General features: G+C 44.7%; 1 protein-coding gene across 7 annotated transcripts; it reads left to right on the top strand.

Annotated features, from left to right (window-relative positions):
- Positions 1 to 28,175: 28,175 nt before the first annotated feature.
- ENTPD4 (ectonucleoside triphosphate diphosphohydrolase 4) lies at positions 28,176 to 59,266 on the top strand. Of its 7 annotated transcripts, none has more exons than XR_004441159.1 (14): positions 28,176 to 28,337; positions 36,230 to 36,334; positions 37,292 to 37,489; positions 38,312 to 38,517; positions 41,568 to 41,718; positions 42,225 to 42,328; positions 44,139 to 44,198; positions 44,480 to 44,634; positions 46,615 to 46,781; positions 49,272 to 49,596; positions 51,062 to 51,147; positions 52,368 to 52,529; positions 58,560 to 58,744; positions 59,003 to 59,266. XR_004441159.1 is itself a non-coding variant. In XM_033228780.1 (14 exons), exons 3-14 carry the CDS (start codon positions 36,327 to 36,329, stop codon positions 53,904 to 53,906), a joined length of 1,851 nt encoding a protein of 616 aa, XP_033084671.1. In that variant the 5' UTR covers positions 28,216 to 28,337; positions 36,044 to 36,125; positions 36,230 to 36,326; the 3' UTR covers positions 53,907 to 57,500. The 7 variants fall into 7 exon arrangements, 5 of the variants coding, with proteins under 5 accessions (XP_033084696.1, XP_033084681.1, XP_033084662.1 ...); XR_004441158.1 differs by having other exon boundaries at positions 58,500 to 58,744; XM_033228780.1 differs by lacking the exons at positions 58,560 to 58,744; positions 59,003 to 59,266 and adding exons at positions 36,044 to 36,125; positions 53,678 to 57,500 and having other exon boundaries at positions 28,216 to 28,337.
- The last annotated feature ends 12,131 nt before the right edge of the window (positions 59,267 to 71,397 follow it).

Raw genomic sequence — 71,397 nt, 5'->3', positions numbered from 1 at the left:
CCAAGATCACACCACTGCACTCCAGCCTGGTGACAGAGTGAGGCTCCACTTCAAAATAAAAACACACAGAAAACAGCCAGATGTGGTGTCACACACCTGTAATCCCAGCTACTCAGGAGGCTGAGGCAGGAGAATTGCTTGAACACGGGAGACAGAGGTTGCAATGACCCGATATCACCATCACACCACTGCATTCCAACCTGGGGGAAAAAAAAACAGTCATGTCCATTTTAAATAGTGGGCTGGTTCCTTCAAGAGGAGAAGACAGCATTACAGGCTAGAGTCCAAGTGGAGCATCCAGCCTACATCAAGACAGGGTTAAGAGCAAAGACTTTAGAGCTAGTCAGTTAGATCTGACAACGGCCAATGTGATCTAGAGGAAATCAATTTATCTCTAAATCTCAGCTTTCTCTTCTGTAAAATGAGGAGAACTGTGTATATCTCATAAGGTGTGTACATACTGAATGTTGTTAAGATTCAAGGGAATGCTCTGTGTAACATGATTGGCCTGTCATAACTGTGTCCGGAATTGGTGAGTTCTTGGTGTTGCTGACTTCAACAATGAAGCCACGGACTGTAGCGGTGAGTGTTAACAGCTCCTAAAGGCCGCGCGTCTGGAATTGTTCACTCCTCCAGGTGGGTTTGTGGTCTCGCTGGCTTCAGGAGTGAAACTGGAGACCTCAGCGGTGAGTGTCATAGCTCACGAGGGCTGCATGGACCCAAAAAGTGAGCAGCAACAAGATTTATTGTAAACAGCAAAAGAACAAATCTCACCACCAGGTGGAAGACAACCGGCGCGTTGCCGAGGCTGGCTCAGGCAGCCTGTATTTATTCCCTTATCTGGCCCCACCCACATCCTGCTGATTGGTCCGTTTTACAGAGAGCTGATTGGTCTGCTTTTGACAACGTGCTGATTGGTGTGTTTACAATCCCTGAGCTAGACACAGAGTGCTGATTGGTGCATTTACAATCCTCTAGCTAGACATAAAAGTTCTCCAAGTCCCCACCAGATTAGCTAGATACATAGTGCTGTTTGGTACATCCACAAACCCCAAGCTAGACACAGATTGGTGCATTTACAATCCTCTAGCTAGACGTAAAAGTTCTCTAAGTCCCCACCAGATTAGCTAGATATAGAGTGCTGATTGGTGCATCCACAAACCCTGAACTAGACACAGAGTGCTGATTGGTGCATATACAATCCTCCAGCTAGACACAAAAGTTCTCCAAGTCCCCACCCAACTCAGGAGCCCAGCTGGCTTCCCCTAGTGGAGGCTGCGGGCCCAGCTGCATGTCAGTCCTGGCACCGTGTGCAGGCACTCCCCAGCCCTTGGGCCGTGGGTGGAACCCGGCACCGTGGAGCAGGGGGCGGGGCCTGTCGGGGATGCTTGGGCTGTGGGAGCCCACCCGGGGGTGGGGGGCTTGGGCATAGTAGGCTGCAGGTCTTGAGCCCTGCCCTGTGGGGAGGCGGCTGAGGCCTGGCGATAATTGGAGTGTGGCACAGGCTGGCCAGCAGTGCTGGGGGACCCAGCACACCCTCCGCAGCTGCTGGCCCTGGTGCTAATCCCCCCACTGCCTGGGGCCGGCAGCGCCAGCCAGTAGCTACCAGTGTGGGGCTGCCGAGCCCATGCCCACCCGGAACTCGAGCTGGCCCATGAGCCTGTGCAGCCCTGGTTCCTGCCTGCACCTCTCCCTCCACACCTTCCCAAAAGCAGAGGGAGCCGGTTCCGGCCTCGGCCAGCCCAGAGAGGGGCTCCCACAGTGCAACAGCAGGCTGAAGAGCTCCTCAAACGCTGCCAGAGTGGACCCCGAGGCAGAGTAGGTGCTGAGAGCAAGGGCTGCTAGCACGTTGTCACCTCTCATAAGAACTCGGGAAGCTATTATCACCCATCACCATCATCATTATCAAAAAAACTGCTGATAAAAGCACTCACCAGAAAGGAGTAGGAGAAGGTGGTAATGAACCTGACAGGGGACTTTTGTGGCCGGGGCAGCCTGGGGAAGAAAGTGCTGAGAGAAGGACATTCCCTATCTTCCTGAAGATCTCCAGCAACCCTAGGAGAGACCCACATCCTGAGCTGGGCTTTCAGGGGCCCAGGCTGCATCTGGCTGGAGGGAGTTTGTTTTATGTGACAACTCGGGGCAGGGAGCCCCTACTTTGGGGGTAGGGCCTTAAGGCCCTTGAATATGGACAGCAGTTTATCAGCCCTGTCTCCACCCACCCCCAGGAAGCTCTCAACTCATCAATCTCCCTTCCGTAGAGCAGGTATTTTTTTATTTTAAAATAATTGTAGCGTCTCTGTTGCCGCTGACAGTGCTGCACCCGCACCTTCTGCTGCCGCCGCCACCACTGCCACCCGGGGTCTCTAGGCTGAGGAGTGTGTCGGCCGCTGCCCAGCAGCACCACAAAGCGGGGAGCAGGAGCCATGGAGCCGGCGGGAGGGCTGGCGGACCGGCAGATTAGCCTAACGTGGCAGACCAGAGATAGCACTCACTGTCTACCTCTGGGGAATCATTGTACCACGTTTTTGGGCTGGACAAGAACGCAACCTCAGATGACATTAAAAAGTCCTATCAGAAACTTACCTCGAAATACCACCTCGACAAGAACCCTGACAACCCAGAGGCCACAGACAAGTTTAACAAGGCCCATGCCATCCTGACGGACGCCAAAAAAAGGAACACCTACAACAACTACGGCTCGCTGGGGCTCTACCTGGCCAAACAGTTTGGGGAAGAGAACGTGAACACCTACCTCATGCTGTCCAGGAGGTGGGCCAAGGCCCTGTTTGTCTTCTGCAGCCTCCTCAGGTGCTGCTGCTGCTGCTTCTGTGGTGCTGCTTCAACCGCTGCTGTGCTGTGGGAAGTGTAAGCTCAAGGCGCCTGAGGGCGAGGAGACAGAGTTCTACGTGTCCCCCGAGGCTGCAGTCTGACGAGAGGGAGGCCACAGGCACACCGATCGTCCTACAGCGGATGATGCGGCTAGGGGCCGTGTCCTCCTGGCGCCACCGGCATCACCGTCATTCCTTGGTGTCTGTGCTGGGCACAGCTGGCTTGGGGTCTGTGGTTTCCTGGGCCTTGTGGCAGGGTTTCTCCCATGGGGGAAGTCGGTATGGAAAGCATAGGAGACCCCTTCCGACCTTCCGAGGTTGACATCGCGTCCTCCGCACAGCGTTTTGATCCTGGGTCTCCTTGTCACATGGGCTCTGAGACTCCTGTCCTTGGAGGTGTGTCTTTCGCCCGCGTTGGAGTCATTTGTCTGTCTTCCTGCACTTTTCCAGGCTGTGAGCTGGATTGATGGGGCCAGTTTCCTCCTCCCCTAACCTGGGGTCATTCTCCACATTCCTTCCAGCCCACCGGTCCTTTCCGTAGCCATTTTTGGACCTTTACAACCACAGATGGTAGCACCAGCCCGATGAGCACAGTCAGAGAGTAGATTGTCTGTGTGTGAGCACCCAGCTGCTGCAGACAGGGGCTCTTCCAAGACCCCTCCTCCCGTGTTTGCCAGAGCTCCCATCTGCCCCACTTGCCTTTGCCCCATCATCGATTATTCAAGCAGAGCCGGATTCGTTAGGTCCTTGGAGGAAGGACTGACTGGACCAGAGGGACCCTCTAACTCAGGAGGGTTGGGTCCCTGGGAGGCCAGCAACCAGACCGCAGAATCCATCTGTGGACTATTGGAAGTCAGTCTCTTGTCTGTCCTAGACCTTTTGGGTGGCACCCTGGGTAGGGGAACAAGTGAAATGAGCCTGATGTGCTTGTGCTGGCTGAGGGCTCAGAGCTGACCCCACTCTGTGGCTCTGAGCCCTCGATGTACTGGGCCTGCCTTTGGCCCCATGCTGCAGACTCCAGTGGGCCTGGTTTCTGCAGAACGTCCGTGGTGGCCACAGCAGAGCTGCAGAGTTCTCAGTGGAGATGAAGCTGAGGAAGAGGCTGTGTGTGGTGGCTGTGGCTTGGACCAACCAGATGAGCCTCCTGAGGTCCCTTTTCCCTGCCTGCCTGCTGACTCGTGGCCCCAGCTCAGTCATTACCCTCAGTGGCCCACCCAAGGCTGTGCAGAGGGGTAGGTTCAGGTTCACCAGGAAGTTGCCAAAAAAGACATGGATGTGAGGACAAATCTGGACGTGCTTAGGAGTGGGTTGCTGGTTGAGGGCCCCCAGCTGACCCCTACTGCAGATCCCCATGTGGGTGATGAGCTGGCTGCCAGCACCAGGTCCTGGGGCAGTTCTGTTTGTCCCACTTTTCTTTGGTTTTTCTCCCTAAAACGATCATGAAGACCTTTGATGAGAGGAGAGCTATTCACTGTGATATTAAATCAGAAAGAGTTTGTCAAAATCAGACCTCTCCTAAAAGAATAAGAAATTCATTGTTTGGCCTGTCCTGAAATGCTAGGCAGCGAGACGGTGGGGCGCCTTCATGCCGCTCAACACAGCAGCAAGTTCAGCCTGAGATGCCGGCTGTACTCAGTCTTTGTGATTTTTGTAGATGTAGCTTAGGAAGTGAGTTATTTTTCCCCAGACTGGCAAAGAGCCAGGTTCTAACCTTGGACCTAAACTAGAAAGCCGCCCGTCGGGGGTCCTGGCTCAGCCCCACCAGGCCGTCTGTTGGGCCTGCACACAGCTCTGTGGCTAGAACACTCCAAGGCCTTTTGGTACTCATCAGAGTGGGCTTGGCAGGTGACTTTTCAGTTACAGAGTCCAATGAACCAGTTTTTAGAACCATGCAGCTCCCTGCAAAGGGTGGGGTAGAGTGGGAAAGAGGAGCACGTCTGGAGGTTTGTGGAATCCGGTCCCTGCAGAATTATAAAACCTAAATAAATCATGGCCATGACAATTCTCACATTGTGATTATAAGACCCCCAGGAAGCCCAGACACTCGGGGCCTGGAGTTCCTCCCACTGCCTGACCCGGAAGCAAAACCGTTTCTGGTGTTCTTCCCTATTGGTTTCAAGGCCTTGTCTTAATTCAAGGAAAGAGAACCTCCCAGGTTTTCTCTTTTTCTTGAGTGGACTGTTTCCCTATTAATTAAAAGAGGTGGTGAGTTCCCTGGGGGAGCTTACATGCCTCCCTGTCCACGTGCGAACAGCTCAGGATGCCCCCAGCACCCCTGACTGCTGGTGGCAGTGACAGGACCCCAACTCCTCACTCTTGGGCTGTGGACGATGCTGTGAGCAACTGTGGCCGTGGGCACAGAACGTCCCATTGGACGCTGCTGCTGGGTGCTGCCAGGGGCCTGCTGGGGTCATTGTGCTTTGAGGCCTGTCTCGTTCACAAGGGGGTCCAGGCAGCACTGACTGCTTCCGACCTGCAGGAGGCGTAGGAGCAGCCCCGGGGGCCCTTTCATGGCAGCTGCTGGTGTGTAGATTTGTCTCCACTCAGTGACGTGGGATTTGTCTTCCTTTTGGCTTTATTTTTAAAATGCTTTAGATACCACTGCTCAGTGTTTTGAACTTTCCCAGTTCTCTGATGTTCAGTTAATGCGGCCAGCACCCAGTGGGGACCTATTAGAAAAAGAAACTGGCATGCGCACGTGCCCAGCAGGAAGCTTCAGCTCCGTGTCGGCTGCTGCCGTCCAGGAAAAGCCCTGAAGCCTCACACAGTCGAGGCTGCTCTCAGGTGCTACATGTTGCCCGTGGTGGCACCCGTTGCCCTGCCGAGACCAGAGCGTCTGTTCCAGGTGAGCCTTGTGCCGCAGGGGCACCAGCATGCAGGCTGCCACTGGAGGGTCCGGGTGCTGCGGGCAGAGTTCGACGTGGGGCTTGTCCACCCTCCCTTAGCTCTGGCTCAGTGCATCCTGCTGTGGGGACATCTCGTGAGGGGACACGAAGTGACTAATCTCACCCTTTGCCAGTATTTGGAGCTGCGAACCCATGTGGCACAGGACTGGCCTGTGTCTGTTATTTAGGTTGTGAATCATATTGTGGAATTGGCAAAAGCTACATTTTTACTGTCCTTACCAGCAACGATTCGCGTCATCACATGCTGTCAGTATGGGCTGTGGTGGGTCTGTGTGTGTACATATGTGTACATATGACACAGCAAGCATGTCATGCTGGTGTCCAGCAGTGAAGCAACAAGTACAATAAAAGGTGGCTCTAAAACAGCCTCTGGTTTCTTGACGAGTCGGGCAGGGACCTTCAGGAGGCTTTCCTGGCAGGTGCACAAAAGGAACAGCTGAGCCTACTGTGTGCAGAGTGTGTGTGCCCAGGGCACTGCATGGCCCCCAACGGCGTTGGCCTCTGGTCTGCAGGGTCAGGTGCCCATCCTGGGGGCTCTGTGTCATACTCACCTGACCCAGGTATGTGTCCCGGTGTGAAATCTAGGAGGTGACTGGAAACCCTTTCCTCCCCTAAAATATTAAAGATGATTTTCTAAGCAACAGATACAATCCATGGCAAAGCTGCATCTGAAGGGCAGCCCATAAAGGGGCCCTGTCCTGGCCCTAGAGGAGCTGGGCCCAGGGTCCTGCAGGTGGCACCTTTTGGTATATTTTGTTTCCCTGGAAAATGGGGAAAATGTTTCAAGCCAGGTGAGGGGAGGAAGTTAACACTGAAATATGTATTGTTTTTAAAAATTAAACGCAGGCCGGGCGCGGTGGCTCAAGCCTGTAATCCCAGCACTTTGGGAGGCTGAGACGGGAGGATCACAAGGTCAGGAGATCGAGACCATCCTGGCTAACACAGTGAAACCCCGTCTCTACTAAAAATTACAAAAAACTAGCCGGGTGAGGTGGCGGGCACCTGTAGTCCCAGCTACTCGGGAGGCTGAGGCAGGAGAACGGCGTAAACCCGGGAGGCGGAGCTTGCAGTGAGCTGAGATCTGGCCACTGCACTCCAGGCTGGGCGACAGAGCGAGACTCCATCTCAAAAAATAATAATAATAATAATAATTAAATGCAAATGCATGGAGGCTGGTTGTCCATTCTCTGGTTTTGTCACTGGCATCCTGGAATCCAACCGTGTTGGGGTGCAGGTGCTGTCAGACTCTGACTGACCCTGGCTCGAGCACACACATCTAAGGGCCAGGCTGGTTTTGCATGGTGATCTCTGTCTTATATGTCTGAATGTTGACCTCAAATAAAGATTACTGTTGTAAAATAAATGTTTTCACTGCAGAAAAACAACAATAATGATAATAATTACACGTTTTTCATGTTTACATAAATAACAAGTAACTATTTATTAGGTTGGTGCAAACATAGAAAAGCCAAGTCATATTTTATAATTTCCTGAAGTCTCACCACCCAAAATAATCACCTTTCTTTATTCCAGATTATTTCAATGGATTATTTTTGTTTGTTTTAAATGTCATAGACGTCATCAGAATATAATTTTATTGTTTCTCACTGAACATTCCTTCATAAACTTTCCTTGTTATTACAGACTTCATATACACAATTTTAAAAGTCCACCTTTGATTTTAATTAGATGGTGTATCCTTCTCTGAGCATTCCTGCATTATTAGGCTGTTTCCAATTTTACAGTATTACACAGAACGTTACATTAACATCTGTGTATTATAGCATACTCTATAATTTTAATTACTGTCTGATAGTAAATCTCCAAAATGAAATTTTTATAGTTAAAGGGCATAAACATGTATAAGGCATATAATTTAGAATATATAGATCAGGTATCTCAAAATGTTTTTCAGTTTTTTTTTCTTACAGTATATGTCACACATATTCATTGTAAAAATGTTAAAACACAGAGACAAGTATATGTAATGGAAAAAATGATTAACAACCCTGCCACCCCCAAATAATCACCTTAATATTTTCATATATTCCCTTCCTCCCACATTGTTCTGGGACCACTTTGTATATAAAAAATTGTATTTTTCTTTTATTTTAACTTATTTCTCCACATCAAGAATCCTTCTAAAACATGATTTTTAGCTACCACCAATGGCCCATTATGTGTGCATATCCAAATTTATCCTTTATTGGTGGTTATTCGTGGTTTTCCCAAATTTTTCAGTATTATAAATGACACTAAAGCAGATGCTAAAATGTCACCACATTTATGATGAGGACCTTAGTGGAAGTCACAGAATTATAGATCTTGAGCACTCGTACACCTCGAGAAATTCACTTACCCAGGACCCTGCAACTAATCTCAAGTATATCTATATACTTATTTTATAGAGGTAGTATCCTGCACTTAAGAGAATGGGAATGGAGGCCGAGCATGGTGGCTCACACCTGTAACGCGAGCACTTTGGGAGGCCTAGGCGGGCGAATCACCAGAGGTCAGGAGTTCGAGACTAGCCTGGCCAACATGGCAAAACCCTGTCTCTACTAAAAATACAAAAATTAGCAGGGCGTGGTACACACACCTGTAATCCCAGCTACTCAGGAAGCTGAGGCGGAAAAACCGCTTGAACCTGGGAGGCGAAGGTTGCAGTGAGCTGAGATTGCGCCACCACACTCCAGCCTGGGTGACAGAGAGACTCTGTCTCAAAAAAAAAAAAAAAAGAAGAAGAAGAATGGGAGTGGCTTGTGCAAGTTCACAGATCTGGGACGTATCAAAGAAAACAACTGGAAAGCTAATGTGTTGGGTCCAAGGCTCTTTCCCAGGTGATTCAATGAGATCTTGTTATTCTGAAACATTTCTGGATCTTGAGTATTGTGAAAGCTAGGAAAGCACGCCATGATGATATGGTAAGGAGAGCCTAGAGAAGATTGATCTTTTATTCAGTATCAGCCTGAGCAAAGGGAAGGTCTCTCGTGGTGTGTCAAAGGTCTCTAGCTTTAACTCTATTCTGTCCAGCACTGGGATGACAATGGATAAAGCTGGCAAGCCTTAGACTTGGACTCTGGCTAAGTTCAACAACAAATCTATTGGAAGAATGAAGAGTAGTTCACATGGTCAAGGAAAAAGCTGAAGGAGCGGAGTTCTCGGTAGCAGGAACTCATGGACGGCAGTCATGGATTGCAGCTGTTGGGATGAAAGAGTTCCATTGCTCTGCATCCTGATTCCAAGGAGAGAGCAACTGATTGGCCAGACTGAGTCAAAGGACAATAGCCCCCAGACTGTGTTCAGTGGGGTCTGGAGACTTCCTCCAGCAACATCGTGCTGTTATTACTTGCAGAAGAAGGAAAGGGTCTACACAGACAAAATTGGATGACTACAATGCAGTTATTAATTAAAGTGTAATCAGTCACTAGGGTTGTGTGTTTTCTCCAGCAATATTCAGTCTCTCTGGGGCAAGCTCAAAGAAAAACAAATCAGTGAGACTGAACAAGGTGAGTATTGTGTAATAAGGAACTTACTCTAGCAATTGGAACTTACACAATTGTAGGAGGAGCCAGGGAAGTAAGAATCCAAATATGGAACTGAAGGATCAGAAAAAAGCCGCTAACCAGGCCTGCACCAGAGAACGGCTGGGCAGCTGCAGGCTATGTGGAAGCTAGCCACATTCGCTTGCTGAAAGCGGACTGCAAAGGGGGATGGTGTCAAAGTTCATAGAAGAGTGCTGCTGCTCTGTGAGTTCACATCAAAGTACCTGGAGATGGGCCTGAGGTCACTGTTGGTCAGTACAGCCAGCAGTTGGGAAGAGAGTCCCAGCAAGGGAAAAAGGGAGTGCACCCTGGAATCTCTGGCACCCCTGTGTCTACCCCTAACCAATGACAAACACCAGCCTGGGTGTCTACCTCTAATCAATGACAACCTTCAGAATAGTGGCTGCTGTTTCACCTTGACTCCCAAATCTTGCACATTTTCACTGTTGGCCAAATCTAACACTCTGAACCTTTCAGAGAAAGGAATCTGAGAAACAGCTCCCAGTGTAAAGAAGTCATCAATAGAAAAATGGCACGGTGAGTATAATGGAAGAAAAGACAGACAAAGGGATTTAGGGTATTTTCAGAGGAGTGAAATTATGACAAGGGATCACAAAATCTAGAATACAGGGACCCAGGCCGGGCACGATGGCTCACGCCTGTAATCCCAGCACTTTGAGAGGCCGAGGTGGGCGGAACATGAGGTCAGGAGATCGAGACCATCCTAGCTAACAAAGTGAAACCCCCATCTCCACTAAAAAAAATACAAAAAATTAGCTGGGCGCAGTGGCAGGTGCCTGTAGTCCAGCTACTCGGGAGGCTGAGGCAAGAGAATGGCGTGAACCTGGGAGGCAGAGCTTGCAGTGAGCCAAGATCGCACTCCAGCCTGGGTGACAGAGCAAGACTCCGTCTCAAAAAAAAAAAAAAAAGAATACAGGGACCCCATAACATTGGCAGTCTCAAGGTCAAAGACACTGTGGGTGGTAGAGTCAGTGAACTGTAAGCGTAAAAGATGATAGTCAAAGTGGCATTGTTTGAACTTCAGATTTTGGATATTGTGACATGGTGACCTGTGATAATGAGGTATAAGGTGGCTAAAGTGATGGAGACCAGGGCATTGGAAGAATCATCCATGTGGATGTTGAAATAGCTGGGTACAGTGGCTAGGATTGGGCAGAGAGAAAGTCAATGAGTCTTGAGCTGAGGTCTTCAGTAAGCACGCGGCAGCTGCCAGTAGACTGTTAGGCACAGTAGCGAGGATGGGTGGTGGCAGCTCAGCCCTCAGGTACGTGAAGGTGAGGGGGAAAACTCCACCCTTCTGAGAGGGTTACAGGGGAACCAGTGTCCTGAAGGAAGGAGCCAGATTTAAGGTAACAAAAGCAGGTAGCAGGAAAGAGAGATCACAAGGCCAGGTACGTGACTCACGCCTGTCATCCCAGCACTTTGGGAGGCTGAGGTGGGAGGATCGCTTAGGGCCAGGAGTTCGAGACCAACTTAGGCAACATAGCGAAACCCTTGTCTCTACAAAATATTTAAAAATTAGCCAGGCATGGTGGGTGCACACTTGTTGTCTCAGCTCCTCAGGAGGCTAAAACAAAAGGATTGCTTGAACCCAGGAGGTCGACACTGCAGTGAGCTGTGATCACACGGTCCCCTGGGCAACAGGGTGAGACCTTGTCTCTTTAAAGAAAAAAAAGAATACCAGAGAATGTGCTGATCACTCCGTAAGTGCTCCAAGGGAGGGTAACAAAATGTACAACCCTCCACCCCAGAGGAGGCGTGGGAGATCGAGTAAGGTTAGGGATTATATTAGGACTCTCCATTTCCAAATGTCAGAAATCTAACTCAAGCTAGATTCAGCAAAAGAGAAGATTATGTGTTTATCCATATAACTGAAAGTGTAGTGGGGCTGCTTGCTGGCTTCAGTGCTGATCACAGGGACCCAAGCCACGTCCTCGAGGGGCTCTCCTTCGGTCTCCCTGCTCCGCCGTCCTCTGTGTTGGCCACGCTCCCAGGCAGCCTCTCCCCATGCAGCAGCAGATGGTGGCCCAACAACTCTGGGAAGTGTGGACCTCCCTTACGGCACTGGGGAAATTTCAGCCTGAGCCATCCATGGTGGTTAGTGAGGCTGCATCTCTAGTGGCCACTGAGAGGGCAGAACCCACCAGAATCACATGTTGGCAAGTGGGGAAGTGGTCCTTCAAAGGAAAACTGCTTTGCTGACATCAGGAGGAGGGCAGGGCCAGGCATGGTGGCTCACGCCTGTAATCCCAACACTTTGGAAGTCCAAGGCAGAGGATCACTTGAGCCCGTGAGTTGAGGTCCAGCCAGGGCAACATAGGGAGACCCTGTATCTACAAAAAAATTTTTTTTTAGTTAGCCGGGCAGGGTGGCACATGCCTGTGGCAGAAGGCTCTCTTGAGCCCGGGAGATCGAGGCTGCAGTGACTGTGCCACTGCACTCCAACCTGGGTGACAGAGTGAGACCCTTTTTCAAAAAGAAAGGAGTGAAGTGTACTGGATAGGCATAACCTCAGATACCCTCCTCAGACAGACACAGAGGTCGGGAACGAGAGTGAAGTTGACACTGAGTCACTCCAGAGGCTGGATTTGGACTTCTAGTGGTCACTGAGGAAGACAGGGATATGAGGCAAGATGACGTAGGCACTGGCTTCTTAGGGGAGCCCTCAAGTCACTCCTGAGTACCTGGAGTACCCGGGTGGGGCCATGGTCACAGCGCCATCTAGTGCCATGTCATGATGTAGCCGGGAAGCCGAGGGGCAAGATGCCCCCTTGATGCTCCTTTCGCTCCAAACAGGGTGGTCTACGAGGGGCAAGGAGCTGCTTGACAAATATTTGAAGGCAGGGGGACGTTTGGAGAGAAAAAGTTAGGGAAGATGTAATGGCAGCTCTTGGCTATTTGAAGAACTGACCTCTGGGAGAGGGATGAAACTCACAGAACTAGTACCCTTAAGGGGAGCTACAGGAAATTTGGGGAGAATGATGACAACTAGAACTGTCTAATGAAGAAGTGGGCTTTCTTCCGAGGGAATGGATTCCCATCCCTGAAAGTGTTTAAGCTGTGATTTGGATGTCTTTAGTCAATGATATGACATAAAATCTCCTATATTGGGTGCAAGATCAAGCTGCAACACGTTTAAGGTAGCTTCCAGATTATAATTACATGAGTTATTCACAACTGAATGAGGAAGAAATCATCCACCAAATTGTGCAGTAGCTAAATGTTGTCTTCAGTGTCCTTTCACTTCCCTTTTGGGGCTCCTTATTCCTGTCTCCAGGCACCTCTATTTCATACTTGGAAGCTTGAAGCTCTCATGAGGTCTACCTGCTCCCAGGGTTGCCTTCTAGACATAACAATATCCCCGTTGTAAAATTTGTCCTCTTCTTCCCATAAAAACTTCTAGGATCTGACAAACAGCCTGTAATCAACAAATAATCCAGATGTCAACTCACCTCTTGAATGTCAGAATTCAAGAAACTGAGCTCTGTTTGAGGAGTTATACACTTAATTATAAACAGCCAATATCATACTTTTTATTTAATTAATTTATTTTTTTGAGACAGAGACTCCCTCTGTTGCCCAGACTGGAGTGCAATGGTACAATCTCGGCTCACTACAACCTCCACCTCCAGGTTCAAGTGATTCTCCAGCCTCAGCCTCCTGAGTAGCTGGGATTACAGGCATGTACCACCACACTCAGCTAATTTTTGTATTTTTAGTACAGACAGGGTTCCACCATGTTGGTCAGGCTGATCTTGAATTCCTGACCTCAAGTGATCTGCCCACCTCAGCCTCCCAAAGTGCTGGGATTACAATCATGAGCCACCACACATGGCCGATCATACATTTTTAATTACTTTTCGTTTAGTAGCTTCTGTGTTCACTGTTAAATGTGTTTTCATTAATCTTGTCTTCTCTGGTCATTTTGTTAGACCCCGTAGGCAACAGTTTCATAATATAATCTTCTGAATGCTCCACAAAATTTAGTGTTTCAGTAATAGAATAGTTGATGAAGATCAATGTTTGCAAATTCCATTTGTGAGTTTGTTCCTCTGCATGGAGGATGTCAGGCGCTGTGATAGACAAGAACGTGTAAAGGTGAATAAATAGAGCTCCAATCCACCTGGAATAGAAGTAATATATAAAGCGCCTACTAAGTGCCAGAAACTGTGCCACACACATGACACAGCATTATTGCGTTTTACTCAGGCAGTTTCATGAGGCAGGAATTTCTAGTTTCATTTTATAAACTAGAAATTTAGGCCCGGAGAGGACTTTGCCTAGAAAATAAGAGCCAAAACTCAAGCCCAAGTTAGTATGCCTCTCCTTTTCCTATAAACAAAAAATAAATAAATAAATAAATTACAAAACAAATTAATTTTTACTGGAAAAGGTGCACGTTTCCTTTTGGGAGTCCCTAGAAGCAAAAGGACCACATTTTCCCTAGGATTGGATCCAGGGAATGGAGGAGCAAAAACTTCCTAATTTAGTCTTGATGGATACTCCAAGGGAATCAGGCAAAACCAGGGGCGGGAGTGGCTGTGTCTGATGGGGTAGAACTCTTGTCACCTCCCTGTCCGTGGCCACTGAGGCACCTCTGGACCGCTTCCTGCCGCCTTGCTGCGCCGCGGTGGAGAGCGCGAGCTCGGACGCCATCTAGTGGTAAGTCCGAGGCTTCACTGGAGGGTTCAAAGAGGATCTGGTGCCAACGTGCGTTGAGGATTCGCGAAGAGCTGAGATTCAGAGTCAAATGCAGTGGGTCCTGAATCCCAGGTCAGAACACATCATAGCATCCCAAAAGAAAGCCACTTGCTGCCCGCGTTGCGCTCAGTTCCATGTCCTGGAGCTCAGTGGCTTCTCTCCACCCACACCCTCAACTTCCAGGCTTCCGGGAGAGATGCTCTCCTTATCCTTCTTTGTATTACACTTCCATTCATGTTAGTCACAAGTGAAAAACAAAAGCCTCAGCTAATCAAGTCTTGCAACTCCAAGACACACACACACACACACACTAAACTGTGGCAGAGTCATTCATCACGCAGCCTCTCTAGGGGAACTTTTGCTAAACACAAGATCCAGGCGAGAAAAATCCAACAGCCTGAGGAGGCAGATGGATGAGGCCCACCAAGGAGGAAGATGTCCTTGCAAAAGGAAGCTCTGCACACAGAAGCTAGAAACCAGAGACATCCTCAGCAGGTCCACCTTGAGGGCCTCGCTCCTGCTCTCACCCCCTCTCTCTACCTGATGCCATGCCAGGTCATGCCTCTGCCCTAGCCCCACTTTCCCACAATGGCAGGCAGTTGTGCCAAGCTTGAAGAAGGGAAGCAGGCCTGGCCCTAGGGTCACAGGCGATGGACAGCCAGGCTGCGTGGTATCCCAGAGAGCTTTCTCTGAATGCCTCCAGGGGATGAAGAGTTCTCCGAGCTCATTTTTATGCTTCATTCACCCAATTTAGTCACTTGTTATGTAAGTGGATAAATAGTTATATGCTCTATGGATGCATATTATATATATATTTAATTTTTTTATTTCCATAGGTTTTGGGGGAACAGGTGGTATTTGGTAAAATGAGTAAGTTCTTTAGTGGTGATTTTTGAAATTTCGGTGCACCCATCTCCCAAGTAGTCTACACTCAGCCCAATTTGTAGTCTTTTATCCCTCACCCCTTTCCTACCCTTTCCCCCTGAGTCCCCGAAGTCTATTATGTCATTCTTAACATGCATATATTTTTAATTAAATAAATATATTCCCATTTTAGGTCTTGTAGTAGCCAAAATAATCCCTCTCTCCACCTCTCTCACTCCCACGCATGTCCCTGATCTAATCCTTGGAAACTATAATACATTACCTTACATAACAAAGGGGATTTTACAGATTGATTAAGGACCTTGAAATGGGAGAGTAGCTTGGATTAACCAGGTGAGCCCAATGTAATCACATGAGTCCTTTAACATCAGAGAGACTTTCCAGGCTTTGGGAAGAGAGAGTTGATCACTGCTGACTGTGAAGATGGAGGAAGAGGCCCAAGCAGCAACCAAGGAACGATCTCTGGAATTTGCAAGTGGCAAGGGTGGTCTCTGGAAGTTGGAAGTGGCAAGGAAGCAGATTCCCACTAGAGCCTCCAGAAAAGTATGCAGCCTTGTGGCTGGTGAGACCCTTGTAGGCCCATGTCAACCTAACTGTAGGGTAATAAACTCGCATTGTTTTTAGCCACTAAGTTTGTGACAGTTAGAGAAGCAATAAAAGCTATTAATAGAGTTCTCACATAGGCTTTATGATCACACAGTTTCATTTAATATCAAAGCAAGACCTGCCTGGAGCTATGCTGCCTCTCAGAGAGTTTGTATTACGGTAGGGCACATTTTTGGATTTTGTTTCAGGACCTAAGAGGAAAGGCATCATTTCTGTTAATAATCCATGTTAATACTCATGGTCTTGTAGTAGCCAAATCTTGTAGAAACCAGAAGATCTACTCTGTTCCACCTAACAGAGATGGCCCCTAGTGCTCCTGGCCTCCAATGAACGTCTTCAGACCCTTCAAAGAGATCTCAGTTAGGGGCTTTTGGAAATGGCCTCTGGGCCTTTCATGGTTCACTAGGACATATTTAGAGAGAGATGCATGAATATGTTCTGTAGAAAGGGCAAACCCTTGAGAAACACACCTTGAACCATAAAATTGTCCACACCTCCGAAAGGCAGTAATTCCATTCTTGGGAATTGATTCTAAGGCATTTAATTCCAAAGGTGCTAAAAAATGTGCATGAACATTTTTATGATAATATTATGTACAACAGTAAAAACAACAAAGGAAACAGTCAAAATTCAAACTAAATGAAACCTTTAATAAATTATGATTCTCTGCTGGTATGGAAACATTAAAAATTACAATTGTTTATACTCCAGAAGCATAGGGAAATGTTCCTATTATACTCAATGAAAACAGTGTATTAAAAAATATCATTCAGGCCACGTGCGGTGGCTCACGCCTATAATCCCAGCACTTTGGGAGGCCAAGGCGGGTAGATCACTTGAGGCCAGGAGTTCAAAACCAGTCCGGCCAACACGGTGAAACCCCGTCTCTATTAAAAATACAAAAACTAGCCGGGCAAGGTGGCAAGTGCCTGTAAGCCCAGCTACTCCAGGAGGCCAAGGCATGACAATTGCTTGAACCCTGGGCAGCAGAGGTTGCAGTGAGCCAAGATCATGCCACAGTACTCCAGCCTGGGCGACAGAGCGAGACTCTCTCCCGAAAAAAAAACAAGTCTTTATTCAATAATCATTTGTTGGCCACATGCTATGTATCAAGTATTGCACCAAGCACCAAGTAATGAAAGGGTACCAAAATAAATATAGTCACTGCCCTTGTAAATTGAAGTATGCCCCGATGGCAAAAATGTAAAGTGATCTATTCAAGTGGCAGGTGACATACCAAAAAAAAAAAAAACAAAATAAAAGCAAGTTGTTTTGTTAGAGTATAGTTAATATTCTGATTAACCTTCTTACATTACCTTTTCAGTTATGATAATTATATTAAAGTACAGGGCAGGAAGAAAACAGACCTCTTGATCCAAGTCCCAATGCAGTGGACTCCTCACTGAGGAAGCCAGCCCTGAAAGCATTGTTTAGAAACACAACAAACAACAGCCTCTTCCCCAGCGGGGGAGCAGGAAGCCAGCTGTACACACAGGTCACCCCCGAGGGGTGGTCAGCTTTGGGAGGCCACCTTGGAGCCTGAACTGACACCCTCTGTGTGTGCGTATCTGGGAAACTTTCACAGGACTGACTAAGCATGGCCCTGAAAGACAGCAACTCCTGTCTCTACCTGTCCCCCAGCTGCTGAGAGGAGAACTGTGAAAGCAGATGTGTTGCTTTGCTCATCACTGGTTTTTTTTTTTTTTTTTTTTTTTTTGAGACGGAGTCTTGCTCTGTCGCCCGGGCTGGAGTGCAGTGGCCGGATCTCAGCTCACTGCAAGCTCCGCCTCCCGGGTTCACGCCATTCTCCTGCCTCAGCCTCTGGAGTAGCTGGGACTACAGGCGCCCGCCACCTCGCCCGGCTAGTTTTTTGTATTTTTAGTAGAGACGGGGTTTCACCGTGTTAGCCAGGATGGTCTCGATCTCCTGACCTCGTGATCCACCCGTCTCGGCCTCCCAAAGTGCTGGGATTACAGGCTTGAGCCACCGCGCCCGGCCCTCATCACTGTTTTTATGCTGCCGTTGGTGTGGGGCAAGTCACATACACCGGCCTCTATCTCCCTTCGTGGACAAGGAGACTCTGAGCTTGTTCATTTCTTTTTTGTTTGTTTGTTTTGTTTTTGAGACAAGAGTCTCACTCTGTCGCCCAGGCTGCAGTGCAGTGGCGTGATCTTGGCTCACTGCAACCTCCGCCTCCCGGGTTCAAGCGATTCTCCCATCTCAGCCTCTCGAGTAGCTGGGATTACGGGCAGCCACCATCACGCCTGGCTAACTTTTGTGTTTTTTAGTAGAGACAGAGTTTCACCACGTTGACCAGGCTGGTCTTAAACTCCTGACCTCAGGTGATCCACCAGCCTCAGCCTCTCAAAGTGCTGGGATTATAGGCTGAGCTTGTTCATTTCTAAAGTGCCTTCAGAAACTGCAGCTATGGGAGCTGTCCGGGTCTCTAGGACAAGTAAGAGGAAACCCAGGTAGGCAGAGCCCCTGACCACTGGATTGGAATCTGAAGACACCTTTAGGATGGTGCAGACATGAAGAACATTTGGATCACCAAACAACTACAGAGCAAATGACATGAGTGAAAGAGAGACTCATTAGTAATGTACATTAATTTTCCAACAAGTAGCATAGTTTGATTAGGAAGGGCATTTATAGGCCGGGCGCGGTGGCTCAAGCCTGTAATCCCAGCACTTTGGGAGGCCGAGACGGGCGGATCACGAGGTCAGGAGATCGAGACCATCCTGGCTAACACGGTGAAACCCCGTCTCTACTAAAAAAAAAATACAAAAAACTAGCCGGACGAGGTGGCGGGTGCCTGTAGTCCCAGCTACTCGGGAGGCTGAGGCAGGAGAATGGCGTGAACCCGGGAGGCGGAGCTTGCAGTGAGCTGAGATCCGGCCACTGCACTCCAGCCCGGGCAACAGAGCGAGACTCTGTCTCAAAAAAAAAAAAAAGTAGTAACTTGCCCAAGGTCTCATAAGTGACTAATGGTTCAGTTCTTGGAAGTCCAGATTGAGGACTTCATGTATTGTCATTACAATTGGAACTTTGTGTCTGGTTATTTCTACTTGTTCTTCCAAATCCAGCACATGAAACTGCCTACCCTGCCCTCCCACTGCCCCACCTCCAACTAGTCTCCAGCTTACTGTGATCTGTGCCTCCGTGATCTGTGATTGCTGCCCACGTGATGTCCCTGCTGCCAGCCCCTTGGTCTTGGACCTCCCAGTCTCTAGGACCATGAGATAACACATTCTTTTCTTTTCTTTCCTTCTTTTTTTTTTTTTTTTTTTTTTTTGAGACAGAGTCTTGCTCTGTCACCCAGGCTGGAGTGCAGTGGTGCGATGGCGATCTGGCTCACTGTAACCTCCACCTCCTGGGTTCCAGCGATTCTCCCGCCTCAGCCTCCTGAGTAGCTGGGACTATAGGCGTATGCTGCCACGCCCAGCTAATTTTTATATTTTTAGTAGAGACAGGGTTTCACCATGTTGGCCAGGCTTGTCTTGAACCTCTGACCTCAAGTGATCCACCCGCCTCAACCTCCCAAAGTGCTGACATTGCAGGTATGAGCCACGTCGTCTGGCCATAAATTTGTTTCTTTTAAAATCTAAATTTCATTGTAAATTACCCAGTTTGTGGTATTCTGTTAGAGCAACACAAAATGGACTAAGACATCCCCCATTTCTGGGTATACATCCAAAGGATTAAAAGCAGAGTCCCAAAGACATATTTGTATACCCATGTTCATAGCAGCAGTATTTACAATACCCAAAGGTGGAGGCTACCCACATGTCCATCAACAGATGAATGGATAAATAAAATGCAGTATATCCACACAGTGGAATATTATTTGGTCTTAAAGAGGAAAGACATTCCAACACATGCTGCAACACAGATGAACCTTGAAAACCTTATGCTAATTGAAATAAGCCAGTCACAAAAAGACCAATGCTGTATGGTTCCACATATATGAAGTGTCTACAGTAGTCAAATTTATAGGCAGAAAGCAGACTGGGGGTTGCCAGGGGATGGAAAAGAAAGGAATGGGGAGTTATTTAACAGGTATAGAGTTTCAGTTTTGCAAGATGAAAAAGTTCTGGAGATTGGTGGCACAGTAGTATGAATACGCTTAACATTACTGAAGCGTACACTTAAAAATGATCAAGATGGGCTGGGTGCAGTGGCTCACGCCTGTAATCCCAGCACTTTGGGAGGATGAAGCAGGAGGATCTCTTGAGCCCAGGAGTTTGAGGTTACAGTGAGCTACTATTGTACCACTGCACTCCAGGCTGGGTGACAGAGACACTGTCTCTATAAATAAATAAATAAATAAATAAATAAATAAATAAATTTAAGATGGTAAATTTTATGTTATGTGCATTTTACCACAATTTTTTTTAACAAAAAAGGAATCCTTCCTCCTCTTCACATTTATCGTTCTCCTTGTGTCTTCAATCCCATCTCATGCCACCTCTTCAAGGAGGCTTATTCATTCCTTCTGCATTCTCCACTCTGGGATTGCCACAGACAGTTGGAGTGGCAAGGCTAAGAGGACGCACACATGTTTTAAGATGTTTAAGATGATAAATTCAGATAAACTAGTAAATCAAATGTTACAGCCCCTTTAAGTTTTACTTTTTGCATTTATTTTTACATATATATGTAAAAATATATATATATATATAATCTATATATCTTTGTAACAACAACATGGAAAAGTCTGTCATGCTGCGGTTTCTGTACGATTGAAAGTCAGGCAAGTATCAAGGCTCAAGCTCTGCCCTGAAGCCCCACACTCCCCACCCATCCTCCCAGCTGCTCAGGCCAGCCCACAGCCTTGGGCAACAGCAGAGGCTTCCACAGTCAAGGCCACAGGGCTACACCTTCCTGGGGTAGCTACAGAGCTGCTTCTAGGACGTGGGATCTGTGCAGTCAGTCACAGATGGCTGGCACTTAGAAAAGCCCTGCTCACTGGGCGGAACATGAGGTCAGGAGTTCGAGACCAGCCTGACCAACATGGTGAAACCCCATCGCTACTAAAAATACAAAAATTAGCCAGGCATAGTAGCACGCGCCTGAAGTCCCAGCTACTCGGGAAGCTGAGTCAGAAGAATCACTTGAATCCGGGAGGCAGAGGTTGCAGTAAGCCAAGATCACGCCACTGCACTCCAAGGGAAGAGAAGGGGAGGGGAGGGGAGGGGAGGGGCACAATCGGAAAACAAGCAAATAGTCCACTAAATATGTTAGAACACAGGGAAAATATATACGGGGAAGTGTCTGGACATCAGGCTTAAAAGTTGACAGCGACTTAACCATGGCCTTGGGGTATCATGCTAAGGAGACTAGTCTGAAGCCATCTTGCCCATGACAGCTGATCACCCCATTGATTTGCGGCTGATTTGCTCAGGAATTTCAACCTTAACCTAAAGATGATGGTGCATTCGGGAAGGATGCTGAGAGGAAGAATGGTATGTTATCTGGTGTGAGGAAGGAACAGAGGTTTAGAGGTTTAAGGGGTCCAATAAACTACCCACTGCTTCCTGCTTAAGTTTGAATAATTTTAGAAATGAAACAAAAACTGTATGAGAACCTGTGAAAGGAAAATGTCTTGGGGCCCCAAAATCACTAAGCCAAAGGGAAAATTCAAGCTGGAAACTGCTCAGAACAAACCTGCCTCCCAATCTACTCAAAGTCATCCCTCTGCTCACTGACATAGATGCATATTCTGATTGCCTCCTTTAGAAAGGTTTATCAGAAACTCAAAAGAAAGTAACCATTTGCCTCTCACCTACCAGTGATCTGGAAGCTCCCTCCTTGCTTTGAGTTGTCCCCGCCTTTCTGGACAGAACCCAAGTACTTCTTACATATATCGATTGATGTCTCATGACTCCCTAAAATGTATAAAACGAAGCAGTACCCCAACCACCTTGGGCACATGTCATCAGGACTTTCTGAGTGTGTGTCACAGGCACACATCCTCAACCTTGGCAAAATAAATTTTCTAAATTAACTGAGACCTGTCTCAGATTTTCTGGGTTTACAAACCAAAGTATTATCTTTATCACAGATGAAGCTGATATTGAAAAATGGGGCTTATATCTGATCAGAACAACATTGACTCATGTGCCAGTCATCATGCTAGGAGACAAAATTACCTTGATTAACCAGGCCAGGGTCATAATTTCTGACCCAAACGGACCAAGTATGACGTAAGTATATTCCTTCAGAAATTTGAGGTACTGTTCCCAAAACTAGAGAGATGGGTCCCGAGCAGTAAAAGCAACCATGTCTGCTGCCTACATGTGTGTGCGCGTGTCTGTGTGTGTGTGTTCAGTTACTCGTCTCCCATGTGACTCCTTTATGGTACAGTTTGATCACTCTGCTTTGATGAGAAAAATTTGGAGGAAACCCTAGATTTTGATGTTGCTTTGAACAAGTCACTTTCTCTTTCTCTCCACAACAAAAAACCATGAAATAAAAATCCCTTTGCCTTAGGAATGCTGGGCTCATAAATGAGACCATGCCTGTAAAGTGACATGATCTGAAGACAAACGCTGTGTAAATATATAGGATTATTAGCCAAGCCACTCAAGACTAACCTGTGCATGAATGTATTGGAAAGCAAACAGGGCCAGGGAAGAGGATTCCTCATTTCCAAGGGCCACAGGATTCCTTTGTTTCCTGACATCTAGCGTGGTTACCTCCCCACAACACCCACACACAGCCAGGAGGGACAGGTGAGCCAATTTAGTTTCATTGGAATGATGGATTAAAACATTTGGAGAGCAGAATTTCAAGCAATTGCCATGTTGGAGGGTTTTCTAGAAAGATAATTAAAGAGAAATCATAATTGCATTTTAGATATTGATTGTTGTTCATCTGCCCTAATCCACTCATCAACATTCCCGTATACACTGTTACAAAGAAATCTCAAGTTCAACAAAAGAAGGAAAGAGATCTTCTATCTTATGTTTGATTTTTTTTTTAAGTTTTCTGTGGAGACAGGACCTTGCTCTGTCACCCAGGATGGAGTGCAGTGGTGCAATCACAGCTCACTGCAGCTTCAAACTCCTGGGCTCGAGCAATCCTCCCACTTTCACCTCCCAAAGCCCTGGGATTATAGGCATGAGCCCCTATGCCTGGCCCTTATGTTTTATTTCTTAAGAAGAAAGAGGCCGGGTGCAGTGGCTCACGCCTATAATCCTAGCACTTTGCGAGGCCGAGGCAGGTGGATCACGAGGTCAGGAGATCAAGACCATCCTGGTTAACACGGTGAAACCCTGTCTCTACTAAAAACACACACAAAAAAATAGCTGGGAGTGGTGTCAGGCGCCTGTAGTCTCAGCTACTTGGGAGGTTGAGGCAGGAGAATGGCATGAACCTGGGAGGCGGAGCTTGCAGTGAGCTGAGATGGCGCCACTGCACTTCAGCCTGGGCGACAGAGTGAGACTCCGTCTCAAAAAAAAAAGAAAGAAAGAAAAAAGGAAAAAAAAAAAAAGAAGAAGAAGAAAGAGAAGGAAGGGAAAGAGGAGGGAGAAGAAAAGACTGTCTTAGTTCATTTGTGCCACTATAACAAAGTACCACAGACTGGATAATTTATAAAGGACAGAAATTTATTTTCTCACAGTTCTGGAGGCTGGGAAGTCCAAAGCACATTTTGTATCTGGTAAAAACCTGTTCCTCAAAGATTGAGCCATCTAGATGTCTTCATCTGACACAAGGTACGGAAAGACAGAAAGGATTGAGTACTAGGTACTTACAGGGCAGAAGAGCAGAAGAGAGTAAACACATTTCCTCAAGCCCTTTTATAAGGCCTCTAATCCCACCCCTGAGGGTTCCACCCTCATGACTTAATTAATGCTGAGAGGCAGAACCCCCTAACACTAATCACATTGGCCATTACGTTTCAACACATGAAAACTGAGGGGCACATTCAGACCACAGCAGAGAGGGAAAGTAGAAGAGAGAAACCGAAAACCTTACTTCTAGTCTTCTCTTTTGCCTCTCAGAAATCATAGATTTTAGACCTGGAAAGAACCTTAAAGGTCAGCCTAGCCGTCTCCAAGAACCCCTTTCCTTTTAAAAATTATACGTGGTTGGTGAGGACCAGTGAGGCAAACTAAAGTTTCTAAGCTTACACAGCCTATTGGTAGCATAACGGGATAAGGATTCAGGTTTCCTGCCTCCCAGTTGGGTACTTTTTACATTAAGTCATCCTGTCTCTCATTCAGTTTTACGACCTTGAGCAAGTTACTCAACCAGTCAACAAATATTTTTAAAGACCTAACAACAAGTAATGGAATATCCAACAAAAAGAAATTTAAACAAATAAAGAGCTTATTTTTCTCTCCTAATAAGAAGTCAGGGGGTAGACATAGTCACTGGTACTAGTTCAGCAGCTTAATGATGCCTTCATGGACCCAAACAATTCTATCTTTCAGTTCCATTGCATTTATTGTTGGCTCTTACCAGCATGACTGTTGTCCCATGGTTGCAAAATGGTCACGTATCTCCATATATTTTTTCAATATTTCATTTAACACTTTTTAAGTCCCATGCATGTAATGAGTTACTTTGATTTTACAAGCATGATAGCTGTATTCTTTTGTAGATGCTCCATCAAACTAAGGAAAATCATTCCCTTTATAGTTGATAAAGGCTTCTTTAAAAAATCATGAATGGATGTTGAATTTTGCCAAATTTTTTTTACATTGACTGAGATCATATAAATCATATGAATTTTCTTCTTTATTCTGTTTATGTAGTGAATGACATTGATTGACTTTCAAATGTTGAGCCAACTTTCCATTCCTCAAAAAAAATCTCACCTGGTAATGCTATCTTCCTCTTTTCAGATGTTGCTGGATTTGATTTGCCAATTTTGTTTTTGTTTTTGTTTTTGTTTCTTTGAGATGGAGTCTCGCTCTGTCACCCAGGCTGGGTGCAGTGGCGCAATCTTAGCTCACTGCCACCTCCACCTCCCATTTTCAAGCAATTCTCCTGCCTCAGCCTCCTGAGTAGCTGGGATTAAAGGTGCCCACCACCTTGCCTAGCTAATTTTTGTATTTTTAGTAGAAACGGGGTTTCACCATGTTGGCCAGGCTGGTCTCAAACTCCTGACCTCAGGTGACCCACCTGCCTCAGCCTCCCAAAGTTCTGGGATTACAGGCATGAGTCATTACACCCCACCTTGATTTACCGACATTTTGTAAAATTTTTGCACCTATGTAAGAAATATAGGTGTGTGATTTTCTTTCCTTTTTATTTCTTGGTATCAGGATTATTCTGAACTTATAAATTAAAAAGTGTTCTCTCTTCCTTTGTTCTTTCAAATGAGTTTATATAAAATCAATATTACCTTTCTTAAATGATTGATAAACATTTACTAGTGAAACCATCTTGCTCTGGAATTTTCTTTTTAGGACCTTAAAGATATGGGGTGAGTCAAATGTTCTATTTCTTCTTGTGCCAGTTTTGGGAAGTTGTATTTTTCAAAGACTTTTTCCATTGAATGTAAATTATTGAAATCATCAGCATAAAGTTATTCATAATGTTTTCTTATTATATTTTCAATTTCTGTGTATCTGTAGGGATGTTCCTCTTTTATTCTTGATATTTGTTATTAGTGTTTTTCTCTCCTGTTCAGTCTCACTAGGAGTTTAACAATTTTGTTAATATTTTCAAAGAACCAACTTGTAAGTTGGTTAATGTCTCACATTATTTTTTATTATTTTTTCCTCCTATTCACTTCGACTTTAATCTGCTTTCTTATTCTAATTTCATAAGGTGGAAACTTAAGACAGTTGATTTCAAACCTTTTTTCTTTACTAAAATAAACTTTTCAAGCTATGAATCTCTTTAAGGACTGCTCTGACTGCGTTCCACATATTTTAATGTAGTTTCACTATCATTCAGTATGCAGTGTTTTCTAATGTTCTTACAACCATGCCTGGCATCATAAAGTTCTTAGTAAGTGTTCCCTCCTGTTAGCTCCAGTTTTGTTTTTGTTTTTTGTTTTTTTTGTTTTTTTGTTCTGTTTTGTTTTGTTTTTTTGAGATGGAGTCTTGCTCTGTGGCCCAGGCTAGAGTGCAGTGGTGCGGTCTCAGCTCACTGCGAGCTCTGCCTCCTGGGTTCTCGCCATTCTCCTGCCTCAGCCTCCCGAGTAGCTGAGACTACAGGCACCCGCCACCATGCCCGGCTAATTTTTTGTGTTTTTAGTAGAGACGGGGTTTCACCGTGTTAGCCAGATGTTAGTCACGATCTCCTGACCTCGTGATCAGCCCACCTCAGTCTCCCAAAGTGTTGGAATTACAGGCGTGAGCCATTGCGCCTGGCCTAGCTCCAGTTTTTGTTTCTCTTATTAACAAGTGAGAAAGAGCCCCTTCAGAGCCTCTTTGCTGTTTCCACTGACTGAAATACCATTCTTTCATATAGGCCCAGAATTCTAATAAATTCCCATTCATTGTGACCTCAGACATCATTGCCTCAAAGAAGCTTTCCCTGATGACCCAGACCAGGATGGTCCTCTTATCTACTAAGTTGTATAGTGACCACCCCCAGAAAATTCATGTCCACCCAGAACACGTGAATGTGACCTTATTTGGAAACAGGGTCTTTGCAAATATAATCAAGTTAATATGAGATCATAAGATCACATTGGATTAGGGTGAGCCTTGAATCTAATATGGCTGGTGTCTTTATGAGAAGAGAGAAACTTGGAGACAGTGACAACAGAGGCAGAGACCAAAGTGATGCATCTTCAAGCTGAAGAAGGCCAAGGATGGCCAGTAGCCACCAGAAACTAGGAAGAGGTAAAGAAGGATCCTCCCCTAGATCTTTAGAGAGAGCACAGCCCTGCTGACACCTTGATTTCAGGCTTCTACCATCTAGAACTGGAAGACAATAAATTCTCTTGCTTTAAGCCACCCAGTTTAGGGCAATTTGTCACTGCAGCTCTAGGATGTAATACCCCAAGTTATATGTTTCCATACTTTCCTGTATTTTTCTTTCCTAGCTCTTTTCAGACAATTATTACATATAAATTATCAGGAAATATGGATGGCGTGATAATACATACTAGTCTGGCTTTTTTTCCTCTCTCTCTGAGACAGAGTCTCACTCTGTCACCCAGGCTGGAGTGCATTGGCGTAATCTCAGCTCACTGCAACCTCCGCCTCCCGGGTTCAAGCAAGTCTGCTGTCTCCGCCTCCTGAGTAGCTGTGATTACAGGCACAAAAAAGTCACCATGCCCGGCTAGTGTTTCTATTTTTAATAGAAATTTCACCATGTTGGTCAGGCTGGTCTTGAACTCCTAATCTCAGGCAGTCCACCTGCCTTGGCCTCCCAAAGTGCTGGGATCATAGGCGTGAGCCACCATGCCCAGCCTAGTCTGGCATTTTAGTAGAGTCCTCCTTAAGAAAGACTAACATAACCCCAACCAGTGTCTCCAATGGTAAGGATTTTGAAATGCAGATAATTTCGAAGGAGCCTGTCCTTAAAATCACAGTATGTCAGTGGCCACAGTTAGCTTCTCAATGCTGTCCTTGGGTCACAGGGTTTTCTAGTGTATAAATTATCCAAACGAGTAATTTCTTATAGCAACAGGTTGTCAAAAAAAGACACTGATGCGCGAGTCATGTGAGAGTCAGAAACATTGGCTCTGCTCTCCTCTCTACCTCCAGGGGGTCTTGGCCAAGTCACTCAACCTCTCTGGGTTCCAGGCTCTTAACTGTAAAAGAAGGTGATTGGGGCTAGACAGTAGAGTCCCTTTGGCTCTAATCTTCTGAGGCTTCATGGTTTGTTCCATTAACAGTAGCTGAATCCAGGTGGAGGAGGTGACCCAGGTGGGTGCTGGACCAAGAAGGATTCTGTGTTAAGATGTAGAACTGCGAGTTCTGTCTAAGCTTGTTTTACTTGATAAGTGGAATTGAGTAGACGTTTCTAGGACTCTTGTTTTTAAAAATCTTTTAAAGTGGCTGGATTGGCTGGTCACTTCCTATCTCTGGGCCACAGTGCATTCACCTGTATACAAGGCGGAAGAAAGGATGGAATCTGGGATTCCCAAGGTCTCTTCCAGCTCTCAAGTGCAAAGTGTCTTCAAAGCAGTTCATTGCTAAGCCAGAGAGCTAAGAGAGCTTAGCCTTGAGCTAAGTGTAGGTCATGGGGTCAATCTCAGGAACACTCTTCACTTTATTTCTTCTCATAACCATTGCGTGTGTTAGGGAGGGATGGGGCAGTCTGTCTCCCCCAACACAGGCTCTAACATATGCCATTGGCAGGCAAGAATGAAATCCTGGCTCTACCTCTCACGAATTAGGTGATCTCAAGAGAGACTGAATAAGTGTGAGCCTCCGTTTCCCCATCTGTGAAACAGGGAGAGTTACCGGCAAAGGTGTATATGTCAAGAGTTGAGCAACAACGCCTAGTCCTTACTAGGTTTTCAACCGCTATTTTCCATAACCGTTAGGAGCGCTAAGGACAGATAAACTGCGGTGTCCTAAGTACGCTGCGGCTCGCTGACAACCAGACGAGCACCACGCCACAGTACTGGGTGCCTCCGTGCCACCACTTCCATATTTCTCGCGCACTGCGCGGTGCCACCGCGACTCGGATCCACGAAACAACCTAGCTCTCGGACGCCAATCATCCCGAATCAGGCTCCGCCCCCCCGGCGCTCAACGCGCCCGTCGGCGTGCGCGCTCTGGGCGCAAGCGGTAACGCGTCGCCGGCTGGTGCCGGGCGGGGGTGCGGCTCCAGGAAAGGAGCGCGGCTTCCAGGAAGCTGGCTGGCGGTGATGTTGCCAGTCGGTGGTCCCCCGCTCCCGGGGTCCCCGGCCGGCCAAGCAGGTGAGGCCGCCTTCCGGGCGCGAGTGAGGGAAGGGCGGGCGGCCGAAGGGGCCGGCATCGGCGGGTACGTTGGAGTGCGGCGGCCGGCTGCTCAGCGAGCGGGCCGCGGACGAGTCTCTCTGCCTCAGGCCTCAGCAACCGCCCGCTCAGCTCCGCGGACCGATTCCCGCCGCCCCTGCTGCGCGGCCACATCCGGGCGCCCCGGGACCAGCGCCTGTGAGCCTTGGCGGCCGGCGCGCTCCTCCAGCCCCTCGCAGGGGACATCTGGCGGTCGCGCGCCTCGGGTGACCGCTCGGGATCACCCCCTCGAATGGGCGGAGCTTGGCCGGGCAGCAAGGATGCTGCAACGGGGACCCAGCCGGCTCTGCCTGCCGCTTTAAATAACATTCGCACGTCTTGTCGTTTTCGCTTTGCTTTGCTTTGCTTTGCTTTTGCTAGATTTCATGTTAGATTTTTTCTTGGAAAAATGGAGCTCATTGGGCAGTAAAGAGATGATGCACAGCATTGTTTCTGAACTTGAGTAATGCGCGGACGCCTTTTAAAGGGACAATTCTCTCATGGTCTAGAATATGTCCCAGAACCCTTAGGGTGCTCCAGACCCCAGTTAGATGAACCCTGGTGCAGAGCGTTTTCAGAGAACGTTTATCACGAAAGAAACCAAAGAGATTCTTTATGATTCAGGAACTTTCAGGCTAGAAGGTAAACTAGAGGTAATGGAAGAATTCCAAATTAGAGACTCAAAGCCCAGGTTAATTTGACATTGCGCTCTCTGTTGTCCTCTGCTTTTTGTGATGAAAATACCAAATTATCCAGCTTTAGAGAGGCCTAGAAGAGTTATATTATTTGTGTTACCATATATTTGATGTTTTTGTATTAGATTTGTTAATTCTGTTTGACATATTAGAATTATAAAATGGAATACTAATTTGTATAGTTTAATCGTTTATTTCGGTATTTACCTTAACATTGATTTATCTCTTGTAGTTGTTGCATATTGAATCTATGGCTTAGATTCTTCTCCTCTAATAGGAAATGTGTGACCGAGGCCCTTGAGGATGTAGTCTAGGAAGGAAACAAAAATGAACATTTATGTAAGGATTTATATTCTCTACGTATTTACTCAGCATGTTTACTTAAAATAGACTACCCATAAATAAAGAGACGATTCCAATTGTGAGAAAACCTCAGGATGTGTAACAGGTTAAATCTTGACAAAGAAAAATGTTGACTTGTGCTTTGAAAGAAGTGTAATGTTGAGAGGAGGACAGGGTGCCTTGGAGGAAGTGCTGTTAGTAAGTGCCTGAGGCAGGCATGGGGACAGCTTGTGTGGGAGAAAAAAGAGAGAACTGCCGCACTAGAGGGGAGAGATGGTATCTGGGACTGATGAGAGGATAGGTTGGTGAGATAAGATGGACCAGCTGATGGATAAAAGGTTTCAGGTGCCACACAGGAAACTTAGTGTTGATCCTTGGGCTTCCAGAAGGTTCTTAGCTGGTCATATTTTGAAGGCCGTGTTTTACAAAGAGTTGCTTGCAAAATGTGATGTGCACAGTGAAGGCGGAGGTGGGTGAGTCGCCAAGAGATCTGTCTTGAGGTAGTGATGCCTGCCGTGGTCATCTTAGATATGAGGGATATCTGAGGAAGAATCGACGGGCTTGGAGAATGATAGAATATGTCAACACAGGAAGTGGAAATCAAAGCTGAGAACCAGGTAATCCAGGTCAATGGGGATTGGTGATACCTTAGACCTGGAGAATTTGGAGGGTGATATTAGTTTGCATCAAAAGATTTCAACCCCAGACTTGGACTAATTGAGTTTGCGGTAACAGGGCTTCAATGGGCTTGGAATGTGGAACTGGAACTTGAGGAAAGTCAGAGTTAATGCAGGAAAAGTGACCAGAAAAAGACTAAAATGGGAACGAGAATTTTGCAAATGAATAGAGAGGGAGGAAGAGGTTAAGACTTTATATTGAAAAATAAAATTAAAATGGTTAAGATAAATATTGAAGAACATACAGATCATAAATAGCAATTACGTACATTTCTTCTTAAAGAATAAATCAAGTTGTCTTCATGTATCTTTTTTCACAGCTGAGTAACGGTGCTACCCTGCCACCTGGCAGCCTTCACATCAGCCTCTCGCTCTCAGAAAGCAAAACGCTGCTGGAATGGTTGAGAGCAAATTTAATTTTTCCAGGTTCTCTTGAATGCTTTGATAGTCAAATCATTCTTTTTGAAGTACCCTTCCCTGTGGTACCTTTGCTTATTCAGAAGCCGAGCTCTCTCAGAGGCTGACTTCTCTGTGATTTTGTTTGCCTGTGATTTGAGTTCACTAACATCTGTTTCCTTGGATCTTGCGTTTTTTCACCAGTGGAACCATTTCCCTTTGTGATTGATTTGCGTTGTTTTTGTCGTTGTCTGTAGAACTGTCAGTGAGAGACTGACAAAGACATTGACACCTGACCATGGGCTTTATTCCAATAAAGAATGATCAGCCAAGCAGGGCCCCCCTAGCTGAAATCATGAGAGTTAATGCATCTCTCAAAAACATGTCAGTTTTGGCCGGGCGCGGTGACTCAAGCCTGTAATCCCAGCACTTTGGGAGGCCGAGACAGGGGGATCATGAGGTCAGGAGATCGAGACCATCCTGGGTAACATGGTGAAACCCCGTCTCTACTAAAAAATACAAAAAAAAACTAGCCGGTTGAGGTGGCGGGCACCTGTAGTCCCAGCTACTCGGGAGGCTGAAGCAGGAGAATGGCATAAACCCGGGAGGCGGAGCTTGCAGTGAGCTGAGATCCGGCCACTGCACTCCAGCCCACAGAGCGAGACTCCGTCTCAAAAAAAAAAATCAGTTTTATGTGGTAGTACTGAATTTGCCTCCCAGAGCCCTGGTGTGAAGATTCTTAGCTAGAAGGACAATTGGAGTTTACATTTGAAGATCAGCTTACCATATTGTTAACTTTTAGGCAATAATCCGTCGTACTTCTGTCCTGAGTAAAAATGATAGTGCTTCAGCAGTTACAAGCTGTCCTATTTTCTCTGCTTTTAAACACAAGTTTTGTAATTTAAAGTATCTGTTTATCCTTTTGATCAAAATCATCACATATCTCAAAAGAAAAAAAATAAAGAAGTCCTGAGACAAACCTCAGATGACGCAGAGTTTCCTAAGTGTGCTGTGATCATTCTCGCGGTCACCTTCCTCTTCGAAGTGTGTTCTTCTCACCCCATCCAGAATCGACCTCCCACCTCCAGAAATCTTTTCCTGCTAAAGCTAGCCTTCGCTGTGCTCTTCTCTGAGCTCTTATAACAAGAATCCGAGTAATTTAACATTGCCTTGAATTCGTAGCTTGGTTGTTTTCTGGGTATTAGTATTTTCTCTGTAGCAATCTGCAAACTCCTTGAAATTTGGAACTGGGTTTGTTACTCCTCATATCACCTTTGTAGTCCTGATTTTCTTCCCCAAGGACCAGTTTGCCTTTAACTATGACTTTAAGCTGCTAACTAAAACTTTCTTTTCTTTGGTTCTCAGTTCAGCTATCACACAGCTCTCACTGATTTTTATTTTTAGTGTTGGGATTGGAATTCCTGTGTCCTGATAGGCTTTTAAGATAGACTTTTTCAGTATGTTCAGAAAAGTATTTGATCCTGGAAACAAGGTTTCATCAGTCAAAGGTAGCTTGTTAAAAATCGTTATTTCTTCTGATGATAAAATTAATATATGTCCTTTGAAAAATATAGGCAAGCCTAGGGAAGAAAATAAAGATGATACCTGATCTCATTGCCCAGAAATAACTAAGCACTGTTAACATTTTGGTTTCTTTCCTAACATTTTATCCCCCCCCAAGCATGGTGACATTTTTTCACTTAATATATCATGAACATCTTTTCATGTCAATAAATAGATCTGTATCATCACCTTTAATAGTCACATTGTATTCCACTGCATAAATGTACCCCACAGTGGACATTAGTAACAGTGTTTTGCTGTTACACACAATACTATGATGAACATCCTATAGATATTTTAGTGAGTTTACCCCATGACTTCCTAAAGATGAATTTCTGGAAGTGTGATGGGTAGAGCAGAGGGTCGGCACACGTAAATGTTTGTGTGTGTCACCCCAATACCCCCAGAATGTTAGTGATGTGCCTGTCCAGAGTCTCACAGCACTATTCATCGACCTTTTCCCCATCCCCTGTTAGCCAAGTATCACCAGGCCTTCATGACTGCCAATCTGATAGCTGTTTTTATTTCTATTTATCTGAATACTGATAGTTCTATTTTATCAGCCATTTCAATGAGATCATTTCAATAATCTCAAATTGTCTTTGCTTATTTTTCTATTCAGTCTGTCTCTTATTTCTTTATGAGAACTTTGGATATGTAAAGGTTATTTACTCTTTGTCACGCACTTTGCAAGTACTTTTCCCAAGTTGTGTGTATTCGTAGCGGGGAAGGATTTTTTTTTTTTTTAAAGCATATAGAAGTTTTAAACTTGTGTAGCTATTTTATAAAAACATTAAAATCCATTTAAACATCTAGATCACTGATTTTTTTTTTTCTTTTTACTTTTTGTGTAAACTTTTAAATCACAGACATTGTTTGTCCTAAATTTGGGGTACAGAGTACAATATGGAAACCATATTAAAATTTGAACTAATTAAAGTGATTTTTTTCCCTTTGTCAGGTAGGCAGTATTCATACTTTTTACTGTCTAATATCTTTGTGTGTATGTTTTATTTCCTCCACTGCGTTATAGATTCTTTAAGGTCTAGGCCTGTATCTGATTCATCTTTGTGTCTCCCATTTCCAGCCATTTTTGAAACCTGCAAGAGTTACTCATGATTTGTGTGGCAGGCACTGGTCACTGGGGAAACCGAAGAATAAGAGGCTGTCCCTGCCCTAGTGGGACTTGTCATGTAATGAGGAAGCCAACCACAAGTGTAATACTTCATCCCACTGCTGTGATAAGCAAATACTCTGGGGATATGAGGATTAGGGAAACTCAGCCAGGACTCATGCTTGATTTGTGTCAGGACTGATTCTTAGTAATGCAACTGACGACCCAAGGGAGAGGTTCATTCTGCAAATGCCAAGGAATGAGAGGTATTTCAGTGATCTGTAGCTTGTGTTTCGTGTGGCTGGAGCCTAGGGTACATAGGAGGGGTCTGTCGGGATGAGACAGAAGATGGGCCCCAGATCAGTACTTTGCAAAGAGCTTTCTGCGATGATGTCAGTGTTTTATGTCTGGACTGACTAATGCAGAAGCTGTATGTGGCAGTTGAGCACTTCAAAGGTGGCTAGTACAGCTGAGGAACTCAATTTTTAATTTTATTTAATTTTAATAACTTTTGATAACCACATGTGGCAAGTGGCTACTTTAATTTTAATTGGCTAATTTTATTTAATTTTAATTACTTTAACCTCATGTGGCAAGTGGCTACCTCAGTGGACAGCACCGGACTAGATCATGAAGGATCTCTTTTATACCCTAAGGAGTAAGAGAGGAAAGTTGGGGGATGGGGAGGTATGATTCCCTGTTTGTTTTGGAAAGGTCACTCTAGTGTAGAGGTTCTTAACCCTTTTGGGTCCTAGAACTCTAAAACTTGACTTCTTGCCAGGCCCTTTCCTGGGGTCTGCAGAGCTGCAACTAGCACTCAACTGAGCAGACCAAAACCTGGGCCTGGGGGAGCTCCCATTCTGGAGGAAGAGACAAAAAAGAGAAACGTAACATACGCATTATGTTAGAGGACGAGGGTGAGTCGATTCTCACACTTGCATCCCACCTCTCCCTCCCAGGAGCTGTGTGACCTTAGACAAGTCACTTAGCCTCTCTGCGTCAGCCATAGAGTGTTGTGATAATAGTGTTTGTCTTGTAAGTTGTTAGGAGGATGAAGTTAGTACTTGTGCAATGTGTGGAGCAAGGGCTGGCACATAATGAGCACTATATAAGCGTTTAATAAATAAATGCTGAGGAGAAAAGATCAGTCAGGGAAAGGAGTTGGTGGGGAGGGGGTAGGCATTACAGTTATTGGTCAGGTGACCAGGGAAGTCCTCCTTGAGAAGGTGACATTTGGGTAAAGACCTGACAGGAATGAAAAAGTGAGCCATATAGGTTACTCCCTAGCAGTAGGGGGGCAACAAGTTGAGAGATCCTGAGACCAGAAAGTGCCTGGCCTTTTTGAAGATCACTCGGCACATCAGTGTGACTGGAATGCAGTGTTAAAGGAGGAGAGAGTAGACGATGAGGTCAGAGCCTTAACAGGTGGTCAGATCCTCTACGACTTTGTAGGTTGCAGTCTTTGGTGGATTTTGAGTACAGAAGTAATCTGATCAGGGTTCTGAGCAAGGGGTGGGAGTGTGGAGCTATCAATTTCCGAGAAAGTATCTGTGCCCGAGGGTGTTGGAGGCAGCATTGTGGGGCCGCTGGTTGAGACTGCCCATAGAAGACTAGTTAGTCTGCTCTTTTGATAGAGCAGGCAAGAGATAAGAGCCTGATCTCAGGAGAAGGTGATAACGAAAGGGATTTTAGATAAACTGAGGTTAAAGAAATTAAAGGAATTGGTAAGAAATTACATTTGGGGCCGGGCGCAGTGGCTCACGCCTGTAGTCCCAGCACTTTGGGAGGCTGAGGCGGTCGGATCACGGGGTCAGGGGTTCGAGACCAGCCTGGCCCACATGGCGAAACCTCATCTCTACTAAAAATACAAAAATTAGCTGGGTGTGGTGGCAGGCACCTGTAATCCCAGCTTCTCAGGATTACAGGAGAATTGCTTGAACCCAGGAGGTGGAGGTTGCAGTGAGCCATTGCACTCCACCAGCCTGGGTGACAAGAACAAGACTCCATCTGAAAAAAAAAAAAAAAAGAAAAGAAAAAAAGAAATTACATTTGGAAGATGAAGGCAGTGGGATCACACGTGAGTCTGGTTTCCGATTTGTGTAGCTCGGTGGGATCAAGATTGAGACTGCAGGGGCAGAGCAGATTAGGAGAAAAAGCAGTGAAGACTGCAGTTGTTAAGGGTGCAGTTTTAGAATTTTCTCATGGTTCTGTGCAACATTCAGATAGAGACGGCTCATAGGCTGTTTAAGATGCGTAGAAGAGAAGCCTGGGGTGGAGAAAGAAAAATTTGAGTTATCTGATCATTGAAGCCTCATTAGTGATTGTGTTAGAAGAGAATGAGGCTAGACAGAGAGCCTGGAAACATAAGAGTAGTCAGGGTTGGCAGAGAACAACGCTTAAAGGATCCTGAGCAGCAGTTATTCCAGAGCTCAGAAGCAGACCAGACGAGACAGCTGTCTTGAGAGGTCAAGCAGCTTTGCGAGACCGAGGAAAGATAGAGAATACTTGTCCTTTGGCTTCAGCAGATTGGAAGGAGGCCCTGGCTGAAAGCCCTTGTCTGCTCTGCAGTTTGAGGCCTGGAGGCTGGAGGAGTAGTGATAATGGTGGAGTCAGAGAACTAACTAGGGATACAGTGCCTTGCACAGTACTTTGTATATAAAAGGGAAGTATAATAGACATTTATCAAGTGAATGGACATTTCAGGTTCACATTCAACTTATTCTGCCTGTCTCCTACCTCCACGCCAAATCTCCCTTGTACCATAAGGTATTTATGGCATATTTGATATCCTGATATTTTGGGATCACTTTTGGTTAGAGAGCACTAACGAGTACCAGACGATTATCATCTCTTTTGATTTAGGTCTACATTGGACAGTATGAAATTCACTTAGAAGTGTGTTGCTCAGAATAAACCCTTCCAACAGCTTCGGTGCGAGGATCATGTATGTATAGATTATATGTGGCTGGATTTAAGCACACACTTAAAGAACGTAGACGTTTTCTTTGATGATACTATCTTTGTGATTTGTCTCACTTCCTGGAACAGGAGGGCTCTAACTCCATGAGGACCCCAGCATTATTTCTATAATTGTTTGTGAGAAGGACTGAATCCCAGAGCATTGCCTTGTTGCTGACCTTTCAGTATGGGGAGGTGAGTGATGGGCCTAATCACCATGAAACATGAAATCTTGGTGACACAAAAACAGGTCTCGAGAGGAAAAAAAATCTAAATCACAAGTGAAAAATGTGAAGTTGTGCTGTGCTTCTGTTTAATACCTTTTTTCTTCCAGGACCCAATGAGGTATTTTAATGCATGAAGCACTCTTCAAGGTGAAGAATAAAGAAATTAAGTGTAAAATAATAAAATTTATCCCAAAGGCAGTGCAGCTTTTTTAAAGCCAAATCATATTTCTAGAATGAGCCTCTCATTCTTGACATAAACTGAGGGCAAAAGTTCCTAATTATTTGCAGAAATGTCTTGTAGGAATATTTCTAAAAGCACAGGACATAGAAAATTCATTTATTGACTTTGTTATGGGGGTGTTGTTAAAATGCTGTTTTCTCCCATTCCTCGAGTCATCTGGGAGAGATTTGCCTTGGACTTCAGTGTTAAGCAAATGTGCTCCTCCTGAGCTATTTGTGTATTTCTGGTGTAATGGGCAGTGAGCTCAGTCGCATTTGCAACAGGCCCACCTTACGACATGCATTTGTGTCCATACTACGTTCCCATTTGGTCTCATCAGCCTCATACCCAATTTCATGATCAATTTATATATTTATGTTACTGAACTTATTCTTGTAAGTTGTCTCTAATTCTGTATTTGTTTTGGAACGAAGCAGGGTAAAATAAAAAACCTACATGATACTGTCAAGAAAAGGGGAAAACACAGAAGTGTCATAACCATCAGGGCCTAATTCTCATTGAGATGGTTTTATGATAATGGGTTGTGTAGCTGTTGTATAGCACATGCAAGTTGCCAGTATACAGATACCTACAGATAGGGAAATCCAGGTAGCTCAAGCCAAATATCTTATTTTAGGATCACTTTAGGTGAAGGAAGCCTCGTTGGAGCAGATTCCTTTAAAATCTTTTTCTTTCTGCTTTCAGGATTGGCATCTCCTGTCTTTTTCCTGCTTCTTGGCATTTTAGCATATCTCCAGTAGGGTGTCCTCGAATTCTGAATACCAATTTACGCCAAATTATTGTCATTAGTGTCCTGGCTGCTGCTGTTTCACTTTTATATTTTTCTGTTATCATAATCCGAAATAAGTATGGGCGACTAACCAGAGACAAGAAATTTCAAAGGTAAGGGATAAAAACATTTGCCTTCTAGATCAGAAGCCATACTTTCGGTCTTACCTGTTTTAGGCTGCTGGAACGGAATTCCATAGACTGGGTGGCTTATCAACAACAGCAATTTGTTTCTCCTCGATCAAGGTGCCATAGGTTTTGTGTGTGGTGAGGGCCTGATTCCTTGTCCTGAGATGAGGAGGTCTTCTTGCTGTGTCCTCACATGATGGAAAGGGGCGAGGGGGCTCCCTGAGGTTTCTGCCCTCATGAACTAATCACCTCCCTGAGGCCCCACCTCCTAATAGCATCACATTGGTGATTAGGTCTCTAACATACTAATTTTGGGGGTCCGCAAACATTCAGACCATAACACAATCATTTCGTGACTTCACGACGTTTGGCTTTAGGTTGGAATTTAAGGAACTGTAGGAACTAGATTCTGTGCCATATACATCATGGCATGAACAGTTAAACCATTTGAAGCTAGTTAACTGCTAACTACCAAATCCATATCATAAGAGTCCCTGGAATAATTATTTATGCATAAACATCTCCTGTAACATACTTTAAGCTGATTTTTGAGTTGGTAGTTTAGAAGTAGAATTTTGCATTTTGGAATTTGAACTTCTGTAAAGGAGTGTGTATCTGATTTAGATGATCTTTATCATTATCACTTGTTTTCTTTTGACTCTTCAATTATTCGACAGTTGTATTAACGTTATAGTGGGGCTGCTACATAGCTTAGAAATTATGACTTGGTGTTCGTTGCATTTTTTCTGTTAGACATAAGATGATATTCTCTGTCTAAATCAAAGCATACGTGTGTTTCTATCTAAGGTACCTGGCACGAGTTACCGACATTGAAGCTACAGACACCAATAACCCCAGTGTGAACTACGGGATCGTGGTGGACTGTGGCAGCAGTGGCTCTCGAGTATTTGTCTATTGCTGGCCAAGGCATAATGGCAATCCACGTGATCTGTTGGATATCAGGCAAATGAGGGATAAAAACCGAAAGCCAGTGGTCATGAAGATAAAACCGGGTATGTAAATGAGAATATCTGCCCGGTAACCAGGGTGCGTCCCGTCATTCTCCAGGCATCTTTCATATCGTTCCCTTTCTGCACCTTCATAGCCCTGAGTCAAATCTCACACCGGGACCTGATGGGTCTCCTTGTTTCACTTTCTTTTTCCTTTTCTGTCCATTTTGCATAGGGTGACTAACACCTTGATACAACATCCAAACAGACATGTCTTTTTGTCTCCTATAGCATTTTAATAGTGCCTTACTCATAGTATCTACTCAGATGGTTGCTGGTTGGCATTAACTATGGAGAGTTTTTTCCTGTTTAGTAGTCATTGGTCTCTATCGTTAATGACAAGGTAATTTCAGATAACTCATGAAAATCTATAATATATTGGCATATATTTTTCATTTTTAAAAATTGCTGGCCAAATATAGTTCTAGTCATCTAGATTGTTTGGTGAGTGTGACCACAGAACTTAGAGCTAATAATAATTATGTATAGTTTTTAAAGATACTATAATTTCTAAGCCAGTGTGACATGTAAAAGTTTAGATTTGGCTTCCTTATTAGGTAATTTACGTCAGTGGTGCTCTTTTTTCTGTGTCATCACCATTTCCATGGACAGCAGCTTCTGTCAGGAGCGTTTAGAATGGGAGATACAAGCTTTTTATGTCTTGATAGTTGATCACTGATTTCAAACAGTGGACCACTGATCTTAATAGAGATGCAGCACTTTTATTTCATCTTTCTAATGTATTAAAGTAGTAAAATATCAAATGCAAACAATCCAGGAAATTTATCTTGTAAATTATTAGAGAATATTGATAAATAATAATTTTGTAGTATATTATCCCCATTTCAGAAATAAAATTTAAAAGGATGTTCAGGTTAATGTGAGAAAAATGCATATCCTCATAGAAGAGTCTCCAGCCACGTAGAATGGTGACCCCTTGAGTCCTCATTCTTCGTGGAATAATTCAGACCCCACCTCCTCCTTCAGGCAGCCCTCAACAAGTTGATTATCCTTTGATGTGTGGGCAGCTAGGAACCAGCATATTACTCAGAAAATCTAAAGTTTGTACCTCACTTTTCAGGTTAAAGAGAGAACCTACTCTATGTCTATATACCAGCATTATTTTATCAGAGTACATTTCCGTGTAATTTGTTAGTGAGTGTCTGAAATTTTAGTTGTATGTATTTCTACCCCTTAAATTTTTATGTATCCCTAATCTAGAAACATTTTTAGTTAAATTAATGTTGATCAAATAAAAAATTTATGAGAAAACTAAAAAAATAAAGCATTTTGCATTTCATCTAGCTTCACATACCAGGTCCCATCATTGACTAAACAGGTCTCATGGAATAAGATGAAAACTTCCATGCCTTGGAGTTGTTTAGAACAAACGGTCAACTACATTATCATCCTAGAGTATATACAAAAATCTCATTAAAATCAGGCTTAACATGGGTCTGTCTTGCACTATACAAAGTTATGAAATGGAAGTCAAAATACCTTTTTATTGCACTACTCTGTCCTCAAGCATGGATTTCCGTGTATAGCATTGCAGCAAAGCTCTAGAAATTTCCTTCATAGGGTCTGGCTAGTTTAGGACTTTGACTGCATTGAAATTGAATTGTATGTGGCGTCAAAAGACTTATAGTTTAGTTCATTTTTTGCTAATTCCTTTGATGAATCACTTAATCTTTGTGGGTTTATAATTTTCTAATGTGTGAAATAAGGAATTTTTAGACTTCTAAAGTGCCCCTCATTTTTAATATTGTAGGCTAAATGACACCTAGAAATATTCATTGATGTACTCATTCATCAGATACATGCTGGGCATCTGCCATTTGCTAGGCACTGTGTTAGGTGCTGGGAATATAAGTTTGAATAGACACATTTTGTGCCCTTGAGAAGCTTTCAGTTGTAATGAGACAGGCAAGTAAATAGGTAATTTTGATATGGTGTAATGAATGTACATCTAGCAAAAGGAAGTAAGCATGGAATTTAACAAGAGTCGTCTTCAGGGTTCTGTTAGCATGACTTCCATGGAGGCTGGAGCCGAGTGGGTATGCAGGAATTAACCAAGTGAAAAGGGATAGGGAGGTGGATGGAGAAGACTCTTCCTGGTGGTGGAGTTTGAGCAAGGCCCTAAGGCCACAGTAAGGTGCACTATGGAAATGTTAGTTCAGTGTAGCTGAAGGCAACGGAAGAAACATGGGAAGAGATAAGGGTGGGTGAGTTATGCAGGGCAGGATGTGCTGTTCTGGAGTTGAGCCTTATCTGGAGGGCACTGAACCACAAAGAATCGGAAGCCTGAAGAGGCATCATTTGGGTAGGGAATGGTGGGGAGATGGTCAGGATCAGAGGGTGGGATGTGCTGTGGCAGGCTGGCAGAAGGTGTGTCCAAAGGGATGAGGAGTAAAGTCATGTGAGAGGCACCGAGGAGAGGGCATCTATGAAACCCAGGTTGTGTGTTGGGATGAGGGAGAGGGACTTCATTTAAGGCCCTGGCTTGGGCCTCTGGGTGCCCAGCGCTGATAACCTCGGAGGGAGGTAACCAGCAGTGAGACCAGGTTTGTAGCGAAAGTTGAATTCAGATTTTGCCATGGTGTGTTGGGGGTGGCTGTGAGGACAAGCACGGGCAGTGTCTGGTGGACAGTTACCCCACGCTCACCTGGAGGCTAATGAGCGCTGCATGGCCGGTGGCACAGTTAGGAGTTCGTGGCATGCTGATGGTGATAGCGGCCTCAGGAGGTACTGAGCTCACCTGGCGAGATGGGGAGCACGTTTCTTGAGGGCAGGCAAGAGCCCATCCACGTGGCAGTGACACACAGCAGATGCTCAGTCAGGTCTGTGTGCTTTGATGAAGAAGAAAAGGACATAGCACTGAATAGTGCCACCAACATTTAAGTAAGGTCTGCAGAAGAAGTTGCTAGAGGGATAGGAAAAACTAAGAAAGTGTAATGTGTAGCATGATTTCCCTAAAACTAGCCACTCTGAAGAAGCATCACATGTTACAGCTAAAATATCTGCTTCTTAACTAAAGTATCCTGTTTCTCTAGGCATTTCAGAATTTGCTACCTCTCCAGAGAAAGTCAGTGATTACATTTCTCCACTTTTGAACTTTGCTGCAGAGCATGTGCCACGGGCAAAACACAAAGAGACACCTCTCTACATTCTCTGCACGGCTGGAATGAGAATCCTCCCTGAAAGGTGATCCTCCACAGAAGGGCAAGGGTGAGGGTGGGCTCCTGGAGGGGAGAGGGGGTGTTCTCCCCCTCCTCCTCCTCGTCCATCATCATCATCACTGTCAAAAGGAAAACATTCAAAATTCTTTCTTCAAATCTGGAATAGTATCAGAACTCTTCCTTTAGCCAGAATCTACCAAATAGTCTTTAATTGACTTAGGACTATAGTCAACTGTAAAGCTGTCATTTTAAAAAATCTAATCTATTTTATGTAGTTGAGGAATGCTTGCAGTTGCAGTTTTACATCTAGATATCACATAATTCACACAACTTGTTCATTTTGAAAATTCATTCCTAATATCTTTCTAACGAATTTCTTTGTTTTTAAAATTAACTGTTTCATACAAGATATACCAGAGCCCTGGTTTGTTTTTTGTTTTTGTTTTTTTGTTTTGTTTTGTTTTTTCTTTTCTAAACAGAAGATATCAAGCTGTAATCTTTTGATTTGTAAATGTTTTTGTTGCCTGACAGCCAGCAGAAAGCTATTCTGGAAGACCTTCTGACCGATATTCCCGTGCACTTTGACTTTCTGTTTTCTGACTCTCATGCAGAAGTAATTTCTGGGAAACAAGAAGGTTGGTATATTGGTCTTCAGTTTAAAATTTGGGACGCTATTCCTTTAAATCCTCCCCATTTTCACCAGTGTGCCCTTTGTTACACTCCTATTATCTTAACATTTGGGAATTAATAGACTTGAAATATTATAATTTTTAAATAACTAAACCAGTTTCTTACATGACTAGTCTTTGTTGCCCAAACATTAAGCCACTGAAAAATAGCTATTTGTCTTCACCACATGTAGGGACATAGCTTGATGTAAACTCAACTTTGATAGAAAAGGCTTGTGTGCCTTGCCTCAGTTGTGTGGCTTCCTGGGACTTTGATCATTATTAAGCTGTTGGAGCTTCTTCTCAACTTTGGTACACTGAGAAATATCAAATCTTTGTTCTATTTTCAAAGAAATGATTCTCCTTGAGAATGAAATGTCAAGTCAATGAAATAATTTGGGGTATAGCTTCCTAGAAATGTATACCAAAAAGTATTTCAAAAGTCATCTGTCATTTCAGCATTAATACTTCCTATGTGAAAGACACTGTAGAAAATACAAAAATGGGGTGAAATTTACACATTGCCATTCAGCTGCTTACAGACAAATGAGCTACACAATTAGCTGTTCTATGAGGGGTTTAGGTACCAGAAAAAAGATAGGAAAAAATATCACAGGCGTTCTTAAGAGGGAGGCATTTTTTTTTTCCAGCTAGGGCCATGTTGGAGAAAGTGACATCTGAACTGCACCTCAAGGGAGGGAATAGTTCTTAATAGAACATGCCAGAGCATGGGAAGGGTGAGGCTCTGAGGGAGGGGCAGGAAGCACATGCCAGGCAGAAGAAAGGACTTGACTCAGGTCAGGTTGGAAAGAGGGTACTGTAGACAAACACAAATGTTTTAGTGTGGGTGGTGGGCCTTCTGGAAGGAGTGGCGGGAGTGTTAGCGATTGGCTGGCTCTTGAATTGTCAGTCCCGGAATTTGGACTTCTTTCTGTAGAGGAGTCCAATGCAGAGAGTAGAGCAGGTGGCAACAGAGGAATGGGGCATGGATGGATTAGATGGGCTTCCCCCCATCTGTAATGGTTCGAATCAAGGTGGCAATGAAAACCAGGTGTAGGGAATGTGAAAATAGAATCAGACTTGTCAGCTGAGTGAATGGAGAGATAAAGGAAAAAGGAGAAGATACCTTGAAATTTTTTTTCGTTTTTTGTTTTGTTTTGTTTTTTTTGAGATGGAATCTCGCTCTTTCGCCAGGCTGGAGTGCAGTGGCGCGCTCTTGGCTTACCGCAACCTCCGCCTCCCAGGTTCAAGCGATTGTCCTGCCTCAGCCTCCCGAGTAGCTGGGACTACAGGCGCCTGCCACCACGCCCAGCTAATTTTTGTATTTTCAGTAGAGACGGGATTTCACCTTGTTGGCCAGGATAGTCTCAATCTCTTGACCTCATGATCCACCTGCCTCGGCCTCCCAAAGTGCTGGGATTACAGGCATGAGCCACCCTGCCCAGCCGATACCTTGATGTAAAACTTGGCAGGTTTAACATCATAAAAGTGAAAATTCCAGTATTTTGAAAGAACTCATAAATTTCTAAAGAAAACTAGCACCTAGTGTATTGTATTTTCAACCTATGTAGATGGTATAACTATAAGCATTGAAGTTGAGAGTTCCTGGAAAGCCATTTGGAGTAATAAAAACATCAGTAGCAAGGTGTTATTTCAGATGATTTAACAGGTTATCAGGGAGTGAAATAAATGAGATGTTTGTACAGACTGCGCTGATAAGAGTTACACAAAATGTTTTAAAATTTTTTCTTCTCTTCACCCTGTGAAATGTCTATAGGTGTGTATGCTTGGATTGGCATTAATTTTGTCCTTGGACGATTTGAGCATATTGAAGATGGTAAGTGTCATGTTTCCAGCAAATGTATCTAGTTGGAAATTGGTGCTTTTCTGTTTAATCCAAAGGCTGAAAAAAGCTAAGCTTTGTGACACTTCTAAGCCTGTAGGAGTAGAATGAGAGGAGCTGCAGTTGAACATAATTCAACTTGATTTTAATTGGAAGGAGTAGACTGGATTTGCCTGAATATGCTTGAAATAGACCATGGAAAGAAGGTGACTCTTCAGAAGAGCCCAGTTCTCTGGATTAGTTCTGTTCCAATGAACACTTTCTGTTCTTTCCAGATGATGAGGCAGTCGTGGAAGTTAACATTCCTGGAAGTGAAAGCAGTGAAGCCATTGTCCGTAAAAGGACAGCAGGCATTCTCGACATGGGCGGCGTGTCGACTCAGATAGCGTACGAAGTCCCCAAAACTGTAAGCTTTGCGTCCTCACAGCAGGTCATTATCTGTACAAATTTCCTTCTGTTTGGTTTGGTTTTCATTTAACATGTGTCCATCGTTCTTGTTTTGTTTTCTGAGTCTGAACACATCTTTACTGTGCTTGCTGAGGTGCCGCCTCTCAACCCAGGAGAAAGGAGACAGGAGGAACAAGGCAGACCTCAGCTGAGCCGCTTGTGTGTGTTCATTGAAATCAGCTGGTTTGTTTTCTGACCGTAGTTTTTCTTTGGTATATACGCAGTCGCATGCTTGAGTTTCTGTTTCTGTTTTCTCTTCAGTCACGTCTTTTCTCAACAGGTTTTATAAAATGTAACATAATAATATCTGAATTTTTTAAGTTAGAATTGGGGGAAATTCTTTTTTTTAATGGTTCAGACGTTGAGCTTCCTTGGGGAGGATTGAGCTTTGTATCCACTGCTTCCACATCTTTCGACTGGTGGTTTACCCGAACTGTTCTCCAGCCGGTTCTGTGCCCTCTCAGTTGCTGCCTGGGCAACCTTGTCTAGAGAACCCCGGCACAGTTTCCAGATGTATTTCTGAATTACTACACGTCTTTTTTACTCCATTTGTGTTCAGCTGTAGATTAACACCAAAGCCTAGCTTCCTGCATTTTCCCCTCAAAGGTGGGAGGCAGCATGGCGTGGCGCAGAGGGGAGGGTTCAAAGTGAGACCGTGGAGCTAGACAGGCCTGGGTTTCTTCATCATCCTCCTCACTAGTTATGGGACCTTATGCGAGTCATGTACCTTCTTTTTTATTTTTATTTATTTATTTTTTTTGAGACGGAGTCTCACTCTGTCACCCAGGCTGGAGTGCAGTGGCCGGATCTCAGCTCACTGCAAGCTCCGCCTCCCGGGTTCACGCCATTCTCCTGCCTCAGCCTCCCGAGTAGCTGGGACTACAGGCGCCCACCACCTCGCCCAGCTAGTTTTTTGTATTTTTTAGTAGAGACGGGGTTTCACCGTGTTAGCCAGGATGGTCTCCATCTCCTGACCTCGTGATCCGCCTGTCTCGGCCTCCCAAAGTGCTGGGATTACAGGCTTGAGCCACCGTGCCCGGCCATCATGTACCTTCTTTAAGCTGGTTTCTTCATCTGTAAATGTGAATGAAAGTACCTACAGCATAGGGTTGTAAGAAGGTTTAAATGAGATAATGCATCCAGTGTATCTGTGCACTGCCAGGCAGCTAGTATGTTCTCAATAAATGTTACTGACATCTTTATTAAGCTTCTTGGAAAAATACTTTGTAAATTCAAGTGTTAGAATTTGTGTTTCCTACCTCCCATTCCAGACATGCCTCTAGAGATTGTTATGCTCTTTGTAAAAAATCATGTTTTCCCCTCTCGATATAAAGTAAAAAAATACATAGAAATAATGTTTGGAACAAATACTGAAAAATCAAGATTAAAAATTTCACATGGATTCATTACCTAAAAAAGCCCTTGTTAGCCTTTTAGTGAATTTCCTTTCTTTTTTTTTTTCTACTCATAGTTTTAAAAAATATGGTTGTGATAATCTTAGTTTATGTGATTTTTGTCCTTTATTTAACACTGCATGAGCATGTTCCTCCGTAAGCTGTTGATTGCTGTAATTAACCTTCCCTTGTTAGTGTATATTTAGATGACATCTAGTTTTTTCTGCCATAGAATGACAAAGGACATATTTGCATATAAAAACATTTCCATATTTAGGTTTATTTCCACAGCATAGGATTACATAAATAAATAATGTCAGAGGGTATGAACTGTTTTGGTCACTTCCTCTTTCAAAAAGTCATAACAGTATCACAGGTTTGCAGCCCATCTGAAATTTCCTGAATCAGAATTGTCATATTGAATTATGAAGGATGCTTAGAAGGGTCTTTGAGAAGTGCAGAAGCAGATGTTTTTGTCCCTCTTAGATGTGACTGTTATTAGACCCTTCTTTTTAGTAGAAGGTTAAAGTAGCTTAAGCTATTAAAGTTTATTATGCTTATGTTTGCAGGAAGAAGTAGCTAAAAACTTGTTAGCTGAATTTAACTTGGGATGTGATGTTCACCAAACTGAGCATGTGTATCGAGTCTATGTGGCCACGTTTCTTGGGTTTGGTGGCAATGCTGCTCGACAGAGATACGAAGACAGAATATTTGCCAACACCATTCAAAAGAACAGGTAAAGCACCTTTCACTCCTTGGCAGTCACTTGCAAACCTAGGTCTCTTCTCCGAAAAAACAGACCCAGGCAAAGCAGGAAGAACTCAATTAGCAAAAGTGTGTTGCACTGTTAGCTTTTTATTCCCCCACTAGCTGAGCAGGGAGAAGAGATGAAAGCACACCAGGGTCCTGCCTTCGGCCCTCTGTCCCACGTGCCCTGAAGGAGGTGCGTGCGTGTTCTCTGTCTCTCACCCGCATCTCAACTGATGGATTAGAAATTTCACCATCAGACTGTAGAATAGTTTGGAGCCCTGGGTGGTGCTACTCATGATTCAGAGTCCTTGGAAAACCCAGTATCTGGAGCACTCCTGGTGTCCTGGAGGCCTCAGGTAGTGTGTTGTCTTGTTGTTGCTGAGGAGATTGAAATATGTGATGTTCTGGAGACTATGGATGAACCAGCCTGTGCAGCTAGTTAGTGGATAAAAACCATCTTGAAGGGAATTATTCAAAAGAAATAAATTATTTAGAAGAGTCAGAGTTAGTGGCTTTTAAATTTAGCAGTGAAGCTTTAAAAAATGAGTGTATGTAGAATTGTGGTATAGAAAATATATTTTAAAAAGCACTCTATTGGTTTAAATTGACTTTATAAGTGTAAGTATATAGCAATTATTTATTTGAAATTTGTAAGAACAGAAAAGCTATTTGGATGAATACAAAAAATCTGACTCTGGGGTTATGTAAGCTATCCTATTTATTACTGTGTTTTATTTGTTTGTTTATTTTGATATAACAATTTTGAGGGGGAAAAATCCTAATTCATTGAGCTAAGAGATTGTATACTTCATTGATTAATCTTAGTAAACCTGTGAAGGCCTGAACTTGAAAAAAGACCAAGTTGGAACTGTTCAGTACATTTACCACAAAGTCATGTGTGTAAATAGGAAAAGCAATAAAAACCTTTTCCTATGTCTGAATAGTTTTAATTATAAAATTGGTAGTCCCATGGTTTTGTATTTTTAATTGGTATTTAGCATATCTTGGTATAATCATTTTTATAGTAGTCTTAAGCTAGAAATATTTTATAAACAACATTTGAAATATATTTTTTCCAAAACCTTAATTTTTACTCATTGGTTTTAATGTCAGAAAGCTTTATATAATGGATAGTTTAGTAGTACTTCTTAATTTAGATACAGGACAACTAAAAATAATAGCATGAAATATATATTTGACTACTCTTTGACTTTTATAATAATTACAAATGTTTCATATATCATGAATTGAGCATTGAAGTACACATTTATCTGTTTGCCATTTGTAGTGGTGATTGATTTTTTTTTAATTAAGTGAACATTTTTATGGCAAAGACCTTAATTTATTACATTCAACTGCGTGATGAGTAACCCAGATCTGAGGAATGCACAACTTGTGAGTGAAGTGAAAAGTGAAAACTTGACTGTTGGTGATGAATATTGAATTCTGACCATGCTTAACTCTACCAGTTCAACACCTGTCAGGCCCCTGTGATTTCACAGTATCCAGCACCAACATCACTTGACGTTTCGTGAGCTCCTCTCTGTTTCTTATTGCTTTAAGGCGTGCACACACAATGGGATGACAGATGTTCACTCCCAGAAATTTCATTAGCAAGTAATAAGCCTAGTGCCTTTCAGTTAACAAAACTAATGTTTATTTTCTACAGGGCTTCTCAGAGCCCATCGTGCAATGGAAACTGCTGTCTACTGCAGTTGGGACCCCACCCATAGCTGATCAAGAAAAAAAATAAGTTGAAACAGAATCATAAAAATAGAGCCAGGCCTTAAACATTCTGTCTTAACTTCTATATTCATTTGCTAATCTTTTGCTCTGAACCAAGGTCTGTTTTTAAACTCCATCCTTTCTTCGGCATGCACTGCACCCCTCGTTGAGATACCAGTTTGTCTTTGTTTAAAGAACACTGAGTTCTTAAAGAGATTTGCAAAGCAATCTGATACCAAATCCTTATAGACGTTTGCTAATTTTTCCCAGTTTTAAAAATCCTGCCCACACCTGGTTTGATAATTTTCTAGGAACTTGACCTTAGTTTTCTAAAGCATCTAACCTGCTTTGCCCAGGACCAGATCTTGTCACAGTCACGTTCCTTCCATCTGTATTAGGTAAAATCACCAGCACTAGTGGCGGAAATGGGGCTGGCAACAGCACAGTTGCCTTGTGCCCAGCAACTGGGAACGTCAGGCCCAATTGCCGGGATCATCAGGTAATCGGATAGGTTGTCTAACTGGACTCTGGTAGCCTGTCTGCTGCAGACAAGTTTGTATCCTGACTCTCCAAGAAAGTCTTAAGTGTGTATTTTCCTAACTAATTATCTCGGAACCCTTTTCTGTTCCACAGACACCATCCTGCGGGTCTCATGTCCCACAGAGCGTATTTTGAGAAACTGGTTTGCAGCTACTTCTTGAAAACACAGTTTTCTGTAGGACTCACGATAAAGTTTCTTGTTTTGCCATAGGCTCCTGGGTAAACAGACTGGTCTGACTCCTGATATGCCGTACCTGGACCCCTGCCTACCCCTAGACATTAAAGATGAAATCCAGCAAAATGGACAAACCATATACCTACGAGGGACTGGAGACTTTGACCTATGTCGAGAGACTATCCAGCCTTTCATGAATAAAACAAACGAGACCCAGACTTCCCTCAGTGGGGTCTACCAGCCCCCAATTCACTTCCAGAACAGTGAATTCTATGGCTTTTCCGAATTCTACTACTGCACCGAGGATGTGTTACGAATGGGGGGAGACTACAATGCTGCTAAATTTACTAAAGCTGCAAAGGTACCCTTGAGAGATGCCATCTGCTCCGCATGCTTTTGAGAGACCAGCGTGGACAGTGACGGGTTGTGTCCTCACTTCACACTGGCAGGGAAGGATGGAGTGTGGAAGGCTGCACTGCAGCATGTTGGAATCCTGTTCCCTTTGCTTGGAGGGAGGTTGAATAGTCACAGCAGAAGTAAAAAATGTACTGTAAGCTGACTTCTGCCCACCACTCCATTAGCTACCCTGGTCATAAGTTACCTCCAAATTACAGTGTTTTATGTCATTTTTGTGCTTTGCTGCCATCTGACAATTCCCCTACTAGCCTTCCCCCTCCCTGACCTGCCAGGACACTCCTGTTCTTGTGTTCTCTCTGCCTTCCTGACACACCTTAAACTTAGGTGATGCCAGACTTCCACACTTGGCCCCTGACCTTCAGGTTCTTGGATGGTCTCATCCATGCTCAGGGTTTGCTGCTGCCTCTCAAGAAGAGGTTCCAATCCTGACCCCTGCCCGGTTGCCTGCTACATTCCACAGCTCCAGACAAACCTACCATTTTCTCTCCATTCTGTTCCTGTTGTTCTCTCTTGGTTAGTGGCATCACCAACCATCCAGTCCCCCTCCCTACAGCCTAGGAGTCATGGACTTCTCCCTCTAACCAATTCATCTCTCCCTGTACACCCCAGTGTAATCAGTCAAATGTAATATTTTATCTCCCAAGTGTTCCTCAAACCTATCTCGAAGCACAGAGCACTGTATGCTGTAATCATGTCAAACAGCTGGCTTCCCTCACGCTCTCCACGACTTCTCCTCCGTGTCCATGTTCATGTTCCTGAAGTGCCTATGCCGAGCCCTTTCTCTAGGCCAAGTGATTTTTCCTTGAGCTCCCTGTCACACACCCAGGCCCATCTCCCACATCTCTCAGCAGTGTCTTCATCCTTTAAATAGAGGTCAGGATAGTAGCCACCTCGAGGAGTTAAGTATTACATTGAGAAGATGCACTTACACAATGCTCAATAAAAGTTACTAATGTAACAAACAACTTCAGGAAATAGTGGGATCTCTTTCCCTTCTGTTAAAGACAAAAGCCTTTTGTAATGATTTTCCCAGTAGCTTATACTGTGTCCTCAGCAGATAAAGGATTTAGTTTGAAGTAGCTAAAATACTGCTTCACTTTTCCAAAAATGTATGTCTGTACCATGCAGTCATGGAGGGAGAAACTAAACAGTTTTGGAGAGGTTGGTTGTGTACAGCAAAGCTCTCTTTAACAATACCTGGACGGAATTTTAAGGCAAAGCGTTGTGTTTGCGAATCAGTAAGTATTCCTTGAGTGTTTGTGTATATCTTGCATTTATTGTATAAGTTAAGCTTGTGTGTTTCCTAATGGGAAGGATATGCTTGTTACAAATATAAATTTGGTAAACCATTTTTAAAGTGAGAATTTTAATAATTTAGTAGTGATTTATTTTGGTGAATTTATTTTCAGGATTATTGTGCAACAAAGTGGTCCATTTTGCGGGAACGCTTTGACCGAGGACTGTACGCCTCTCATGCTGACCTCCACAGGCTTAAGTAAGTACTAGAAGGTCAAGCCCAGGGCACTCTTAAGAACCATAATTCATTGTTGGCCCCACTGGCTGGCCACACCCTGGCCTCAGTCCAGCTTCTCCTCACTCACTGTTCTTCCCATCTACCCTGGACCCCTTTCAAACGGTACAAATACTTGTGCCCAGACATATTCCATATCGTTTTTGTTTTGGTCACTTTTACTGTCTCTTCCCCCTGAAATTCCCCTGTTCATACCTTTGCTTGTTCAAGTCCTGCCCAGACATCAGAGTCCAGTCAGAGGCTGTCCCTTTCCAGTCTTCCTCTGTCCCCTCAATCAGACTTCATGCCTTTCTCTGAGTCTCAAGAATTCATCCTACTTCGTTAATGCATTTATCATGTTCTGCTTTGTTTTTCTCTTGCTTTTTAAAAATCCCCTTTCAGGCCGGGCGCGGTGGCTCGAGCCTGTAATCCCAGCACTTTGGGAGGCCGAGACGGGTGGATCACGAGGTCAGGAGATCGAGACCATCCTGGCTAACACAGTGAAACCCCATCTCTACTAAAAAAATACAAAAAACTAGCCGGGCGAGGTGGCAGGCACCTGTAGTCCCAGCTACTCGGGAGGCTGAGGCAGGAGAATGGCGTAAACCCGGGAGGCGGAGCTTGCAGTGAGCTGAGATCCGGCCACTGCACTCCAGCCTGGGCGACAGAGCGAGACTCTGTCTCAAAAAAAAAAAAAAAAAAATCCCCTTTCATCATAAGTCACTTAAGTGCAGACACTGTATCTTACTAATTATTCTATCTTATTACTTGCTTAGCACAGTGGTTGGCCAAAAGTAAACCTCTAATAAATATTTAGAGTCATAGAATATCAGAGCTGAAAAGAACCTTTCTACCATCTCATTTTATAATAAACTGAGGTACAAAGAGGTTGGAACCTGTTCAGTATTCATTCAGGGAATGAATGGTGAAATGCCAGAGGGAAAAGAAATCTGTCTCAGGGGTATATGACATTACACCGAGACCGGGTTCATGCACTAATTATTTGACAGGTGAACTGCTCCATGTTGTGGGACTAGGGATGTGAACCAAGTACATCAACCTTGAAACGCACGCCGTTGGTTTGGGAGAGCTGGCCTGAGGAAGCCCGTGCCCCAAGGCTGCCCGGAGAGGGAAGGGTTGTCTGTGTGCCTGCCGTCTTGACAGAGCGAGTCAGTCTGACTTGCCTTTGTGCTTGCCGTTTGTAGGTATCAGTGCTTCAAATCGGCCTGGATGTTTGAGGTGTTTCATAGGGGCTTCTCGTTTCCTGTCAACTATAAAAGCTTCAAGACTGCCTTGCAAGTTTATGACAAGGAGGTTCAGTGGACCCTTGGAGCCATCCTCTACAGGACCCGCTTTCTACCATTAAGGTAGGGCTGTGAATTTGGTAACAAGAATCTGCAGTTACAGTGCCTCATGGCAGCTGTGGCCTGTGCCTGTTTGGGGCATTGCTGTTAGAGCCAGCCACGGCAGAATTGTGGGGACAGTGATGCTTGCTTTTGGTCTTGCCCCCTCCCCACAAGTGCTTCCTCCCTTCCCACCGTACCATCCCATAATACACAGCCCTCCTATCCTACTGCCCTGTGTTTGGTTATTCTCAACTGTCTGTTCCCCAACCCTGGTAAAAGGTCAGTTCCGGGGTTCTTAACCTTTATGACTCAGGCCTCTTCTCCAAATACTGTTTTTAAATGCATGTATAAATACATAGGATTACAGAAGAAACCATCATATTGAAATTATATTCATCAAAATATTACAGAAAACAAGTTTGTGATACTATAATAATGTGTTCTTCTTTATTAACATATTAAATAACAGGATCTGGCAGCAGAATTAGCACTTTCTGTAATTTGTGTAGTCAATGAGCGTCAATGATATTTTGAGGCATTAGTGATAGCATAATGTGATGTGAAAGATCTGTGATTTTCATTAGTAACAAAGTTGCAGGTGCTGCCAACGCTAATGATCGTTTGTTGTCTGCATTTCTGGTCAAAGAAATGCTACATTCAGTCAGCGCTTGGGTATAACAAAGATGTGCATTTTTCCCCATTCACATTTGCAGATCTGCTGTGAGTTGACCTGTGGTATGAACCTGAGTTACCAGATAGATGAGATATTTGCTCTTCCCCCCACCCCCTCCATTTAATTGAGCATTTCTCAGCAACCTTTTAACTGGGTTAACTGTAAAAATAGTGAGTCGTGGGTGTTACTGATCACAAGCATGCAGTTCGTTTACACGTTGACTACTTTGTATCAGCAAATCCCTCACGACTCTTCTAAATTCCTCTGATTTTGGTTACCCAAATTGCAATGACAGACTTCAGAGTATACTTTCAGGTGTTATCTCATTGACACTTAGAAGTTCCCTGCACTGGGCTGTTCTGTTCTCCATTTCAGAGGTAGGGTTGCAGTTCCTGAAGTACAGCTCTGGGCCTGGGCCCCGCCATCCCCCTGTGCACCGTGTCCACCCCTTTCCTTGCTTACTGTCCTGTTTGTTGTTTGGTGTTCACATGGACAGAGACATCCAGCAGGAGGCCTTCCGGGCCAGTCACACCCACTGGCGGGGCGTCTCCTTTGTCTACAACCACTACCTGTTCTCTGGCTGCTTCCTTGTGGTGCTGCTGGCCATCCTGCTGTACCTGCTGCGGCTGCGGCGCATCCACCGGCGCACTCTCCGGAGCAGCTCGGCCGCCGCCCTCTGGATGGAGGAGGGTCTTCCCGCCCAGAACGCTGTGGGGACCCTGTGATCTTGTGATCTTGTGATCTTGTGATCCGGCGATCCGGCTCATAGCTCCACGAAGACTCAAAGACTCGAAAGGAAAAGCCATTTTTGCCTCAGGGTTTCTCCTCTTGATTTTCCTGTGGTTTTGTTTTTTATTTCCCTTTTTTGTTCCTCCAAACAAAAACAAAATCCATTGTTTGTAAGCCCTGCTGTCTAGAAGTATTGCATTTAGCCATTTTGAGTACAGCTTTAAATTGAGGAGTGGGGAAAAGGGAAATTCACTTGATTTTTGCTGCACAGGGTATCTGCCAAAAGTAAATGAGATTTCTGGGGTTTCTTTAAGGAATGTTAAATGTAAACAGATGCACTTTGATACCGGAGGGAGGTGGAAAACCACATTCTGTCAGTGGAGAGGGGACTGAATAGTGATGCTTTTATAGAACCAAACAACTTCCTGCCTGAAATGATAATCCTCTGTTTTCTCTGTCTTGAAAGCTCTAACCTGAAGAGGGTGATGTTTATTTTTTATTTATTGTTCAGGTCTGTTACTGTGTATGTTTTCTTTGCAAATTTAAATTTTTTAAACCATGTATATCTAAAACAGAGAAATATAGGCACCAGGAGATAACCATTTATAAAAGTGATAGTGAACTATCAACTAGAGCTTTGTGTGAGTGTGTGAAAAATCTCCAGGAACCAGAGTGAGGGGAGGCAATGCTGGTTCTTCAAAAACACACACTTCAGAATTCACTGGTTCATTTTATTTGGAAAAATCCTTGTTACCATTATCTTTTCCTGACCGCAGGTAATTACTCTCCTTATTCCATATTTCAGTGGCATTAGAACACTTTGGTTTTGAAAGAATTGGAAAAATCCTAGTTTCACCAGTTTCGGTTTTATTGGAACTAGAGCACATGCCCACTCCTTGCTCTTCAGTATTTCTCAGTGTTTCTGCTTAATTGTGCCTCAGTTTCTTCCAGCTTCCAATTGGTGTTCCCCGCCCCACCCTCCTTAATTAAAAGTCATCTCAGCTTTTAATCGTGCTGGGAGACCCCACGCACAGCCTGCCAAGTACTCTTCCTCACTGCTTTGGCTGAGGCTGTCGTTGTCAGTGCCACTGTAAATCCAGAAGGAAAGAGTCTGCATCCAATACAGAAAATAAATTCACATGTGAAGGAAAAAAAAATGACAATTTAAGCTAAAATCTAAAAAGGACAATTGGATTGGCATATATGAGATTGTGTTTTTTCACCCATTTATTTAGTTGAGAAGTTTGGGGGATTCTCGTATAGTTTTTTAGGTGGAGTTTGTTTTGTGCGAGTGTCTGTATGCTGTTCCCTAACTCCAAGAACAGTTAAATTCATGTACTTGGTAGCAGATTAGTGGGGTTGTTGCTATAACAGATAGCTGAGGATATGGAAGTGGCTTTGGAACTAGGTACTGGGCAGAGGCTGGACGAGCTTGGAGAAACATGAGAGAAAAGGTCTGTATTGCCGTGAACTGAGCATTAGAGGCAGTTCTGCTGAGGGATCAGAAGAGAAGACTAAGGGAATTCTGTCCCAATTGTGGCTCAAACTGCCTCAGGTGCGGCTTAACCTGCCTCTCTGGAAGGTAAAATGCATCTAATCCTTGAGGCAAGAGCTGTGGGGGCATGGCTCCCTCCACCTAGATCTCAAAGCATGTTACTAGCAGCCTGGGGACCCAGGCAGAGGCTTGTCACAGGGCAGAGGCGAGAGCCGGTTCATCTCCAGCAGTGCCTTGTACAGCCGCAGAGCCTCGGAGGAGGTTCTGCCTGTCTGGATTTGCCTGCATCATATTTGTGCTTCATGGTCAAAGTTGTTAAGAAAGGGGGTGAGCTTCTGGCTACCTAATAAGTTGGTCCTGGCCACCTAATAAATTGGTCTTGGCCACCTGCCTGTGACTCCTCATATAGGAGCCATGGATTATTGGTGGAGGCTGCAGGGAGCTGGCGATGGAGCCACTAGGGGTCAGCAGCAGAGACAGAAGGAAGGGCCACAAATGGGTGAAGTTGGCAGATGGGCACCCAGGGAGTTAGGGGACCCCCGCCTTCCAGCTCTGGACATAAAAGTTAGTCACATACCTGAGGGTCCTGAAACAAAGGCTGAGAAAACCTCACTGCTCCAGCTGAGAGGCAGCAGTGGATTTGCCATTTTTAAAGAGTTACCTAAGAAAAAACGTTGAAGAATATGCAACAGACACTATGTGTGGCCTGTAAAGCCTAGAATATTTACTAAAATATTTGCAGAAAAATTTGTTTGTCCTTTTGAGAACAATGCAGTTCAAAAAAGGATACAGACAGCAGCATCCTCTTAAATCAGGAATGTAGTTTCCATTTGTGGGCACAAAAAGATGGACAAGAGAAGTAACCAAACTTCAATCTTACAATATTTGTTTATGCACCAGAATTTCACTTAGCATTTTTCTGTCTAGATTATTTTCAAGATGAGTTTTCAAACAAACCAAGAGACCTGCCCCTCACCCAAAATCGTTTAAAAAGAGACCACTCAAGGGAGTTCATTATGCTATGTGGAGATGTCTGCAGTCGCAGCAAATCACATTCCAGAGAAGGTCTCGCGTAGGTGAAGACAGCCAGGTGCTTTCTCTAAGAGACACGGGGTGGGTGAGAGACAAGCCAGGGAGGAGCTAAGTTAATTCTAGAGAAGAATTCATATCAAGAGCTGACCAAGAAGGCTCTGTGTACTTGTAACAGAAGAAATTGGACTAGGAACTTGCCCAAAGCTTTATCAAAGAAAAGCATTGTGTTCAATCTTGGTAGAAACATGCCAGCAATAAGTGCTTACGTTCCACAGCCGTATCATAGGCTTCTCATTTTTAAACCTCCTCCAGAGGATGTTCTCAGAGATTTCACAATCCCTCTGGGGACATTACAGTAGAAGAGAAATACATGGAATTGTACCAGTGCTCTTTGCCCATGTTCATCCTAAGCTCCGGCTTTAGGCAGTGCTTTCTGACCTGGGCAGAGTGAAGGCACTGCTGGTGGCTGAGGCCAGTGACATGGGGCCCCTGCCCAGCTGCCCTGAAGGCTGGGTAGGTCCCTGTTTTCACCACCAGTTTTCCACACCTGTGTACTCTAGATTAACTCTGGATAAACAGATACTTACATTTTAAACTCAGGCCTATACAGAGTAGTTTTCCTTAAGAGGAGCATGTATCACTTAGCAAGAAACTAAAAATGGCAAATGAGTTTTCCATCCTTTAAGGAAAAAAATCAGCTTTAGAATTCTGTGCAGTCGGTCGTGTGCAATGCAGCAAAACTACCTTTCAGTAAATTACTTGGTTATTTATTTCAATGTTTTGTTTCTTTTGATACCAAGTTTCCCTTTCAATAATTAATGATGTGACCAACCAAGGAGAATTTTTTTGTTCTGTGCTAAAATTCTGTTTTACAGTTACGAATTATAAAAAGCAAGGGAGCATCTTTAAAAGTTTTTTTGTTTAAGTGATGTCTTCCATCCAAAGAAAGAATAATTCTCTTGGAAGGTCCTTGTGGTGTCATGTCACTTGCTGTATGTGGCAGCCTCACATTGCCACACTTAGGTATTGAAAAATCAATAAAATGAAAGTGCATCATCCCATGGCCTGTAGTCTGTGTGGGCTTGCTTCCTTGTCATCTTTGAATCTTCTTACTCATTAGAATGCTGAGTTGAACTTGAGTCCAGATTCAGGGAAATACGTTGTCTGAGTCTGACACACACTCTTTGCATGTGTTGTGTTGGGTGTGCATACAGTGAATCACAATTGTGTGGGGTTGTGGATAGGACATCCACACGCTCTGCAGCTCAGAAACCAGGTATTTCACAAGTAGTGACCAATCCACGACGTTAAGCCATTTACCAACAATCATTGCCACTCGGAGATGACTGTTTATAAGGTCATCATTTTAAGGACCTACTTGTGTGTAGACAAGGAAAAGAAATAAAATGAACCAACTCTTATATATTTAATAGTAACAGCAAATGCTGACTTTGTGTTACACCGTTTCGCAGTTCGAGCTAAGCTTAGAACCTTTGGCTTATTTCCAGAAAATTATGACTGTCTTTATTAATGTTACGCGTTACAGATATGGAAGATGAAATTAGACACTCAGCATGGAAGATGAAATTAGGCGCTGAGCATGTTTCTCAGCCGTTGGAGAATACATAGATGTTCTCCTGGAGGAGGAAGGTGGGCCTGAGCTATAACCTGAAAATAGATGACAGAGACAGATGGGAAGGGAAGGGGACCAGCTGTTAGGACCAACAAAAATAAAGGCCTGAGACATGCTGGAGAGGAGAGGGAAGCGCAAAACAAAATGAGAGAACAGAGCCAGCAAAGTGAGCTCAAGGGGGCTGCTCAAGCCGTTGACCGCTAGGAAAACAGGACACAGCATTAAGATAGAACTGTCGTAAATAATTTTTGAGGCAGTGCAATAATTATAGGGCTTTTTGCCTGAGTATAAATACATTAAAATATCTAAGATGTCAAAAGGCATCTAAATTTTTATTCCACTTGGTGGAAGAGAAGTCAGTGCCTGTTTCCAACACTAACCATATTGACAGGTCTGAAAAGCCATGGTTCTGTGTTTGTTTGTTTTCAGTCTGTTTCCATTTGTCCTGTGAATCGGCATGTACCGGTGGTGTTTTTTGGTTTTTTTGAGATCCTGAAACGCTAATGGTTTGCACAGAGGGTTCGTGAAGTGCAGGTCACCTCCATCAGAGTCACAGTGTCTTCTTTTGGAAACGTCATGAAAAGACAAAGGACTGCCCAGCTAATCCCAAAGCACGCCTTGGCAGAGTGGATCTGCCTGGAGCATCCATCAGTGGCAGCATGAAAAGCAATCCTGTGAGTCTTCCCGGCCCCGCCTAGTCTGGGAGCCTGTGGGCCTCTGAGCCTGTGATCCCCACCTCCTCCTAACAATAGAAGAGTGTGTCTGTTGATGTGTTTTATTTTGCTTTTAGCCAGGCTAGTCCCCCTTCCCCTGCGCAGCCCTGCCTCTTTCTGTTAATAGATCCATTAAGGTTGACTGAGACCTGCTGCAGGGGACATTAGGGGCACTTTGGCCTTCGATCTTTGCCTTTCACCCTTGACACTGTTTGGCAGGTGAACGACATCCGGGCTCCAGACTTCATGACCACTTCAGCATTTCTGTCAGCAGCCTGTGTCTGTTTCATGTAAGAGGCCCAAACAAGAAAACCAAGCCTTAAGAAGGATTTCTGCCCTGAGTAAAGAACTGAAAGCTCCTCACAGAACACAATGGTGACAGGCACAAAAGACAGGCTTCTTGTTTAAATATGTGAACTCCAAAGATGGAGGGAAAAAGAGTTTTTTTCCTCCTGTTCATCCAGTCATCAAATAAACATCTCAGGCATCTGGTGTTTTGTCAAGGGGTTGGGATTCCAGTGGCCCCTGTGTGACTGGAAGGGGAAAAGCTGGTCTGTGGCAAGGCCACTGAAACACCAAGGAGCGGCTTTAGAATCCCCAGTGTGGGTCTTTCGTTGTGTTACTTCTACAAGGTCCCTGTGCCGGCTGCTCTTGCTGCTCTCTCAGGCTTCTGATTGGGAGTGTGAATACCACCTTTCACCCTTTCTGCCTTCGTGAGAATCAGAGTTTGAAGTGGACAGTTCTGAAAATATTAATCATCTTTTTTTTTTTTGGAGACGGAGTCTCGCTCTGTCGCCCAGACTGGAGTACAGTGGCGCGATCTCAGCTCACTGCAAGCTCCGCCTCCTGGGTTCACACCATTCTGCCTCAGCCTCCTGAGTAGCTGGGACTACAGGTGCCCGCCACCACGCCCAGCTAATTTTTTGTATTTTTAGTAGAGACGGGGTTTCCCTGTGTTAGCCAGGATGGTCTCGATCTCCTGACCTCGTGATCCACCCACCTTGGCCTCCCCAAGTGCTGGGATTACAGGCATGAGCCACCACGCCGGGCCTAATCGTCTTATTCTTGCCTGTGATTACACAAGACTTAAACTCCAGGGACCAGACTTAGCACTTTCTTCTCCTAAGATTGCTGCTTCTCCCCCTTGGCCCAAGCTTTAATACCCAGATTTTAGACTCAAAACACTTAAACATTTAGCGGGCTCTCCTCGGCCTGGTAAAGTTCTTTGATGCTGGTCATGGCAGCACAAGAGAGTTTTCCAAAAGTTCCTAGCTGTTTTCTGTAATGTTCAAATTATACGTTTAAATTCTTTCCCACCTCCCGTGGCCCTGTTGTCCGTCGGTGTATCTGTTTCTGCCCCAAATGTCCTTGAACATGGACCATGACAAGTCCTGTGTTTACTTTCTGTGTTTCTACATTTGTAACCCAATAAAGAAGACACCGAGTAGTACATAGTATTTCATAAATATTTGTAAACTAATGAAAATCTGGTTTCTTTCACAAATCACCTCTTTAGGTTTCTAAAATTTGTGAAACAAATCTTTTAAAAATATTTTATTCTAGGCCAGGCATGGTGGCTAACGCCTGTAATCCCTGCACTTTAGGAGGCCAAGGCAGGCGGATCACAAGGTCAGGAGTTTGAGACCAGCCTGGCCAACATAGTGAAACCCTGTCTCTACTAAAAATACAAAAATTAGCTGGGCAAGGTGGTGGGCGCCTGTAGTCCCAGGTACTCAGGAGGCTGAGGCAGGAGAATTGGTTGAGCCCAGGAGGCAGAGTTTGCAGTGAGCCGAGATTGTGCCACTGCACTCCAGCCTAAGCAACAGAGCGAGACTCTGTCTCAAAAAAAAAAAAAAAAAAAAAAAGTATATATATATATATTGTTCTTGATCTTTGCTGTTCTTTCCAGATGTGCGGAGTTGTGTGGTTTTAAAACCATATGCAGAATGCCGGGAAGGGCAGGATGGAACCCAGGCCTCTGAGTCTCAGTCCTCCGTTCACTTCTTCCCTCCACCAAAGTTTGTTAAGGGAGTGTTGCATTTTAAAGCTGTATTTAGAAAAACTTAGGAAAACCAAATTTACCTCAGGTGGTTTCCTTTCTTCGTAACCTGTTCAGGCTTGACAGAAAGGAAAAAGAAAGCCCAGAATTAGGTAGTAATAATAGAGGCAAAGTAAGATTGATATTTTCTGAAGCCCTGCTTACAGAAAATAATTCCTGCATATTTATTTTATTCTAAACATAGCTTCAGATTGTTTTTCATTCTAACTTGTCCTTAAAAGTCACTTTTTAAACCTCACAAGAAGCAGCAAATGTAAGGGGGAAAGGATGGATTTGACTACATCTAAAGTAAGGCTTTCTGTTCATCATCAGAGCTAACAGATGGCAGACTAAGAAGGTATTTGCAGTCACTAAAATTGAAAAGGGATTAAAATGTACAAAGTTTCTTGCAAAACAACAAGAAAAAGGAAATCCAAAAGAAAAACCCGGCCATGGATATTAATAGGTGATTCACAGCAGGGGAAGCCCAAATGGTGAACAAGAGATAAACTAAGAGAGCTGAAGAAATGCAAATGTAAATTAAGAGCCACTACCTTATGCCCCTCAGAATTGCCAGACTTCAAGTGCTGGCAGTGATGCAGGATGCGGGGCCCGGACTTCAATATTGCTGGTGGTGGTGCAAACTGCAATGCATACCCCAGAAGGGGAGCTGGCAGCTTAAAAGTTAGCAGCGTGTGCGCCCTGTGATTCAGAGAGCCACTCGCACGTGGCTCTCTGGAGAGATTTCTACCTGGGTCCATAAATGGACTTACGGAAGGATGCCCTTGCAATTATTTTGAGTGACTGCGTTGTTGGAAGCAAGCAAGGTCTTGGACAAGTCAAAGGCGGCAGGTGAGTGCCCTGGAATACACTATAGTCATGAGAGACAGACCTAGACCTATGGATAGCAAGCAGGTGACTTTTAAAAATAGTGTTGAATACTGAAAGCAAGACATGAGAATTGTTGCATAATGCCATTATGTTAATATGGGGCACACGACACTGTGTCCTATGAGGATGTGCATATTTTCACTCAAATACATTAAAATGGACATTATGGGGACACATTATGAAAGGAGGACAAAAGATAAAACTCATCTTGTTTTAGGGTACCTCACATCCCAGTGAGCCCCTAAGTTCAGGGCCAGGGAGGATGATTGATGACCCCACCCCAACCCAAACCAGGCCGTTTTCAGCACGGCAGCCTGATAAGGTGTGATTCAGACCTTGAAGTCGTTAGGCAAAAGCCCTCCACTCCGCTCTGTATTTGACTCAGGAAGAACCGAAGTATCTATAATGACCTAGACAGCCCTGCACTGTGGCCTCGCACTCCACACCTCTTTGACCACAGTCCTCATTTCTCCGCGACTCTCCACTCCAGCCACCCTGGCCTCAGGGCCCTCTCAGGACTTTCCATCCCCCTCACCCTGCTTCACTTTCCCCCCATGATGCTTATGACCTTAGATGTAGCACACTCTGTGTTCATTACATTCTGTGTAAGACTCTCCCTACTAGAACATGATCCAGGAGGCAGGGGCTTTTTGTCTGTTTTCATGTTGTATCCCCAGGCACAGGATCTGATATGCAGTAGACATTCAATAAATATCTGTGGAATGAATGAACAAGGCAGGATCCTTAAAGCGAGGGGGCTGAGAACTGAGGAGAGAGCATACTGAGGAGAGAGCATACTAAACTCTACAGTCTGGCCCCAGGGATGGGGGCAGGAAACATGGCACCACCTGCTTGATTATTGGAGGGAAAGAAGGTGCTTCTTGTGCAGAACCGTCATCATAACACAATGATAGCTTATTACACGCCAGGCACTGTTCTAGCTCTTTGTTAGCTGACATAATCCCTGTATTAGTCCGTTTTCACACTGCTATAAAGAACTTCCCAAGATGTAGTAATTGATGAAGGAAAGAGGTTTAATTGACTCTCAGATCAGCATGGCTGGGGAGGTGTCAGGAAACTTACAATCATGGCGGAAGGTGAAAAGGGAACCAAGACACCTTGGCAGGTGGCAGGAGAGAGAATGAACACAGAAGGAACTACCAAACACTAATAAAACCATCAGATCTCGTGAGAACACTATCACGAGAACAGCACGGCGGGGGAACCACTCTCATGATGCAATTACCCCCACCTGGTCTCTCCCAGGGACTGTGGAGATTATAATTCAAGATGAGATTTGGGTGGGGACACAAAGCCTAACCCTGTCAATCCCCAAAATGACACGAGGAGGTGCTTTGATTACCTTCACTTTACAGGTGGAGAAACAGATGTGAAAAGGGCACATAACTTGCCCAAGGTACCCAACTAGCCAGTAGTGGGGCTGGGATTTGAACACAGGCAGCCTGGCTCCAGTCTGTACTCTAGAGCTGCACTGTCCAGTATGACGGCCTCTGGCCACTGAAGCAGGGCAATCCAAACTGAGAGGAGCTCTAAGTATAAAATACACACCGGACTTCAGGCCGGGCATGGCGGCTTATGCCTGTAATACCAGCACTTTGGGAGGCCAAGGTGGGCAGACCATGAGGTCAGGAGATCGAGACTATCCTGGCCAACATGGTGAAACCCCGTCTCTACTAAAAATACAAAAAATAGCCAGGTGTGGTGGTGCATGCCTGTAATCCCAGCTACTCGGGAGGCTGAGGCTGGAGAATCGCTTGAACCCAGGAGGCGGAGGTTGCAGTGAGCTGAGATTGCGCCACTGCTCTCCAGCCTGGCAGCAGAGTAAGACTGTCTCAAAAGAAAAAAAAAGTTTTATACAAATACTTTGTATAAAACAAGAAATAAGAAGTATCTGTTTCTTTACATTGGGTACATGAGACATGACAGTATTTTAGGTATATTGAGTTAAATAAAATGTTGGATTAACATCACCTGTTTCTTTCTACTTTTTTAATGTGTACACTAGACAACTCTAAATTGCCTGTGTGGCTCCCAGTATATTTCTATCAGATGGAGCTGCTCTCGGTCCTTGCTTCTCAAAATGTGGTCCTTGAGTCAGCAGCATCAACATCACTGAAGCCTGACGGAAGTGCTGGATCTCAGGCTTGGTCTCAGACCTCTTGAATCAAATTCTTCATTTTGCCAGCCCTCCAGGTCACTCATAATGCATGCTCACATTTGAAAAATGCCACTGCAGACCAAGCCAGCAATTTTTTTCTCTAAGGACCAGATAATAAATATTTTAGCTTTGCAGGCCACATGACTTACCTCACTGCTTCCGTAGTATGAAATGAGCTAGAATACGCACGTGAATACCGATTCCACTGTAACCTGCATGGACCTAGGGGGACTGAACAAAGCAAGGTGAACGCGGGAATAAAAGACAAGAGACAAAAGAGTATATTTTGAAGAAGGGGTCAGGGGGCACCTTGCCTCTAGTGGACAAGGGCCCTGAGCTTTACGCGGCCCTCCTTATTTATTAGGCAAAAGAGATAGATAGTGAGAAGTCGGGGTGGAAGAAGGGGTCAGCTGCTCAGTCCAGATTAGGCTTGCAAGACTGCATTCCTCAAACAACAGGCTAAATGTTGCAGTAGACAGCCTTGGCACCAGGGAGTGATTCCAGCAAACCTTCTGTCGGCAGGAACAGTTGCGAGTTGGCTCACATCCTGCATTCATGATAAACAGGTTGCTGTTTGATCATATAGCTCCCGGTGGAATGCTGGTTGGTCACATCCCATGGGCCTTCGGCTACCTGCATATCCCCCTTTCTGTTTATGAATTAATTGAAAGAATGTAAGGCCAGGCTGGGCAGTTCTCATTCTCTGACTGGCAGTCCATCCGATTTTACAGACTATAAACAGAAGACAGAGACAAAGCAACATTATTCCAAGAACCACATATAAGATGTAAATGTGGTGCCTTAGATAGGTCCAAGGGTTGAGGCTCTCCAGGCCTTGCTGGAATTCGGTCCAGTCTTCAAAAGAAGGCAGAAATTCTTGAGTTTGCCTATTTAAATCAAGAATTTTGTAATTCACCAATATCAAAGGTGATGTTGGATGTGAAAGCTCCCTGCAAATGGGCTTTCACAAGGCCCCATGGATACTCACTTTGGCTATATTCTAAGTTGGTTACACAAATATGAGTGTGATTAAAATGACAACACAATTGCTGCTGCAACTGCAAGCTCTGTATTTGTTCCCCTAACCATAGAACCGTGGATTTTAACATTGCCACTTCAGTTTGTAACTCAGGGTTAATTTTATTCTGAATTAGCTGTGCTTGGTTGGCTATGCCTGTCCAGTTCTCCACGTACTGAGCTGTTTGGATAGAATTATGAAAAGCTACAGGAGATATCACAACAGAAGTTAATAGCGTGACCAAGGAAACAGTAGCAAAAATGATCATGCTTAAGGCTCTACGGGCACAATGAGTAAGCTGAGTTAGAAGAAGTTTCACAAAATGCAAAGCAGGTGTGGCAGCCCAAGACTTGGACAGATTAATGGGAATCCATAGCCCAAGGATGAGACCTAAAATGATCAAAGTGAGATATTATGTGTTTGCAATGTGCTTTGATTAATGCAGCGACATAACTGGCAAGACTTACAGGTCAATTGGATATTGTTTACCTGGAGCTGGTCCTTCTTAGCTACCAAAACAACATAAGGATTAAAAAAACAAACTGAAAATTGAGTGATGATAATCTTTACAAATGTAATCTTAGAAGTGTGTCGTGACTCCAGTTGGCCTTCTCTCCACCTTTGCACTGAGGATCCAGCTGACTCATGGGCTCGTACCAGAGGGACCAGGTCCATGGTTGGCCACCCTGAGTTCCTCCAGTCTCCCATTCCATGGTCGCACACACCTTGAGGGCACCCACACGGTTTGTCCATCTCCTGCAAAAACACAAGCATACCCTCGTCCCCATGTTAGTAAATCCACCAGACTTTTCCATTTTCCTTCTTCCGGGGATTTCCATAACACTTTTGGATAAACCTCCTTCTTTTCCTCTAACACTTACCAATGTCTTTCTGCTGGAGTCTTACCTTCCATACCAGGAGTCAGAAAATTTAAAGTAAATAAGACTAAATGTAGTTTTGATTGAGGTGGTAGTTGGCCTCCTATACCCCCTTTTTGTTTTTTCATCATGCATTGTAATGTTTGATGTGCCCGCTCTATAATGCCTTGTCCTCTAGGATTATAAAGAATTCCTGTCTTATGGGTTATAGCCCAAAGCTGTAAGAAATTTTGAAAAGCATGACTAGTATCAGCAGGTCCATTGTCAGTTTTTAATTGTTTAGGTATTCCCATATGAGCAAATGATGACAGACAATGTCACCATACATGACCAGCTGTCTCACCCGTTTGGCATGTAGCATGCAGCATATGAGAATAAGTGTCTATGGTCACATGAACATAGCTAAGCTTACCAAAGGTTGCTACGTGTGTAACATCCATTTGCCAGATTTCATTTGGAGCCAAACCTCATGAGTTACAGCCTTCTACAGGTGTGATTCAAGGGACATGCTGGCAAGTAGGACAGGCTTGTATTATAGCCCTAGGGTGGCTATGAGATAAATGGAACATGCAAGTAAGGGCGGAAGTATTTTGGTGCGGAAGTCCATGAGACGCTTGAGCTTGCTGAAACACAGAACCAATCAGTTTGTCTGCTTTCTCATTACCTAGAGATAGGGGCCCAGGAAGTTGTGTGTGGGAGTGAATATGAGAAATATGAAAAGGAGCTGCATGAGAACGAATAACTTGTTGAAGTCTTAAAAATAAATTAAGCAGCCAGCCAGGCATGGTGGCTCATGCCTGTAATCCCAGCACTTTGGGAGGCCGAGGCAGGCGGATCACGAGGTCAGGAGATCGAGACCATCCTGGCTAACATGGTGAAACCCCGTCTTACTGAAAATACAAAAAATTAGCCAAGCGTGGTGGCAGGTGCCTGTAGTCCCAGCTACTCGGGAGGCTGAGGCAGAAGGCTGGCATGAACCCAGGAGGCGGAGCTTGCAGTGAGCCAAGATCACGCCACTGCACTGACAGAGCAAGACTCCATCTCAAAAATAAATTAATTAATTAAGCAGTTCTAGGTCTACTGTACTTTTAATTGTAGCAGTTTCTATGCGACTGGCTACATTTACAACGTAAGCTGAATCAGACAATGTTGCTAGAATCTGAGGCTGTGAGCTGTAAAACCTGAATGACTGCAGTCAGCTCTGAGCATTGAGCTGAAACACCGGAGATATCTAGCTTCCCCTGTGTTAGGGGCACAACTGTGAGAGCATAAGTGTCTGCTGTTGAGGCCACCCAGTTTGTGGTGCTTTGTCATGAGGGCCCTAGGAGGCAAATACACTTCCTAAGAGCAGAGGACACTTGAGCTCAACAGGGAAGGCTATGGAGCTTTCAGAGGGGACCGTGCAGGAAAACGTGGTGGGCAGAAGTAACATCACGAAGGCACGGCCCACAATGTGGAAAAGCACAGACACAGTTGTTCAGGCTGGAAGTTGAGGAGTCCGCAGGGCCACGCTCCCTCTGAGACCCTGTAGAATCCTTCCTTGTCCCTTCCTGGTTTCTGGCGGTGACCAGCAATCCTCAATGGTCCTTGGCCTGCAGCTGTGTCACTTTCATCTCTATCTCAGTCTTCACGTGGCATTTTCCTCTTCTTATAAGGACACCTGTCATATTGGATTGGGACCTGCCCTGATGACTTCATCTTAACTTGACTGCATTTGCAAAGACTCAGTTTCACACAAGGCCAAATTCAGAGCTCCCAGGGTTAGGACTTCAGCATATCTTTTGGGGGAACACGCATCAACCCCCAACCGGAAGTCTTGCTTGACTGAGTTCAGTTCCTTCTCTCTGCTCACATGGCATCTTTTTACCAAATTTGTCATTGGAAGTGTCTGTTTATATACTTGTCACCCTGCCCTCTGTCCCATCTCCAAGACTATGAGCTTTCCTTTTTTTTTCTTTAGAGGCAGAGTCTTGCTGTGTCACCCAGGCTGGACTGCAATGATGCGATCATAGCTCACTGCAGCTTCAAACTCCTGGCTCAGTCAATTCTCCCACCTAGGCCTCTCAAGTGGCTGGGACTACAGGTGCATGCCACCACACCCAGCTAATTTTTTCAGTTTTTGTAAAGACAGGGTCTCACTATGTTGCCCAGGCTGGTCTCTAACTCCTGGGCTCAAGCAGTTCTCCCACCTTGGCCTCTCAAAGCACAGCGATTACAGGAGTGAGCCACCGTGCCCAGCCTTCTGAGTTTTTTAGGAACAAGGACCGCATGTCAACTTTATCTCTGTGTCCCCATGGCCCAGCGCTCTGACTCATTTGTAGTAAGTGTCTGATGAAAGGAGCTTGCACTCAGAAAGCCCTGGCTGTGGCCTGGAGTCGGAAGGCCCAGCCAAGCCCTGCCTCTGTCACTTCGAATGTGGCCTTCGGCAAGCCATGTCACTTCTCTGGACTTCAGTTTCCAATCCTATAAAATGTGAGTAAAAGCTCTTGTCATGCCTCCCTCACAGAGAGGTCAAGGGGCTCCAAGATGATGCGTGTGATGAAAGCCCTTCGGAGCCACTGTCTGTAAAATAGAGAGAGTTGTGACATTCATTCTTTTCCAGCCCAGGACTTTATCTCCTGCTCCATCTTTCCTGACTCAGGCCTCAACTGCAGCCTCCATCATCCCATCTGGAAGGTTTGCCTCAGAGCCCAGCCAAGGTCTGGGCAGGCCTGGGCATCCCCTGATTGGAGTTGGAGGTCACCTGCTGCCGGTGGAGAAAGAATGTCACCACCCAGTGGCTGCCCAACCCAGTTCAGTTCCAACCTGAACTGCCCTTCTGAAAAGACAATGTGACCTTTGCAGCATAATCACTGCCAAAAGTAGTCATTTTATAGCAGAAATTCAGAGATACTGGGTCAACTCTGTAAGTGGAAGAGACAAAAATGTGAAGCTTTCCACCACCTCTCACTGCAGTTCCACTGTCAGAGGGGCCACAGGAATGGGGTAATGGAACCAATTAGTTCCCCTGGATAATAGTCCCCCTGGTTGTCTACATCCAAGGCTCTTCCTCTGGCGTTTGTCTACTCTGGGTGTTTATACCCTGCCAGAGCAGAGGCTGGCTTAAGATCTGTGGGCGGGCAGGCAGATCCCAGGGTCCCTCACTCTCACACAAGCAGGTTTTAGCCCGTGCTGGTAAGGCGTGAGTGACAGACTGGAGAGGAATTCACTTCAAGTCAGTGGTTTGGCATGGCAGGGCTGTTCATTTCCTGTGGCTGCCATAAAAAGGTATCACAAACGTGGATGGCTTAAAACAACAGAAACTTATTCTCTCTCAGTTCTGGAGGCTAGAAGTCCAAAATCAAGGGGCCTGTAAGGCCACGCTCCCTCCTTAGGCTCTAGGGTGGAATCCTTCCTTGCCTCTTGCAAGCCTCTGGTTGCTGCCAGTGATCCCTGGCGCTCCTTGGCTGCGGCAGCATCACTCAAATCTCTGCCTCTGTTGTCACATGGCCATCTCTGTGTGTCTCCACTGTGGCTTCACATCTCCGTCTCTTCCTAAGGAGCAGCGTTGGATTTAACACCCACCCCAATCCAGTATGATCTCATTTGAACCAGATTACATTGCAAAGACCTGCTTTCCAAACAAGGTCGCACTCACAGTTCCTGGGGGTTAGGACGTCAACATATGCTTTGGGGACACAATTCAACTCACAGTGGCAAGCATTCGTTCACTGGGCACCTGCTGGGAAGAAATGGTTCTTGACATGAAGGGATTAACCAGTGTGTTATAGGAGTTCTCAGAGGGTAGGGAAACCAGTGTGAGAAATAGACAAATTTATTCATAGTAGGTTTTAACACACTTCTCCCAGACAGTAATAGATGAAGCAGACAATTCAGCTTATCTGCTACACCTGAATAACATGCTCAGCAGTCCTAAGAGTGGACGTTCATAGAACACATACTTTTCAAGTACATATGGAGCATTTGCCAAATTTGAGCTTAATAAATTTCAAGCAATTTGTTTCATATTTTCTCATTTTCAGACCACAGCATTTTAATGTTAGAAATTAATAACAAAAGAAAACTTCGGGTTTGTTTTTATTTTTGTTTTAGAGACAGAGTCTCACTCTGTCACTCAGGCTGGATTGCAGTGGTGTGATCATAGCTCACTGCAGCCTTGACCACCTGAGCTCAAGTGATCCTCCTGCCTCAGCCTCCCAAGTAGCTGGGACTACAGGTGCACACCACCATGTCCCACCAACATAACTTAAAAACTGAATATCTGGAAATTTTTAAACACATTTCTAAGTAACTCGTGTGTTGATGAAGAAACTGTATTGGAAATTAGAAAATAATTAGAACTGACCATTAATGAAATCCACATGCCAAAACTTGCTGGATGCAACTAATGTTTTTGCTTAAAGAACATCTGTAACCGGCCGGGTGTGGTGGCTCAAGCCTGTAATCCCAGCACTTTGGGAGGCTGAGACAGGCGGATCACGAGGTCAGGAGATCGAGACCATCCTGGCTAACACAGTGAAACCCCCTCTCTACCAAAAATACAAAAACTAATCGGGCGAGGTGGCGGGCGCCTGTAGTCCCAGCTACTCGGGAGGCTGAGGCAGGAGAATGGCGTAAACCCAGGAGGCGGAGCTTGCAGTGAGCTGAGATCCGGCCACTGCACTCCAGTCCGGGCGACAGAGCGAGACGCCGCCTCAAAAAAAAAAAAAAAAGAACCTCTGTAACCTTAAAATGTATGTATTAGAAAAGCATAACAGATAAAATTTAATCAACTAAGTGGAAAAAGTACAGCAGAGTCAATGTAACAACAAAAATAAGTAGAAGAAAGCAAATAATGGGCTCAGAAATAAAGGATCAGCAAAGCCAAAAGCTAGTTCTTCAAAAAGACATAAAATGGACACTTTGACAAGATAGTTCACACACACACACACACACACAAACAGAAGGCACAAATACACAATTTTAGGAGTAAAAAGAGATGACTATGGATACAGAAGACAGCAAAAAGATAAGAATGGCCTGGCGCAGTGGCTCACGCCTGTAATCCCAGCACTTTGGGAGGCTGAGGCAGACGGATCACCTGAGGTCATGAGTTCGCGACCAGCCTTACCAACCTGGTGAAACCCCATCTCTATAAACAATACAAAATTAGCCAGGCGTGGTGGCAGGTGCCTGTAATCCCAGCTACTCCGGGGGCTGAGGCAGGAGAATCACTTGAACCCAGGAGGCAGAGATTGCAGTGAGCCGAGATTGTGCCATTGCACTCCAGGCTGGCCAACAAGAGTGAAATTCCATCTCAAAAAAATAAATAAATAATAATAATAATAGATTAAAATAAGTATGAATATATTCATGACACTGAGTTGGAGAACCTAAATGAAATAAATAAAATCCTATGGGATTATAACTTACCAAAACTGACTCAAGAAGAAATAAGGAACTGGAATAACCCTGCATTCATAAAGAATGAATTAATAATTGTAAACCTTCCCACTGGACCTAAGCAGTTTTCTGGGTAAATTCTACCAAACAGTCATAAGGATAGATAATTCCAGGCTTATGCAAATTTTCCAGAGTATATAAAATAAAGGGAGCATTCCCCACTTCATT

The sequence above is a fragment of the Trachypithecus francoisi genome, unplaced genomic scaffold (assembly GCF_009764315.1).
Source record: "Trachypithecus francoisi isolate TF-2019V2 unplaced genomic scaffold, Tfra_2.0 Contig01440, whole genome shotgun sequence".
NCBI classification, from domain to species: domain Eukaryota; kingdom Metazoa; phylum Chordata; class Mammalia; order Primates; family Cercopithecidae; genus Trachypithecus; species Trachypithecus francoisi.
The sequence above is the reverse complement of the archived record's forward strand: the minus strand, read 5'-3'. Positions and strand labels throughout refer to the sequence as shown.

Excerpts from the sequence above, each read along its gene's own strand:
- ENTPD4 (XM_033228771.1), top strand. Across the intron at positions 44,199-44,479 it reads ATTTGAGCATATTGAAGATG|ATGATGAGGCAGTCGTGGAA; the intron begins GTAAGTGTCATG and ends TGTTCTTTCCAG. Across the intron at positions 52,530-53,677 it reads ACCCGCTTTCTACCATTAAG|AGACATCCAGCAGGAGGCCT; the intron begins GTAGGGCTGTGA and ends TCACATGGACAG.